We start from the raw sequence: 72089 nt of genomic DNA, 5'->3' as shown, positions 1-72089 counted from the left end.
TGTCAGTCAAAGCTGGTGTTCTCTGTAATCGATAGAAGCAATAATATTTGAAATTGGCGCCATAGCTAAGGAGAAAGTTGTTCAAACAGCTAGTGGTTTTAGTGGGGTTTTTGCCCATTCTACATTCCTACAACACCCAGCATGCATTGCGCCCCTCCCTCTGAAAGGAATCTGAAATGCGACAAAAACATACCGGTGGATCGTCTAAAAAATCTTCGGGTCTGCATTTCAAACCTGACGATTTTGAACGACACATGACAGAGGTGGGCGGGTGTCCTAGATGGAGGACGTGTAGTTTAGCGAGAGTTTTATGTAGTCTTGTGGAAGTTTTCCGGGGCCCATTGGAGAAGCAGAGCCAAATTGTATTTTGTTTCCTACCATAACGGCATCAGCTCCCCATAATAGCATGATAGGACTGAGGTTGAAAATCCACGAACTGGCCCTTTAATTCAAAATACTTTTTCTACGACGGAAGCTGAAACATCATTTGAAAACTTCCTGATTTAAGAATGTCACACTACTTCCTGTTTTGCTACTTCCTGTTTTGCTACCTGCTAAATCATGCTAATTAAACATGACTGAACAAACAAGCAGTCCTCTCTTTGCTGGAGAGGTCAGACGTCATTCACATGAAATATAAGACTATATTTCATCTTTTAAAGATGCTTTTCTTAAACAGACCATTTGCAGGATGTGTTATGAGCACTTCCTGTAATGGTTCACACCCTGTGCACTTCCTGTATTCTCTCTGGTGCTTCGTCTTTCCACTTGCTGCTCATTTGCTCTCTGACACCTGCAGAGCAGCTGAATAGGAGCAGACTCGAAGACATAACCAGGTGTTTGAACAGGCACAAAGGACAGGTGGCAGGCGGACAGGGGACGTGTGGCTGGAGGGCTTTACCTGCTCTGTAATGTCCTCATCCCCTCCCCCCTGTCCCACCTCCCCCCTTCCCCTCTACCAGCTCTTTAAATGTGTGAAAGCTCCATTAAACTTTAATCAAGCCTGCTCTTACATCTCAGCATCACATTACCGTCTTAACTGTTTATTCAGTCATCTCTCTGACACCCGCCGACTTAACTAGTGTAAGGTCGCCGCCACTACACGCCCCCCCAACCCCCTCTGTTATTGTCAGGCGGCGGGAGACATCTTCAAAGAACAGTTTTGTCTCTGCGTCTCTCAGAACTCAGTGTGGGACGACGGCAGGGCGACATGACTGACTGACACGGGGACACACAGGGGAGCGGACGCTGGGCCTCTCACTGTTACAGTAAACACAAAGAGGAGCGCAGAGGGACGGGGGCACGCAGGTGGCTCGCATCGAAGCTCTAACCCCGAGTGGGTGGTCAGAGGAGCAAAGGGAAGAACGAGACAAACTCAGAGAGGGACATGTGTTTATATGTAGTGTATATGAAACTGCATGTTTGTGCACAAAAGGAGAGATTGCACTGACTGGAGAAGCGTTAAAGGTTTTTGTTGTTGTTTCACGTAAATAAAAAAGCAGCATTCATCTTCTTGTTCTTAGGGGCAGATAGACAACAAAACAAGCTAACAGCTAAACATGCTACATTTTATCACCTTTAAAAGTGTCATGGCTGACATGTCAACAAGCGACACACATCGTCCTGTTTGTGTCCATCTGACAAATCGAAGTCTGATGTTCACGCTCCTTTTAGCTCTGCTTTGGTCTCCACCGACTTTTGAGGTTCTTCATGGTGCTGAACAGGACGTGTGCAGCTGGTTTATCAGGGCATGTTACAGCCTGTCGCACTAAATTGGATCCTCTCACAGCTGTAAAACCAAACACTGGGCTGAAACAGGCTCTCAGCTGCCCTGAGCTGCACTCGGGTGATAATGTGCTTTGGGTTTTGCCGCAGCGAGGGACCTGTTTCACATCATTTCATTTATATTCCTACAAATTGGTGTAAAAATGACAATTTGCAGTTCAACAGTCAGGATATTAAGTGTGAGTTGCAGAGGGCCTGGGAAGCAGAACAAGGCTGTTTCTCACTGCTGTCAGAGGGCGAAGTTTACTGCCTGCAGGCTGCAGAAAATACAGCACAGACAGCAGAGTGGCATCTTGTGTCCGAACTCTTGGCATGAAAAGAGAATAACCATATTTCTCTATCTTCAGACCTCCTCCTTAATATGAGAAGTGGAAAGTACAAATAGTTGAACACATATTTGCACATATTTTTAGATCTGAAGCCATAAAAATGTTAAATTACGCCGTGACCCTGGTGCAGGCAGGATGAGCTGTATGACCTCTGCTGAAGAGGTTAAGTCTTCTGTGCTGTCTGTTTGCATGTTCGTCGGCTGGACTCAGTAAAACCGCAGACCGTATTTATAAAGCTTGGTGAAAGCTTGGTGCAGCATTGACCAAGGGAGAAGATATTACATTTTGGAGGGGGGGCGAGCAGCGGGGTGCATCCAAGACTGATCGCAGTCAATCACCGGGCTGACAGAGACAACCTTTCATACGCACATTTAAAATACGGGCTATTTAGAGTCACCAGTGAACCTAACGAGCATGTCTTTGGACTGTGGGACTGATGCACGGGGAGAACATGCAGACTCCACATAGAAAGGCCCACTACGTCTGAACAGGGATTCGAACCGCGAACCTTCTAGCTGTGAGGCACTAACCACTGCGCCACTGTGCAGGCCCTGATCAAACTTGCAGATTTTCATACCATAGAAGACGAAGGCGTTAGAGGAGGTAAATGGACTGTACTAATATAGCGCTTTTCTTTGCGACCACTCAAAGCTGCTTTTACACTACATGTCACATTCACCCATTCACACACACATGCATACACTGATGGCAGAGGCTGCTGCCTAAAGTGTCAACCAGTCATCACAACCGCATCAGTTGGTTATGCCACAGAAGCAATTTAGGGTTGAGTGTCTTGCCCAAGGACACTCCGACATGAGGGAGCTGGGGATCGAACCTTCTTTCAATCGACCTTTTCGATTGATAGATAACCGACTCTGCCACTGAGCCACAGCCGCCCCAAAGGAGGTCTGCACTCGTAACGGTAATGAAACTAACAGCATGCATGGATGTGAAGCCGCTGGGCCTGCAGCTCTGCAAATCTGTTCTTCAAAACTTTCAACTTTTCAACCGTTCAGTATGAAATTTCAACTCTTACATTCTAGGATTGAAATGTGTTAGTAATTAGATATAACTTGCATGTGTCAGAATTAAAGCAAGGCTAGATCTGAGACTCTCATCGATGAAGCCTCTACAGCGTCGTGAAGTCCTGATACGAAGCAGCTCAGGTTACAACACTGCCATCACAACAACACACTCCAATAAAACACGGTCCAAGTCCAATAACTTACACCAACTAGTCGTATCCTGCTGTGGAGTCCACAGTGTGTGAAATTGTTATTATATATCTTATATATTTGTTAAACAGTTACAACCAGTCTCTCGTCTAAACTCTCCTTTAATGAGGCTGCGCAGCGTTACTTTAAATATCAGGAGGTAACGTCTAAACACGATCACAAGCTCACTCTAGTCTCCATTAATCAGAGTGACAGCATACCTGGTTTTCTCATGAGCTCTAATTAAAAACATAAAAACTATAAAATCATGAAGGCAAATCAGCCGTTAGAGGTTTCACTGCTGATCTCTTATTTGTTACAACACTGATACGAGACGTGATCCAGTAAAGCTTCGTTGAATTGTTGTTATGTAACACTAAATTCCTGTTGCAGCAGATGGAAATGTACTAGCTAACGTCTGTGTGTGTGCAAGTGTTGGTACATGCATGAGATTGTGTGAGTTTCTGTGTGTTTGTGCAGACCATCAGGCTAATCTGCGGTTTGTTTAGCCAGCGCTGGGGCCATGTTGGTGATGCAGCGGAGGGGCTGTTTGAAGAGCGGGGTCTTCACTCCCGCCGCTTCAACAGCAAGCTTTCATTTAAGGCTCCATCGAGTTGCATTTCATGAAAAATAAACACTCGCCTCAGCCAGCTGTGGGTTTTGTGCCTGGGAGCGCGCTGTACAGACGGAGTGCGATTTCTGTGCTCGATTGGCCGCGCTCAGCAAAGGCGGGTTGTCTTTTGGGCGTTCAGCATCTCCAACAGCAGAAACAGCAGATGAAATTAAAACTCTTATTTCTCCCTGCGTACAGCTTCCACAGCGGAGAGCATGGCAGGGTAATAAAAGCAGATTACAGCCACCTGAAAGCTGCTTGATATGATTGAAGTTAGGAAGTATTTCCCTTCATTATTTCCCTTTTGTGCAAAAGTTTTTTTACACTCAGGGGCAGAAAAACAGCAATTACAGTTACAAACCCATAAAGTTGTCATGGCTAATATTTAAACTAGCAAATGTTTGAGGCAGACACATCAGCTCTCTCTCTCTCTCTCTCTCTCTTTAGCTCTTCACATTTACCGTAGCAGCACGCACTAACTGATTTCCCCTGATAGTTTCCCTTCTGTTTACAAACCTCGCTCTGAGTGCTGAATAAATCTCTTTTCTCGTAACAATATAAAAAAGATTTACTGACATCATTACCATGTAAGGAAAAGAAAAAATACCAATAATCTACTTTTATTTTGTCATATTCTTAAGAAAAATAAATACGCTGTCATCTCATCTGATTTACATGAACAAATAACACGCAGTGACATGTTACGATACAAAAAACATACTTCTTTAGAAGTTCATTTGAGGCCCTTTGAGAAAGCTCCAGGGCCGACTGGCAGATGTCCACGGTCGTAGCTGGAACGCAGTGTGCGTCCCCCGGGGTCAGAAGTGCTCAGGGACCGTGGGATGACGGGTGTTTTTGATTAAGGGTAGGGGGCGCAGGGTCACGAAGGCTTTCTGGCCCTGCGAGGTGATAAAGGGGTGGAGTCCCGCTGTGAGCGCTTGTTGTTCCCACTGTACAGAGAGGAGATGGAGGCGTTGGTGGGGGCGTGCTGTTGAGGCAGAGCGCGGTGGGGGTACAGCGGGCCCCCCCGCAGCAGCACGACGTCCCGCACCGCACCGCGGAAAGGCTTACTGACAAAGCAATAGAGGAAGAAGTTCACGGCCGTGTTGAGCATGGCCAGCATGTTGGACAGGTCGTAGGCCAGGTGGACGCGCCAGTCCCTGTGCACTGAGGACACGTACAGGTGGTAGATGACCACGACAGTCCTGGGCGCCCAGAGCACGGAGAACACGGAGGTGATGGCCAGCAGCATGGCCGTTGTTTTCCCAAGTCTCCGAGGAGGCGCAGACTTCGGTCCGCTCTCCTCCTCACATCGCTGCTGCCTCTGCCGCACCCTGAGCGTGTGGATTATCAAAGAGTTCAGCACCAAGAAGATGCTGCAGGGCAGGAAGTAGATGATAATCACATGTGTCCATATGAGCACCGTGTCCAGAGCTGTGGGCGGGTGGCTGTTCCTCCACATGTCCGACCACCAGAAGAACGGCACGCCCGATGCGAGCGATAATACCAGGACCACTGCAATGATCTTTCTGGCCCGGGCCGGGTAGCTGATCTGGCGGTGGAGGAGGGGGTGGCACAGCGCCACATAGCGGTCGACAGTGAGGGGTACGGTGGACCAGATGGAGGCGTGGTTGGCGGCGAACTCGGCAGCACTGACGGAGTGAAGCAGCAGTGTGGGGACCTCGCGGTGAAACACTGCCGTCTCCAGCAGGAAGCCGACAAAGATGATGAAGAGCTGAGAGAGAATGTCTGAGCCCGTCACCGCCAGGAGGTAGTAGTACAGAGCTTTCTTGGTGCGGCAGGCCAGTCTGGACAAAGCCACCGCTGTGAGGATGTTCACTGAAAGAAACAGACGAGAGACGAACATTAAAAGACAAGCTGATTAGCTAAACCGATATTGATACAGATCTTTTGCATATGCATTTGACAGGAAGTCTGGTTGTTTTTGCTCTGATGTGCAGAACGGGTTATGTAATTCTTTTCAAGGTTGTGTAGGTTGTGTTGCAACAAAAAATGCATTCTTTGCAGTTTAAGTTACAAAGCTGTTTTTCCCCCTGCAGCACATCTAACGCAGCATCTCTTCATTACAGTCCCTGCACTCGGTTTTCTTACACACAGCGGGATCCTTTAACTGTCGATATTTAGATAACGTCTACCTTCTTATTGAGACCCTCTCGTGCGTTCAGCTGTTGGCCTTTGTAGTTATTTACCTTTGGGGATAATTAAGCAATGCATCTGAATGCTCCGGTGACACGTCTCTGAACACCGGTCTAATTCCCTGCTGGATCAATACCAAATCGCTGCCATCGACTGGCAGACAAACCACAATAATGAGAACAATGCTGAGAGGAACTCACAGTGACAGTTATGATGGAGAGTTTGTGAGCATTTCCTGGAGCGATCTATGGATGAATAAATGCCCATAAAGTCAAACACACTGATCGTCAGAGGATTAGATTATTTAACCTGTGAATGGAGACATCGGTGATGGTCAGGAGCTACAGCAAAGTCTCCCAGGTCCATTAAAGCAGCGTAATGCTCCTCCAACTCGCCGAGTATTGATTCCTCCTCGTGCAGTTCCCTCTCTCGTTATAAATAGATATCAGTGCAGTGATTCAATCTGCGCTCACTTCACACAGCGGTTGCGGGTCAGTGCAAATGCAACTAATGAAATCATGAAGAGCATCAGTTATTACTCTGACCTTAAAATATCCCCTCAATATAATTAACTACGATACAGGATATTGTTTCTGTTTAGAGACGTCAGAGTTTTTGGTGGCAGAAGGATGCTCAAACCTGGGCTCTACTTAGTGTACCTGGTACTCCCACGCAGAGCAGAATGCTGTAGTAGATGACCGGGATGAAGCCCAGCACACATTTGGACTTCTGCAGCTCCTCGGGTTTCAGGCCCAGCTCCTGGTAGCCGGACGCTGTCACATTGGGCCAGTCGATCATGACCTTGGCGCTATCCCTGAAAAATAACAGAGGCAGAAAAACGATTCAGAGATAAATCTATAGATATTGTATATTTTGTGTCAATGACTCCCATACAAACACCAAAACCAACAATGAATTGATCCTAACAAGTATTGCCTGTGTGTCTAGTTTGTCTTCTTCCTCTGTGCCTCCATTGTCGTCCAAAAACCATTAAGAACACATCAGTGAGCCACACGGCTGCACAGGCGGACACGTTACATCATCGACCACCGTACACACTGTGGCTGATTTTCAATCCCACACGATCCATCCTGCAGCCCAAATTACCCACTAGAGCCAACACTTCTGTGGATTTAAGTGAAACAAAATTACTCTGCAAAGATGCCGATCCAACCTGAGGCTGTTATTGTTAAAGCTGCGTCCTGATCTCTGTGGAAAAAGGGGAATATTAATGTGTGCATCCTGCAGGTTTAATTTAGTGAAAGAACAGAAAGATGTATAGATAAATATGGCTCGATGTACGTCCATGGAAAAATTACATTTATGTTAAAGGATATCTGCATTTGTTTAAACAAATGGTCATGTATTAATTCAAAAGACTCCACCTGGACTATTTATGACAGAGTGTGAGGTATGCCTGAGCCTGTGGGAGTTAATGCAGGCACTCTTTTTGTCCTCCTCTATCTGACTGTATATTTATATTTGTTTGTTTTCATAGTCTAGTTTTATTTATAAAAACTTTAGAAAAAGGTAAAGAAAAAAAGTCCCTCATGCTCAAACTCAAGCTGTTATTTATTTATTTGACCAATGATCCAAAATCCATCAAACCAGCCGTCATCTATACCGCTGGAGCCTATCCCAGCTGTCATTGGGCGAGATGCGGGGTTACACCTGGACTGATCTCAATTTATTATTTAGGCAGGGACGTGGATTTCCGGGAAGGCTAGTGTTCTGGTTTCCGTTTGAACTACCAATCACGTATCAGCAGGCTGCGGCGTATGCAAGACAAACAGTCAGAAGAGAAAAACCAGGCAGAAAGTAATCCGCCGTACTGACATCCCGGCTCCCATCAGCTTCATCTGACATTGATTTAGCTTCTTATTACTCTCTATAAACAGACATCTGCATGCTAACAGCTAACAATCTGCTCTAGATCGTTCAGCGTTCAGATTTCCCGACTTCCTCGAATGCATCAGATCGATCCGACCTCCGTTCAACAAACAAGCATTTTAAAAGTGTTCTTCTCCTCTTGAGGACAGGCCTGACAAAGCTTGAATTTTTACTTCTTACAAATCTGCATCATGATGTTGAAATGTCGGCAAAGGTAAGACCCGTTAATAACAAGTACATTTATTTTTCAGTGACACTGCAGCAGAAGCAGAAGTCTTGACAAGAAGTCGTTTATTGCTTACCACCCGGCACGTTCATCGGTGTGCCCAGAGGCTGTCTCGTCTCAGACGATAGCTGATGGGATCTGAGATTGCACCTGGACTGATCAGTCAATCACAGGGCTGACACACAGAGACAGACAACCTTTCACGCTCACATTCACACCTACAGGCAATTTAGAGTCACCCGTTAACCTAACGAGCATGTCTTGGTGCATGCATGGGAGGAGGGAACCCTCGCATGCACGGGGAGAACGTGCAGACTCCACACAGAAAGGCCCACTACGTCTGATCCGGGGTTTGAACTAGGAACATTTTAGCGGTGAGGCGACAGTGCTAACAACTGCACCACCGTGCAGCCCCCGGTCCAAAACCCAAAGATATTTAATTAATTAAAGAGTAGGAAAAGGACAAAAGCAGAGGTTAACATTTAAGAAGCCTAAATAATAGAATGTTTCATGTTTCTGCCAATTAAATAACGAAATAGTGAAGTAAGAGTGGGGATGACGTGCACCAAAGGTCCACTAGTAGTAGTCAAACCCACAACCGACGTGCAGGGAGCTTCAGCTCTACTGCCTGCGCGACAGCACCGGCCCGATCTTATTTATATTTTGGTGTATGTAGCTGTTGTCAAAAGCAGATTCACTCGCAGAGGACAGACCTGGCTGATATAAGATGTAAGACGTGTATACAATGTAAGTCTGTATGAAGACATGAAGAATCGCAGCCTCCTGTATGCAGACGATGAGCTGCTGTTTGTTGCTGCAGCTCGTAGCTCACCGATCGAGGTCAGTCGTGTTTGCTTTACTCAGCTGTTTGCTGTTTTTCAGAGATAAACTGGAAAACAAAAAGTCAGTAAAGCCTCTGAGTTTGGACTCAGTCGATTAAACTGCAGGTCGACAACAACAGATGGGCTGACGGCGCTGACCCCGTCACCCTCCACCCTCCCCTGAGTCATTATCGCCCTGTCTCCCCACCTCACCTTTTCACCTGGGAGCCTTCCATCCTGTTTTTCTCTCCTCTGCCTGCTTTCCTAATTTCCTCCACTCATCCATGAAGCCATATTTGGACTGCGTTATCTCTGCGGCTTTCACTGACAAACCATTTGTAGATGCTTAACCAACGTAAACATCATCATGGAGCCACGGTCAGCCGGTCTGCGAGACAAAGCTCATGACGTGAGTCGGGCAATCTCTGCTCCTGACATTTAGTCATATCTAGTTGTTTCCATTGTAAAGGCTATTTATGTGGCTAACCGCTGCATGTGCACTAAATGACTGGCACATTTTACGGCCTGTAGCAGGAATGTGATCATAAAATTAAGAAATATCTCTGTGCTTGACTGCTTCACTTCACCTCCGCTCAGCAATCATGTGGAATAATGGAGTAATTCACAATGTGAACTGCCTCAAGCCTTTCCTCAATTTCACTTTCCTTCAAAGGGTTTTTCAGCTTGAAAACTGTGCTTTGTATTTAGTGAAGAATGGAGAGGTTAAATGAGATCAGATGAAGCTTTGCGGTCGTCCGGCGGTCGAGTTGGCAGACAGGAGGGGAGATCCGTCCCTGGAGCCGACCACCATCTCTTCTAGAATTGTCTCCTTGATTGACGTCACCACTCAAAGACACCTGAAGGTCTTTGCATGTTGTGGTTAAAGGTGTGAAACGTCTCGTCTTCAGTCTCACTTGTTCACAGATCTGAACAGTTTATTTTTGTTGTTGGACCTGATGTTTAGATCAGGTAAAACTTGGATTAAAAAATGTATTAAAAGGAAGAAAAATATTCCAGAAAGAGTAAAAACTAAATACTAAGATGGAGTTCTTTTTTTATCAGCGCTTCAAAGCAGCAGGACGTAACAATCTGACCTTAAAATAACAGCGTCCGAATCATTTCCATGACATGTAATAAAATAGAATGCTGCCGCTATCATTCCCACTATTCCCCCAACGACCTGTGTTTGCAAAACAGGTATAAAGTAGGCGGGGCTTTCAGACACAAAGACATGAAGGCAAACACCACCAGCTACCCGTCATAGCTCGCTACTCTCATCAGGACATCACAGTTACAGACGAAGAGAACAAAGAGGGCGTTCATGTAGCAGAGAAACAGAGAGGGTGTCAGAGGAGGAGGCGAGATGAGAGGAAATCTCAAGATGGCTTTTACTAGTTGGCGAGAGGGTGAACTGCACTCCTTAATTTAAGGTCCCTAAAAATACCAATTCCCGCAAAACGTGACTTTAAGACTGGTCATACAGGTGAGTATGGAAGGTATTGCTTTGCTTAGAAAATGAGAAAAGGACCAAAAAAAAGTTCAAATCTCTACGTTAGACGAAAACTTTAATCTGCTGATAAATATCGTTTTATACAGCTCCGGAAATAAATAAGAGACCACTCCTTAAATCAGCATATCTCTCTTCATGTCATGGCCAGCACAGTCCAGATGTAAACCTCCTGAATGTGACCAAGAGGAAGATGAATGGTCACAAGCCATCGAACAAAGCTGAGCTGCTCCAAGAGCGGCCTAACGTCACCCAGCAGCTCTGTGACAGACCGGAGGAGAGCACGCAGAGATGCATGAACGCTGTGATTACAAACCAGGTTATTCCACCAGATTCTGATCTGTCAGTTAAAACATTCTGTTGCTTAAACATCAACATGAACTTCTTTGCTTTATTCCAGCTCTGATAAACATCTGTTGGTTTCTTAACCAGTCGTCATTTTCTGCAAATAAAAGCCCTCAATGCGAATATTTGATTTGGAAGAAGGATAAATGTTATTTATTTTTATTAATATCTGTTCAAAAGCTCCAGAACAGCCGCTGAATCCTGAAGCCACCTCATTCAATGTTTGTTCTTATATGCAGAAAGGTAATAACTTTATATGAACGACGTAATCCGTAACCGATTTGGACCCGTGTTAGAAAACAGAAACAGAAAACAGACCTTTAAACAGACGCCAACCTGCCAAACGAGGCCGTGACAAAGATTTAACAACAGGGGATTAGAAAACACTGGACACTTTAGGATTGTGCATGACAAATTAAAATTGTCCACAACTTTCTGTAACATATAATACACACACAGTTTCCAAAGTTTAGAATAAAGTCCAACAAGAAGAATCGTACCTTTGAGCATCTTTGTATCAAAGACACGGCCGCTGCTTAGGCTCATTCACACTCTCCAATAAAGCCTGAAACTCCACAAAAAATCTTCCAAACTAAGAAAGTATCTTGCTTTAATAAATTCTGATCCTTAATGTTGTATGAAATGAGTTAATTCGACAGCTGAGGTGTCCTCTGACAAATGTGTCCACGCTGTGTGTTGGCATAAACATTTGGAGTAACACGAGGTCAGCACAGAACATCGCTCTCTCATATCGGCCCTGTCTCTGTTTTAATGTTTGTTTCTGTCTCTGTTTCTGTCTCTGTGATACGAGTCGTGATAAGAAGTCTTAATAACAGCGAATGCTCCCAGCGTTTCATTGCAAAGATTAAATCCAGGCCATAAATTAAACGACACTTTGAAAGAATTATGAGCTCAGCGTTTGCAGTGTGATAATATTTAACCTCGTTGTTTTGGAACACTTTGGAGCCGTGTTTATCGATAAAACCACCCTCATATTTAACTGGTTGTTGTGTAACTTCATCCCGTGTGGTGAGATCGGATGTCCTATTCACTATTTATACTGCCCTGGGAGTTGTAGTGCAGACTTATATACAATCATATCGACACTGTTTAATATCAGAGAAGAAAAAAACGCTTTCTCTCTGCAAGATGAGTTTCTGCATGAGCTGCACTGTTAAAAATAACATGTCATAACTACATATAAGCAGCTTCAGAAAGTATGTAACGCAGTAAGAGCCTTGTCAGCTAATCTATCAGCTGTTTAGTCTACAAAGTGTAAATGTAAATCTGTGTGTTGTATTACTCTGTAACGCACTTTGCATTGCTTCAGTGTATAAAATGTGCTAACTGAAGCTGCCCTGCCTTTGAAGAAAATGTTGAATTTTTACTTAAGATAAAATAAATAACAGTAAAAAAACACGATCACAATCGCTTACAGCCGATGGTGACGTCTTTAAGCAGCTTGTTTTTTCTGAATCCTGCAGAAAAGCAACTGCAGCTAGCAAACAAGCGTTGCTGCGAGGATTAAACAGCAAAGATCATAAAAGCAAAGACTGCACAAATATTCCCTTTAAACATGATCAAACAGCTTCTGCAGACATGCACAGGTGACATAACTGCCTCGTTCAGACACCTGATCCGTCTCCTCGCGAGCCTCACCTCAGGACCAGCAGGGAAAGAGAAAGATGATCATAATGAAGGAGGAGATTTTAAGGCTGCCTGAAAACACGGCACAGCGGAACCGTTATTCAACGGAGCGATCAATATTCCTGCTGCCGCTTCTTTTAGTCCTCTTTAATCCCAAAATCAGGAAATACAATCTTGCAGTTTTGAGTCTCTGGGAAGTTTCCTGTGCAGACTAATCATCACGTCCAGTCACTAGTGTGGAAGTGGGAATGAACTGTTCTCACTTCAGACGTGCCCCCCCGTCAGCAGGAGTCCACAAGGGAAATTAGATATATTGACGTGACAACAGAATGGACTGATCACACTGCTCCGGCCAAGCGTCAGCACAGTATCCTCTGAAGAATCCCCCCTCCCCTCAAAACATCGCCTGTAACCGGGACATCTGAGTGACTAGTCTGTGAAGATCAGAGGCTGAGGCATGTTTCTGATTAAGCCTCTGTTTTAGATGATGTTCCCAGGGTTGCAATGCAGCTGCAGGCTATAGGACGTGCCTCTGCAGGGGGCTCAGTGCCCAGGAAGCTGAACTGAACTTTATCTCTGCTCCACTGAGTCCTCTTAATTATTCATCAAGACACGGTGCACCTGAAACAACAGCGCTGGGAGATAAAGGATGCTGCCGACGTTACTGTACAGCTAATATACAGTTTGTCTCTTTCACATGAGAGCAAAGAAAAAAGTGAAAGCTTCTTCAGGTTCTTTGGGAGCACAGGATCAAATCTTTAACTGGAATCCAGATGGAAAATTTAACAGTGAAAAGTAGAATCTGGCTTCGAATACGGTGCAGATGATGAGCTTTGTTTGAAGTTCATTCAGGAAGAGGACAAATTCCTGACCCGTGGTCAGCGCCGTGAGGAAGACAGAATCCAGGAGGACATGTCTGCGCCACAAATGACACTTTGATATGATGACAGATGTTTCTGTCTTAGAAGTTTTAGGGAGTGAACTATCGAGGAAAACACATTGAGGAAACAACATTTATGAAAGCTCACTTTAAGTGTCAGTTATGAAACAAGTGAGACAATGCAGACAGACTCCCTGCTTCCCTAAATCACTTTTTATAATAAGACTGTACCTCGCAGCAACATCTGAAGTCAATGATGTATAACGGCGCTGATTGCACAAGAAACAGAAACATTTCATCTTTTTACAACAGAGCTGCTCGGACACTCGTGAATGAGCTTTGTTTGCCCTTGTATGGTCTGTTTTCAGTCTTACCTTCACATCGAGTTCCTACAGCGTCTCTCCACCTGGATTACAGCCGGTCCTCTGCGGTTTCCCCAAGGAGTCCTACAGAGTCTCCGACATCGCTGCTGGACACGCGCTGAGGAGCTGTGGAGGTGGGTCCAGGCAGCTGGTACATCACTGCAGCCAGTGAGCAGAGGGAGAGAGGAGAGCTGAGGCGGGGGGGAGTGAAAAACGAAGAGAGGGTGAGGGAGGAGAGAGTGAGAGAGAGAGGGGGAGGGAGGGATTGATCTGTGGATGGACAGAGGTGAACGAGGGAGGAAACAGATTAAAAGAAAAAGACAGAAAAAACTGATGGAAAACTACATTAAGTCTGACAGGGAATAAAAAGTTTAAAAGTTCCTCCATCTGTGTCCCGATTTCATTTTCACCCTGGAAAAGTGACAAAAAAAATAAACATAGTATGCACACTAATGCTGTGTTCAAATTCCATCCTACATACTTACGTATATGTATGTACTTAAAGTGCTAATAATGATAGTGTAGCACTTTGAATTACATGTACTTTATTGCATTTAAGTGACAGCTGATTATGTAACCTGACAAAGCAGCAGTCTGACTGTGGCTTTAAAACGTTCTGGCTGAATAAAGAGAGACGAGGTTAAAAGGTTTTATAACGAGATGTTGCAGAACGATGGAAGTCAATTATTGTTTTTTTGTAAATGTGTGATGTTCCAGTTCGTCCAGATGTCATGTTATCATCATGTTAAAATGTGTCTTGATGTACCTCTCACACTGAATATTTCCTAACCCAAAATAAAAACATCAACAAAGCTCCGTCCACATGAGTTCCTCTGTGTCTCTGCATGTGTCATCAGTGTGTTGTTGTGAGACTGTTGCTAGCTTGTGAGGCTCTTTCAGTATGCTTTGGGTTAGCTGCCATGTCAAAGAGAAGGTCCACCTTTTGTAAAGATCTCTGAGGTCGACTCCTTCCTTAATTAAGCACCCTGCATTGCAGATGCTGCACTCATGGCATCCATTGTGTGACAGGTGTGGGTGGAAGGTCGGCTGAGAGCTTAAATAAATGTCCCCATCCTGAAGAACGTGTGCGGAGGGTGCATTAGTGCATACATGTGCGCGTGCATGGCCGCGTGGTGCACTTAAGAGTCCAAGTTTTAGGGATTGAAGATATGAGTCCACCTATGGTTCAGTTTATCAGTCAAGTATTTATGAGTAGAACGTGTGCATTTCTATTTAGTGACATCTTAATATCAATTCTGCTGTCATTCAGTTACCTGTGAGCACAAATGATAAAATTAAACCTCATTTTACTCAATGTGTATGACTGGATACTAGATACTAATTATTAGCAAGTTCCAAGTACGTGTTTAGGTTCAAACAGGAAAAATAAAAACTTCGAGTCTACAATCGTGCAAGCGACTCTGTAGCTGTGTCCCAATCCAGGGGCTGCATCCTTCGACGGACATATATGAAGGCGTCACAGCAGCACATCAAAGGCTGTCCCATTTTGAAGGCTCCTTCAGATGCGGCCAACAAATGTGCCCTCCTTTTCCCGGGCCATAAAGGATCCATCGGGTGCATCCTTTGCGGTCCAATGTATCCCAAGATTCATTGCGTGCCAGTTCAAATGAGACTCTTAAACTGCCGAGGAATACACTTTAAATATAAAAGGTTTTGGTTTCAACTCAATCGAAGAGCTAGCGATACAAATGTTAAAAAACGAAAGGGGCCTTGAAACAAATTACCTTTAAAATAACGTGACATTAGTTATGTTAGCTAGTTAGCCGGCTAGCTACCTGTTGCTAGGCGACAGGAGCAGCGTTTGATGATGCAAACAGGAAATCCCCTGTAGACCAGACCGTCTCATTTCAGCTCAGCCTCAGCGTCGACACAGGCTACGAAGGACTCGTCCTTCGAAGGATGCGGCCCCTGAATTGAGACAGTTTGCGAGGCTGGACTAAAACACAGCGGTGCTTTGAGCTAATTGCTAACATCAGCATGTTAATATGGTCACATTCACCGTACTTACTCAATGTTTACAATGTTTATCATGTTAGCGTGTTAGTTAAATAAAAATAAACAAGTATGTATGAATGAATGAGAGTGTGATTAGTTTTGCAGGTACATGTTAAAGGCATGTAAATAAATTGAGGTGAGACTAAGAGATTCTGGAAAACGTAGCGTGTATGGTTTGTGTTGACCTTGGAAATAGCAGCTAACTGTATCCACTGACAAGCTCCATGTGTTTGACAGTTCTGGATAAACCGAGTGAGTCGACATGGTGATAAGAAGTTTTTATCAAACGTTCAGCTTGTAACTTGTGTATTGAAATTGGCAAAGTTTGTGTGACCTCCATATTGTATCATCTCTTTTTATTTGAACATGTTACAGTAAGCTTACTATCTTTGCAGAAACCAAATGTTATGACTACGTTATTTTTAGTGTGCAGTACATTCTGCACACAGTAAGCAGCCTATGTATGGGTTGGGCTCTCCTGTACTCTGTTGTTTTGGGAGATATAACTGGAGCTGTCTGACTACCTTCTGCAATGTGTTGGTGTGCATCAGCTTCAACGAGGTCTCAGAGGGATTAAAGAAACACACACACACTTGTTTCTGTCACTTTGGAGGGAAGTCCAACTTATTGTCCCGACATAGATACTATGTCCCCACAATGTGACTGTGTGCACAGACTTGTGTCCCTAGTACAAGAACACAAACACACACACACTCATACACACACAGGCAGCATGTGGGGACCAATGAGCATCAACACCAAGCAGGGACATCTTCCTAATTTCATGTCTGTATTCTTAACAGCAGTTGAAGCTAACTCAATTAAAGAGAGGAAATCACTGAAATCAGATTTGTACAAAACAAATGTGTCCTTAATTTAACTAAACTCTGCGAGAACGCTCGTCTCACGACTGCAAATTGTTGAAGAAAGCAAAGCTCCAAGGCAAACAGTGCATAACAGGAGCAGATTCGAGAAACGTATTCATCCATCAGTTCAGTCCGTCGTTTGCAATCCTGAAGTCTACGTGAGCTCGCCATGACCCAATTTGGCTCCCCTCATCCTGCAGCTGCACGTCGTTTCATGTGATTATCCAACACACAGTGGTGTACCTCTGACTTCACACTGCAGCAGGGGACACTCGAGCAAATAACAAACCTCGGCTGCTAATGATCATGCAGACATGACTTGTTATCGATCGGACCTGTTAGATTGGAGGCAGATGATGCAGAGGGAATAAATAAGGATCGTGCTGATAATGCAGGAAGCGTAATGTTTTATGGTTCTGATGCAGCGCTTGATATTCACCACCGTGTTCAACAACATCAGATCTTCCTTTTATGGACAGTAATCAGTTTAGAACATACAGAGCGTGTCTCGATGTCAGCACCCCGAACACATACAGAAACTACCTCTCCTTACAAGTCAGTTTTTGTTCCTGTAAAGTTTTTACCTTCACTCAGACAAAAACAAACGTGCACACTAGCAGTGCAAAAAAAACTAAATGCATAGTACTACATGTCGAGTTAAAAGTGGTTTAGAGTCCTGTCAGCTTTACTATCAATTCTTTAGTAAGCAGCACCAATATCATGTCCTGCATATCGCCATTTATATTGATATATTTATATTTTTCATATTCAAATTATGCCTCAGATTACGTAATAGTAGATTTACGTTGTCGTGTTCCAATATATAAAGACCATCTCTGTGGAGGATTTATAACCCATGGAGCTCATTTCACACCTTCAGGATCTATTGGCAACTCAGATTTATTGTCAGTTTCTGCCTCTGTTCATCTCGTTCGATCTTCCTCAGCAGCTGGCGCTCTGTCTGCAAACTGAAAGGAACAGCTAATGGCAGCAGGGAGATAAACCGCCGCTCAGGCCGAGTTCTCCTCGGAGGTCACCTCCGTCTGGACTCGTGCCATAACCTCAGTCCTGCAGAGCGTCACTCTGTGCAGCTTTCAGGCAATAAGAGTCTCAGCGGCTGAAATCGGAGCAGCTCTCCAGACAAACACTGTCATCTTATCTCTGCTCAGACGCACACTCATGACATCATGCTCTCTGTGACGCTAATCGTGCTTTAAATCTCTTTTTTTTTATTCAATGCTTTCGAAAGCTCGGCACACTTTCTTCCTTTATGTTTCTTTTTAGTGTTAAACTTTGATATTTTTCTCTTACTTGTATTTAGTTTTTGTTATCTGTATTATTTACATGATGATTGCAGCCGTAAACTAACTGTGTGACTGATATCCCATTTCTGCATTATTTGTTTCGATCATACCAAAGCAGTGACTCTTTCTGGCACACATGCTGCATTCGTCACTCAATTAAGACTTGAATCTGACTTATTATTATAAAGTAAAACAAACAAGAAGCACAAATAGCTTCATAATAAGCTCCATCCGTCAGCTCTCCTGCAGCTGTGCAAGAATCAATCCCCAGTGCTCGGTGATTACAGAGCATCAGTTACATTTGAAAATGGATGGACAAAAACATCAGCACATATTAAAAGGATGATGGAAGCTCAGGCGCAGCACAAACAAACACGCAGAGATAATTTACCTTTGGGAAAAAAGCCGCATTTAATTATGCACGTAAAAGCTTAAAGGTTTTCCCTTTAACTCTGTAATCATGGCTATTTTTGGTAGTATCATCAGTATCTGTAATTGTCTCACATGTTTGTGTCAGTATTGAAACCACATTGTTTTGTATTTAAATAAGAAAGAATCTGTTGAATATGTTTATAAAAAGCAGAAAAGCTCACATTAGTCATCACTTGTTTGTGTCCTGACTGCTGCTGAGGTGCAGCTGCTCTGCCCTCTAGTGGACATGACATGTAAACACAGGGTGTAGTCTCTTGCACAGCAGGTGCTTGGTGAACATTTAGCTTTGACTGCAGCCTCTCTCTCTTTGAGGATGATGGTCCGGTGCTGTTTGCAAAAACTTCAGATAGCAAACATGCTCTTCATTTTCTAACCAACAAACAGTATCAAGTCGGGCAGAGAGTTTTGGTTTAATTTGTCCATATTTGGAGATATCATACTGCAAATAACGGTTTGTATGAGACAATTTCATGTGAATAAAGTAGTTCCACAGAATAAAATGAGCCTTAATTAATCACAAAAAGGAGAAACTCTGTTTTTTAGCAGCACAAGGACAGAAATAAAGCGAGTAAAAAACTAATTAGAAATAGATTAATTACAAGTCAGCTGTCGAGGCAGAAATCTAAAAATCAAAGCTGCCATGTCGTTACCACTGGAGGTTAGGGATAATATGTGTGGACCACAGACTGTATAGATGGCCGACATGACAGCTCCCTTAAAGTGAAGCCAAACCCTCTCTGTCGCCCCCTGCTGACTGGCTGCAGTATAGCTCATAAAGCCTGCCTCCTCCATGTTAACAGATGGGACATGAGTCAAACTATAAAATCAAAATACACGTCAAAGACATTTTTCTCAAACATGGTTTCTGTCATTATAGTTACGCCAAGGACACAAGGTAAAGGTGTGTTTCACTTCTGTGGAACGAGAGGAGGTGGAGACACATTGTCCATCTTTAAACACATTGGTGCGGACCATTAAAGGAAGTAAGGGTCAGAAGTTCAAACCACAAACACTCTGATCTTCTATGCATCTCTTTCTGCCCAAACATGTTGGACATTTCATATCAAAGGTTTTTACAGAAAGACAAAGAAGAAACACGCACGCTGTGTGACGCACACTGAACGATGAGTGACCTGTTGGCAAACATCCAGACACAAAGATCCTCTCTGTTCAGAGTCAGACTGGGATGGATGAACTCATCGTGTGGGATCACCATCGACTGTGACACACATGTGATCCACACACAGGCAGGGGTCAACAACACTGACATGACACCGCTCAACAACATCATAAATATATGTATTATAGATTAGACACCGATTCTTAACGCCTTCTTTGAACTTAAATTTCGGTTTGTGAATGTAAAAAAAAGTGGAGGATTGTAGTGAAAATAATGAGAGTAATATTGATCAGATAGTCTACTTCCCCCTAATGAAGCGTGCTGTCGCCTGAAGCTGTGAATAAATTGCTTTTGTTGCTGTGTCACGCACACGAGCTAAAGTGGGTGAACACACTGACACACATACTGCACGTGGAGGATCAACTGTCTGAACTCCAGATCGTCCTGAACTCCAAAATCGTCCTCACAAAACTACACGCCTTTGAATCTGCGCAGGGAGCAAAACTGAAGGCAAGAAGTGGACGTAGCCTCGCTGAAGTGCCTTAAACCTGCACTCTTTCTGATGGCAGGCAGGGGGCGACTCCACTGGCTGCAAAAATAAGTCTATGAGAAAATGAGCCTACTTCTCTCTTGATTTATAACCGCTGCAAACTTTTAATTCTTCTAATTTTAATTTTAATTTAACTCTCAATCTCTAGTTTCAAGTCTTCTTTTATACAGCATGATGTTCAGTTAGTAAATCACGCTCCCAGAGTAAAGTAGATGATACAGCAGAGTGTCTATCTGATTGACAAGACGCTCTCACAGCGACCTGTAAAAGGATAGAGGAACAGGAACTTATGTTCAGCCTCTTGTCCAAACATGGTCGATTCTGGCTGCAAAAAAAGACAAGATCGCGACCAAATTAACAAACACAGGCTTCAAAACAGACGTCTACAAAGCCCACTTTATGAAGTCTATATCAGGCAGGGAGGAGGTTGGAGTGGATGGGTCACTGAAGACTTTCACACAGGATATGAGGACCGTTGCTAAATTTATGAAAGTAGTTAGCAAGCTTCAGTACTTTCGCATATCTCGGCTTAAAACCGTCAAATAAAGCCTGCGTTAAAGTCGATCTTTGCATAGAAGATTTGTTACCTACAGATCAAATGGTTTGTACCCTGAACATCCCAGCTGTTTCTCACCCCCCAGTCTCCCCGTCCGCAGCTGTCTGAGAGTCCCCGCGGCCTCCTCACCGGATCAATGTCATGCACCGAGCGTTAATACCCAAGGATAGGAAAGTCAGAATCAAAGTCACGGTAGCCATGGAAACAACCCGGGCCGGTTTCCACCCGCCAATCGATGAGGTTCTGTGTGCGGCGAGGAGGACCCCTGTCCCACATTCAGGCACAGACCCCCGCGTCCTCCACGGCAGGGCAGACACAAATCCAGACGCGGCGAGGACGCAGGACGGGACGACTGAGAGGAGACGATGATGCTATTTGTGGCTCTGTGCGTGCACCTGGGGGCAGCTGCTGCAGGTGAGTTACTGTTTAGAGCTACTTCAGCTCGCTTTTAAACACTCAAACATCATTAACTAATTACAGTCATAATGGAGGGGTTTCTGTGGATGAAAATAAATGAGTGTTTAGTACATTTAAAGGGCCGGATCATCAGCAGAAAGCTATACTGTGTGAATTTATTATTCTAACTACTTAACGGAAAACAACAAAGAACTGTATGAAAATGATTTTAGAGGAAGGGTGGTCAGAACAGGAGGAGGACATTAATGTTTCTCTTTAGGCTGAAAACAGGGCATTTATTTTTAATTTAGTCTACCTTTACAATTTAGCTTCAACTCAGATAATAAATGCTAACTGTGCTTAATTCACTTTGAAACATTTAGAGGACAAAAGTCCTGTGTGAACCTTGGATTAGTTTGATAATTATACGAGCTAACTGAATGAAAGCGGCTTTATATGTCATACTTTATTTTAGGCTAAATTCAGGGTATCATCATCTTTTATTTTGCACTAAAGCTGACAAACGACAAAGTACTTAAAAATAATATAACTTCTTATAAATATTCCACCTTTTTTCTGATATTTCAACTTTATTCTCTGCATTTATTTGAAGAAGGGGCTCTTAAATGTCGTCCTTCCTCCAGACTTCTGACCTCTGTAAAGCATTTCCTTATCGCCCGAACAAACGAGCTCTCGGTCTGACTTACGACTGTTGACCAGAGAGTGTGTCTGTAGCCCAGGCTTTGATTTAAAGGGAACATTGCGGCCCTAAGGCTGAGTTTGCGTCCTGTTCTGCTTTTATGAGGGGGAAAGGAAGTGGCAAATATTAAACATGAATCAGAAAGAGGAAGAACACAAGTATGAATCGAGGCTCAGATCCCGACAGTTACAGTCTGCAGAGGAGAGAGGGTGGAGGAGGGGCAGTGTTCTACAACGGCCTCAGCTGAGACAAAGCTTTAATTAAACGTGACCCACAATCCCTCATTATCCGGACAGCGCGTGCAGCTGGGCTGATCAATGGCATGGATTTGTATGATACTGGACCACTATCTGCCCTAATAAATAACTCACATGTATTATAACTTTTAATCTTTAGTGCAATCAGTGCAGCAGACTCCTGTATTCCTCCTTTTCTCCCCACCAGGCATTGTGAAAGCTGACGGGGCCCAGGGTGGAGGCGGCGGGGACACCATCAGCCATGCCCTGACCCTGGTGCAGCGTCTGGAGGCCCTGCTGGTTCAGGGTAACGGCAGTGACGTGTCGCTCAGGGTGGAGACGCCCAACGCAGACGAGGTGAAGGTGATCCAGGTGCACTCGCTGGTGCTCTCCCTGCAGAGCCCCGTGTTCGAGGAGATGCTGCTGAGTCGCAACGGCAGCATGCTGGTCCTGAAGGAGAGCTCCGACTGTGCGGCTGTGTTCGACAAGTTCATCAGGTGAGACAGCAGGAGGAAACACTTACACTAATATGAGGGAGATTCCACCCTTGAGTTATTGAGTTTTCACGCCCTCTAGAGGGGTGAACTCTTTCACTGCAGCCTACATCTGAGACAACAATCAATGATGACTTTAGTATAAACCAGATTGATTCATCAGTGAACTGCTGGGTTGCTCAATAAGCTCCTGTGGTGCAGCAGTCAGTAAGACAATGTGGAGCCGGAGCCACAACAGAAATCAATAAAGAAAATCTATTTTTATCTCAAATGCTAACGAGGTTGATGAAAAGCTGAAGCACAGAACATCTGCTTCTGCAGCCTGAGAAAATCTTGTAAAGTTGATTTTTTTCAAAGAACACTAAAGTAATAATGTTTTCACCTTTTTTTTCTAAAGAGCTGCTTAAAGATGAAAGATCAGACCTCTGCTTGCTCTTTCAGCTCATTCTTTTGGCTGTGCAGCACTTGGACTGCTCGCTGCAGTCTCTCTATCCTCAAAGAATTTTCCCCAGAAGCAGCAGGCAAAGTAGTTTTCTCCTGCAAACAAGCTCCAATAAACCAACTGTGCACAACCTGCCAAGTGAAAAAGGAAGACAAAGTTCACAGCTGATGAACATAGAGGAACATTTTGAAGGACAATAGCCAGATATTTTCCTCAGAAGTTGGAGGAATCAGGAACCTCTCACTTCATGTTGATCTCTAAGGGCCGTTTGGAAGTTCAGTCAAAGCAAATAAATGCCATAGAGCCGGCCTGCAAGGCTACGTAGCTAGTTCCAACATTCAATTCATTGAGCTTAAATGGAATAAAACAACTGATCACATCATTCACTATGAACTGTATGTTGTATTTTAATAGAACTAAGTTCCTCTCCTTCCTCCCCCTGAGCAGGTATCTGTACTGTGGAGAACTTTCTCTGCGTCTGGAACAGGCCACACCTTTACACAAGCTGGCCACTAAGTACCAGGTGATGGGTCTCCAGCAGGGCATCACCCAGTACATGACCCAGAACCTGGCCCGGGACTCCCCCTCAGGCCACGTAGCTGGCTGGTACGAGTACGCCCTGCTGGCCGGGGACCTGCCTCTGAGGGACAGCTGTCTTCAGTTCATGGCCTGGAACTTGTCGTCGGTGATGCAGAGCGGGGAGTGGGTGACCATCAGCAGCCAGCTGCTCATGTCCCTGCTGCAGCGCTCTGACCTCATCCTGCAGAGTGAGATGGAGCTCTTTGCAGCGCTGGAGGCCTGGATTCTTCAGAACGAGCCGGACGGTCTCACTGCGGAGAACGCTTTGAGAGCTGTGCGTTACGCCATGATGCCGCCCCGGGAGCTCTTCCGCCTGCAGACGCAGTCATCAGTCCTGGCTCGCTATCAGGAGTCGGTGCGCGACCTGCTCTACATGTCCTACCAGTTTCACTCTGCGTCGCCGCTCAGCATGGCCAAATTCTTTGACGTGAACTGCAGCCTCTTCATGCCCAGGAACTACCTGTCCCCGGTGTGGGGGTCGCCCTGGATCATCAACAACCCGACAAGGGACGACCGCAGCACCAGCTTCCAGACCCAGCTGGGGCCCAGCGGACACGACTCCAGCAAGAGGGTGACTTGGAACGCCCTCTTCTCACCACGCTGGTTACCCCTCACCATGAGGTCGATGTACACTGAGACAGGCGCCATGCAGCCTACACGTGTGGAAGGAGGGCGCCCTCGCATCATCATCACACCAGCCACATCCAGCGCAGATTTCGCCGGGGTAAACTTCCAGAAGACGGTGCTTGTGATGGCTCAGCAGCAGGGGAAGGTGGTGGTGAAACACGTCTACAACTTCCACCAGAGCACGGAGGAAAGCGGCAACTTCTTGGCTGAAGCCGACCTGTACCGCCGGACGTCTGAATACCTCATCGACAGCTCCCTCTACCTCCATATTGTGGTGAAGCCGCTGTACCAAACCCTCATCACCAGCAAGAACTGACCCAGTGCCCTCCCTCTCAGAGCCACCTTACCTCACCACACGCAGCCCGGCCCTCTGAAGCGACATCGCGCTCGTAACACATCACAGGGCCTCAGATCTGAATCCTCCTCATGTGTGATGTTTCGAGCATTGTCTCATACAACTGCTGTTTTCATTGGGCAACTACGACACCAACGCCCGACTGTCTGAGAATAATCAGAAAATCATGCTTTGAGTGTAAAATGATGGTGAAACATTTGTTTTAAAGAAGAAGTCACTTTTTGCTGTTGTTGTTGCTTTTCTATATTTTCCTTATTGTCAATAAATCCAGTGAAAAGACTCAAACCAACGATGACTTTAATACTGAAGGTAGGTACAATATAAATGTGTGCGCTGTCTCCAGTAGGAACCATTGGGCTTTTTTCACAGTGGACATTTTTACATCCAACAGGAGGAAGAGCACAGGTGTTAATAATAACTTTAACAATGGTTCTGTTCTATTCAGAACACTCAGAACACTCAGGTGTCTGAGAAACCATGACAGGCTGTCAGCATGCACACAACCAGGACCATGAAAATGAAGCAGCTAAATGGAATGCAGCCGTCATTAATGCTGCTATAAAGATCTGTGCTTCTCCTCCTGCTGGATGTGAAAATGTCCGCTGTGAAAAAGGCCTCAGGGCCTGAGGTCGGGGGATACAGACACTGTTGTTTTGGTCTTTTCACGGGATTAATGGACCAGAACAAAATGCAGAATATTGGGAGAATAATTCGTCATGCTTGTTTCAATTCCTTCCACTTTGTTTTGTTTATATAAATTGGTGCTATTTTACCCCATTTACAATTTAGGGGTCACAGCTGTCAATCATCTCCCAGTGAGCACTGGGCTGAGTTCAACCAGTTGAGTTTCAGGCGCGTCAGCGGCCACGTTTTACTTTTTACTTTACTCGTGATGTATTTACAAAACCACTACAATAAAACTGAACTCCACAGTAGATGTCAGAGTACCTTGTCGGTAGTTCACTGATGTGATTGATGTCGTGACCTATATTCACTGTTGTGTATCATTGTTACCTCATAATAAAGCTTTTTACTCAATTTCTAAAATTCATGTTTGTGATTTTTTTTACCACTTCCAACACGGATCTAAAACCTGTTACTGTGCCAGTTAGGATCCATTAGTCTGATCATATATGATGCATTGTTAAAATTTCTACCAAACATTAAAGAGAGCCAAAAAAAAAACATAGCTCCACCGCAACCAGCTACAACAAATGCTTTTACTTTAAGTTGTAATAGAAAAAATATTAAACTAGTATAACTAATTTTGCAGTGTATTTTATGAGATAATAAAATGGTACATTTAGTAAATAGAGTGAAAAGTAGTCAGTAGTAAAGCAGTAACAATATTTCCCAAGAAGTCCCTTAAATATGTTCACTAAAGCGAATAACACTCGCGCTACAAACACTGACATGCAAGTATGCTACATTTGGTTTAACCGCTGTACTACTTCCCAGGACTACATTTCCCAGTGTCCTTTGCGCTCCAAGCAGGAAGAACGTTCTCTCGCAGGGGCTCACACTGATCCAAGTTAGGAGCTTTCAGCTGCCAGCCTTGGCCCATCATGTAAGTGCTGCGGAGAATTCTTTGCAGTGCAATTGCAAAATTACCCGATTTCCCGACGCCTGCGGGGGCTGTGCATCCGTACCAGCGCTCCGTGCACCGACACGCACCCTCCGAACGCAAAAAGGCTCCAAGTGCATGAAGATCGAGGCTTGTATTTTGCATCTTTGTTGCAAAAGCAAGCCGCTGAAGCTCCAGTGCTGCGAGGGCGATGGAGGGAGGGAGTGAGAAAGGCAAAGTCTTTTGTGCTTCCCCTCCCCCTCATCAAAGCGAAGGGGAAATGTCTCAGCCAAAGGGAGGTAAGAATATTACACCGATCCGTGCAAAACTAGCGACATGCAATCAGTGCTGCACGCGCTGCAACATGCACCGCTGCAGCTCGAGCACGGCCGGTGCATTTTAAAGTTACATTGTTTAGAAGGGTCAGTTGCATTTCCTGTTTAAGATCTTCCCCTTTGCACAGTTCCTGGTAAGACGATGCTGTATGTACTCACTCATATTGACGCTATTAGCGGCGCACTGGCAGGGATGTTGAGCACAGGGCGCCTTTAATAGTCACGAGATAGACAAGGACACTGCAACTCTTTATGATAAACTCTGCACGAGTTGATGCATGGCTCGTGCACATTGCTTAAGGTAAATAATGACAGCCATGTCGCGTGCAGTGCTTCAAATATGCGCTGTTAGGTGCTGGAGGGACGTGACAACCTGCAGCTGTCAGAGTCAAGTTTGTGTGTGTTTATTGGGTGCAGATTTCTGCTTATGAGGTAGAAAATGGGAATCTAATTATAGAATAAGTTGTGAGCATGTAAGTGGTGGTGTGTTCAGGAACAGGAGCTTGTTCGGGTTATTACAAAACAAGTCTCCAAGCAAAGTCCCACTCTGTCAGCTGCTTCTGTCCAGGCAACTGGATATGTGACAAACCCTGGGTGTGCGTGTCCAATGATGTTCGGCTTTTGTCCTCAGCATGCATACGAAAGCATGCACGCCACACTTTGACCCCAACTTTATCACAGAGCAGCAACAACACAAGCTGTGCAGTGGCGTCCCAGCAGCCTGAGACCTCTGCAAGTTCATCTGTGAATGCAGCATGCAGTGAAAAAAACAGCTGCAGTGAAGGCAGTGAAGGCCGCTTTCCTCCCAGTACCCTGTTTTCCAAGAAGTCCAAACTGAGGCTGGTGTATTGCACAACATGCAGAACACACACACGCACAGAGAACACACACACACACAGTCAGTGAGAGGCCGTGCAGGACAGGCACAGGTAGGAGAGAGAGCCCCTGATGGTCAGAGCCTCACAGCATTTCTCTGCTACAGTCAATCGTCCGCCCTCCTACACACAGGAACCGTCTTGTTGCAGCCGCTTCATCCTGTGATGAATAATGCACGGACATTTTTTTTTTAGTTTGTAGGTGAATGAGTCGGTTTGGGACTTTCCTGAGAGCAGAAGTAGGTTTCTGGTGTCATTCATTGATGCAGTACCGTGCAGGAAATGGTCCACGCACACATCTAGTGCTCAGATGACTAATTGATGGCTAAAATGATCATTTGTGTGAGTTTTTGTGTTGACTTTTTGTAGAACAAACAAGAACAAAATGGCGCTGTCAACAAAATTAGTCAGTCACCTGTAGGCCAAATAAAAGGTTCTGCTGCATCTGTGTGGAACCTGAGTGTTGTTAAAACAAATAGTGATTATAACACAGCTGCTAAACGAGTTGATTAATCATGTAGAGGTATTTATTGGAAACATTTTAATCATTTTATCCTCTTTAGAAGTAAAAATGTTCCAGCTCGTCCTTTGTGCGGGCGTGATCGTGAGTTCAATAGTTTTTACGTTTTGCACTGATTGAGCAAAACGTAACGTCGGCCTTTAGCAAAAAGGCCACGGACATTTTCTCTTTAATTATTTGAAAATAATAATTTGCAGATAGTTGCAGCCCTGTTGCAGAAAATCGTTGACGTCATTTATCCAGCAGATTTTGAGCTGCTCTTTTCAAACCATTTATTTACATAAATATCTCGCTATTTGCACTTCAATGTCAAATATGGCCTGAAAAATCTACAGAGGAAGTCTGGAAAAGTATGAAATTCTGAAATGGAAGATGTTTAGGAACCTAGAAAAAGAAGGATGAGTTTCAGCTTTGAACAGATTTTCAGGTCCTGGCAGAAACTGAAAACACAAACACATTAACTCAAACACGACCCTTGTTGCGTTGTCCTAAACTACACGCTTGTGTTTGGTTCTAATTGCACCTGTTTGCGTCAGAGTTTCTGGCTAACATTACTGACAGGCAGCAAACAGACCTGCTATTATTACACGTAGCACGTTACTACTCAGACGGTTGTGGTTATCTTGTGAGCAAGGCTGACTCGTGGCACTTCCTCCAAGTGGTTAAGAAAATCCGCTCAGGCATGTTTAAGATAAAATAAATGATTCTTGCACGACAGTTTCTTCCATTTTTTAAGGTGATTAAACACTCAAACTTAAACACGAACTGGCTTTAAATTGTCTAAAATCAGCAACAATTTTAATTTAATCAAATTGTGATCAAAGAAGAAAAACCAGATTCTGATCCTGACCCGACATTTGACAGTTCTTCAGCCCGGTGTGAAAACAACCAAACTTTCTGAGCTGTCACTTGCAGCTCTACGCAGATTGTTCAACATTGGCGTATAACTGACACTAGAACTACTGAAGAAAATGAGTACAAATCTGCAAAGCTAAAAATAAGCACCGTGTCCTTGTGTTTTATTGAAATCATTCCAGACTCCTCGAAGTCATTCATCCTGCTGCTGCTTTTATTCTCAGATCGTTTCACACAGAAGCATGTGAAGTCTTCTTCTTCCTGTGCCCAGTGTTGCCTGTACAGTTTTCACCATTATGTGCTGTGCTGTGCTGAGTGCTGTTGTGTGCTCGGCTGGCCCATGGCAGTGTGACAGCGGCCCTCCCAGCTCGTGTCCCCCCGCAGCCTCGGCCGGCCCTCGCGCGCCTGCACAAATGTCCCGTTTGTCATGCAAATGCAGGCTGCGTTTTCAGCTGCACAGATACTAAATTTGCTGTTTCAACGGGCCAATTGTTGGTCCAGTTCCAGGCCTATAGTGGCTTTTTTTGCTGCAATAACAGTAGAATTGTTCAGAGCATTGTTCAGATGATCCACTAACTGTACTTCTCTTTTCGAGGGGGGGATGTCTGAGTAAGCATGCATGCACTCAGGCTGCAGCAGCTTCTCTGACAGGGAGGATAAGCATAATGTTTAGGTTGTTTTAAACAATGCATGCATTCACAACAGAAAGTGTAATGCAGTTGAGGGATATTTCTGTGTCTTGATTTTTACGTGAAGCTTAAAGAGGGATGAGCGTGTGCTGCTCTGAAGATGAGATGCAGGAGAAACCTTTGTGGTCGTGATGGCAGCAGGTTTCCAGATTTCACTGCTAAAATGTGATGAGACTCAGAGGAGGCCAGAGGAGGGAGGGGGTTTGCATCCTAGCACAGCCTTGCGATGCAATAATGTAATTAATTGCAGGTGCATTGAGACGTCTAATTAAATGATTCATGTGACCTTTTCTTACCGATGCCCTTCACTCCCTCCTGCAACGCTTCCCTTTATGTTAAATTGTCTGGATATAAAAATGATCTCCTCTCTCTCCGGAGGGAGAAAGTTTCCTTTGACGACTGATTGTCTGTCAGCAGTACGAAAAAGTTATTGCCAAACATTTCTCTCCACTTGTGGATGTTGATTTAGGAAAGTGGCTGCACCGTCAGCTAATATCTCTGGCTTGAATTTTTCAAAGTGCTGTATTAGAACCGTCTGAAGCTGCTCTCAGCGGTGACATTACCCAAGATTCAGCAGTTTTTAAACCTAACAGCATTTTTATATTTCAATCAACTCGTCACCAGCTGCAATTAGCACCTCAGCAGCGACTGGAGGCAAAGAAAATCTCAGTAAATTGGCGACTTGTGCTGTTCAGATGTGTTTGAATGTGTGTGTTGAAAGAAAATAGTCCCATTAAAACACAGTGGAATATTTCAAATGAGCTACCAGCATGTCGGGCTGCAGCTGAAGATGACTTGCATCATTTTAAAATCATTAGAAAATCATCATTTAAAGGTTTTTTGGAGGATTTTTTCTTGGTAAAGGAAAATAGACTTTAATTTGCTATTGATGTACAATCAGTGATTATTGTTGGTCAGATATAAAATCTTAATACTGGCACCACTGAGAATAGCTGATGCACACAGTCCTGTTTGTACCTCTTAAGTTGCCTGCACACTCAGACGTGCTCTCCTGTTTACCTCACACAGACGCTCAGAGCCACATGCATGCAGAAAGTATCACTGGAGCTTACGTCCGTGTTCTCAGATCTGTTACAGGCTGCACCAGTGACTCGGTTATATAATGTTTTGCAGATGAAGGTCTGTTTGTTGACCCTCGTGAGTGTTCGGGACACTTAACTCCCTCTAATAGATTAACCTTGTGTGTTATGTAGCCTGTCTGTTGATGTGACAGAGCTGGAAGTGTTGGAGAAAGGTTCGACTCATTCTGCAGCTTTAACAGAAAAGTGACTTATTCAGACTGACATGTTAAAATGCTGACTATTAATCTTGAAGGCAACCATGAAAATGTGTAAAAAAAAAATAGGGTTTAAAAATACAGGAAATACCCCTGCAGACCATGTCCTCTATATGACAATCAAACCTGCAGTTAATTTGCTTTTAGTACAAATAAATACACATTAACAAACATGCAGCCAAATGTATATCATGTTATATCAACTGATTACATACATGCAAGAGCAGGACAACAAACATGTCGCATTGTGCAGTTCGTGCAGCATTTTGAACGTTCAAAAGCGTGTTCCTGGATCGCTTTGTGACACTCGTCCATCTACAAACTGACCACCCACACATGTCCGTGCAAGCTGAACCTGCAGGATCTGTGTTATTTATTTGGGCCTCGAGGTTTGTGTCACGTCAGTGCCGATGCAGTCGCAGGTATTTGTCCTAGATTGTACTGTGCAAGCAGCCCTCTTGCTCTGAGGCGACCTGAAGCTGATACCCCGACCGTCTCTGCTTCCTGCGAGTATCTTTCATGTTTGGTCGGGAGCACAGGAAGTGTAGCATGAGCCGGTGACATTGTGATCCCCAAAGGAGCTTCCGACAGCTGTTACCTAAAGGAGCTGCCATGTTTAGAAGTGTGGAGTATCTCACAAACTGCCAGAGCGGTCGGAGGGAGGGGGCAAACATCTGAGGGCTCCAGCTCGAGTTATTTTCAAATCCCTTTCTGCTACCAGCCGCCCCCCCTCCCCTCCCTCTGTTGCTGTGTTTTCCTGTCCTTCCTTGTGTCCCTGGTAGCAGTTCACAGCCTCCCCCTCGTCTGTGATTGATCCATCTTCCTCTGCCTCTGTGGAATTCCATTGAGGAACTCTTGGGATTGTTGGAATTCCAGCCGGGTGCATGTGTGGGTTAGCAGCGGGCACGGCGTGTCCCTGTGATCCCAGGCTCATTACCCTGCAGGCCGGCGGTCACCTGCCCTGACACACAGAGACTTTCTGCATGCACTCTGTCCCTTTTTCTGCCCTGTAATCCTTCCTGTCAGCATTACTTTTTCCCCTCGCAGCTCATAAAGTGACCCGCGTGCACGATGACGCTGATTGCATGCTCGTATCGGGTGTGGCAGGAGCTGGGAGCACAGACACCCATCTCCTGTGGCCTCTCTCTGGCATTTCTCTGCATACTTGAGCTCATGTGCTGCAAATCACCGGGAATGATATGTACTGCTGCTTTTAATTAGCCCACGCTGCCTGCCACAGTATGCGGGCTCGATGCTGAGCTCAGCAAGACGAAAGGAAGGAATTGTATATCAGAGTTATGCAACACAATCTGGAGCACGTCTGAAATGTGATATTTTTATATTGTCTCCATGTTTCCTCGTCAGCTTGCTGGAAAGTAATTAAGTACATTTACTGTCCCTCAGTGCAGCATGAGGTGCTTAGTATTTCCACTTTCTGTTTCTTTATACGTCTGCTCCTCTACAATGCAGAGGCTCTGTTTTAGGGTTATTCATCATAATACCAAACAAGATCTGTTTTATCGCCATGCTTTAATGCAAAACACATTTGGACATAAAGATTGGAAAATACTCCTTTGACATAACATTCTGCATTGACCTTTAACCCCCTTGCCCTGTCCGTCTGTCACGTTTAATATGAGTGAAAAGCGATTTCCTTGGAGACAGAAATTTGCAGCTGGTTAATTACTGCTGAGTGACTAATTGTTTCAGCTATATTTGAAGTCAGGGATCTGAATATTCTTCCCATCATTGCTTCTGATAGAAAGCAGAGCTCATGCTTCTTCCTGCCAGCCTCATACATTACATAATCCTCGGCCCCTCCGACCCCCCCACCACCACCTCCTCTCTCTTCCTTACACTTCTGTTCGCTCTGCTCTTCCTCTCAGTAATCACCAGCAGGTCTCCGAGCTGTGCAGCGCTGCAAACAGCGAATCCAGATAGTTCAGACATGTCGGTGTACGTGCAGAGCTCATCTGCATGTTTGATTTGCATGTGTGGCTGCTGGATCGCCTGCACCACCACCACATGGAGCACACGGATACCTGCCTCTCATGATTTACTGCACGCTCATACAGATCTGTGCCTGCAGCTCATATTCTCCCTGAAAGGACATCTGTGTCCTCCTGTGTGCGTCTTAAAGGGAAATGCATGGTGCATGTTAACGTGCCTGCAGAGGTTTTCCTGCTGTCGATGAGCGAGCAGCCTCCTGTCTCATGATCTCAGAGCAGAGAAGGCTGTGAGGCACATTCTTCACTCAGTGTTCTCAGTCGTGGAGAAAGAAAAAGGAGGCTGTCGTCTCATTGTAGTGACACAGTGAAGCTTTTATTCTGAGAGTGATTGAGGTTGATCATCTGACATAGTTCCAGTCTTTTTAATGCATGTGAAACTGTTTGTTGATCCTTTGTTGTCATGTGGAACCTGAAGTTAGTTCTGCTAGAGAGGTTGTGCTTTTCATGATCCTGTTTGTATGTAAGTAGGTCATTTCATAAATCAGCTGTCAGGGAAATGTGGATGAAAGTTAGAACAAGGGCCCAGTGGAAGCGTTAGATCCTTTAGATCTCTTACAGCAGAGCCTGGAACATGGCAGAGGACGGGCCTGTTTCTTGCTCTTGAATTACTCATTTGTGAACACAGATTAACTGAACATATCGTCCAACAACATGTTTAACAGCCAGATCGAAATGGGGTTTGTGATACGACATGATATGATGTGATACAATGTGATAAGACACGATACGATACGACATGATACGACGCGATACGACGCGATACGACACGATACGACACGATACGACACGATACGACACGATACGACACGATACGACACGATACGACACGATACAGAGAACTTTTGAGATTGGATGAAAACATTTTCTATATCGATTGTGCACTAACATGACAATGCTGACAGATGCATCAGTCAGAGTCAGGTACATGTATCTATATTTAGGGCTTTGGAGATACATGTAGAACCAGGGAGAGAGGGAGGAAAGAGAGGCAGCAGGAAAAAAGAGGGACAATGATCCAGGAGAGAGAGGCAGAGTTCCCAGGACAGCCGATGGTCCAGCTGAGTGAAAAGAGAGGAGAAACTCTGGAGAGAGGACACTCGCAGCCTGGAGGCTTGTGGGAGCAGAAACACTGTCTTCCAAAATCAAAATAAAACGTCCTGATTCCAAAGTCCTCACTGTTGATTTTGCACTCAGTGTTGAGTTACTGTAAGCAGAGTTAGCTGCAGGCTAGGAGCCGTGTTTTGGTGTCCTGGTGCCTACAAAACTGAATATCCTTCATATTAATATTGTTTATTTGTATTGTCTGTGTTTACTTAAGATAAACGCAGTGAACGCCGTCAGGCCGTGAAGATCTGATCTAAATGAACCGCTTGGATTGATTTCCATTGTGAACAGAGATAACGTTTGTCTTAAGGAATCATTTAATCAACTTATACTTTTAGTTTTGGTGGTTTATATTAGATGTAGTTCATCATAATGTGAAGTTCTTGCAGGAGCGTATTCCCTCTAAGTGATCCTTTCAAATTTGATTACTTCTCCCTGTTATGTAAAGTTGGTGCTGCTGCAACATGATGATTTCAGTGGCTGTGACTCGGTCGTCATGATGGTCTCACTTCAAACTTAACACAATTAATCCTCGAACAAACCTGCAGATAAAAATATCCTCACACTTTGGTATTGAAGTAACACATTTGGAGGACTGTGCAGACTGGGGGCAGGTGTCGTCTCTCTGAGTGGTTTCACTGTGGTTATGGACCTGTTAGCAGAGTACTGGTTTCCAGTTACTATTGTTGTCTGTGTAAATGCATGTAGGAGGGGCTCAAACTGACATTTTAGTGCAACAAAGCTGCTTTGGAAAGTGGAGAGCAGGAGGCCGCCGGTGGAGGGCCGCATAGCACGGCAGAGTCACACCCTGCACTGTCTGAACAAACAGGGACACACTGGACACTCTGTGTGTGTGTCTCTGTATGTTTGTGTGTGTGTGTGTGTGTGTGTGTGTGTGTGTGTGTGTGTGTGTAGGATATGCCTTCAGGACAGTGCCTTTCCGATCCTTCCACAGCTTCTTGTGTTTGTATGTTTGTACTTTCTCACAGGACAAAGCGATGTGAGAAATTCCAGTTATTCCTCTGGCTCTGCTCCACGAGTTTTAAAGAGACACACCTTCTGTTCTACCTTTTAATAGCACGCTGTGACATCAGCTGGGCAGGCGGTGCACGGTGTGGTGACTTTAATTGTTACCTTAAAGCTTTGTGCGTCAGCTGATCACAGCGGGCCGTATGTTTTCTAAGCATTCACAGGAAAAATGCCTCTGATGTAGGAGTGGGAATCACCAGAGGCCAGACGATATTATCACAACACTTAAATCATGATTCTGTTTATCGTGATTTAAAACATTTTGTAATATGCTGAGAATTTCAGAACAGATAATTTATTAATCTTTTTCGCCTGCAAAATTAACTCTCCAGATTTCTGCAGCCTCTTACTGTTCCATTAAAATCAAACACTAATGACTGCCTCTCCGTGTTAACAAACTAGAGGTCTTCATGGGTCTAAAATGTTGTGCCCGAACCCAAAGAGACCCGGAAATGTGCGACCCGGAACCGAACAGGATCCATCTATTATTTGAAAGCTGGGACCCGGACCCGTGCAGAACCGAGAAATGTTGGACCCGACCCTGGCCGGGTGAAACAGACCCGATCAGCACCGACTTCACAGCTGATTGCTGTTAACAAGTTACCGTTAGTCCGCTGTCCAAACAAAACTTTTTGTCCTACCTAATGTGCCGTAGCCTTCTCCCCTGTGCCTGGCCGTGCAGATGATCCATCCTCCACCAAGAAAGTTCTTAGAACGCATCCAGGTCTCCTGTTATCCAGAAAACCAATGCTCATCCTCGTTATTTAAGATTAAAGGTCCACTTGCTGTCACGCAGACGGGTGACAGACGCACGGCTCGTTTGGTGTTGTTGTTTTTTTTCATCGAGCAAAGTAAAGATAACTTACTATTTAAGGACTATTTGTCCTTTTGAACAATGTTAACAATTACTCTTTGCCACAGTTGCTAACGTTAGCATTTCTAGTTTGCTATCATCCCTGTTGTCCGAGTCTGACATGAACCTCCACATAAATCGTGGACCCGAAACTATCCGGGGTCCCGGTTCTGGTCCCGGGTCGTAGGGTTCCAGTGGACCCATGAAGACCTCTACTTCTGACCTCTGCAGACCAAGAAACACTCAGCGTCCTCTAGTGGACAAAAAATAATTCGTTTTTTCATTTTATAAGCAACATTTGTTTTTAATATAACCAAAAATAATTATAAAATAACATATAAATACTACTAAGTTATCCAACATGGCCGCCCCTCCTCTTGGTGTCAGAGCAGAGCAAAGTACATTTACTAAGATTTACTGTGACTGGGTTCAGCTGCAACAAGCCAGTCTGAGGAGGTATGAGCCAGATGCACGCACACACCTACACACACACATAATTAGACCCTAATGAACCTGTGACGCACAGTCATTAAAACGTCAGTGCAGCACCTTCACATGGAGCGAGCACACCTGAGCTGCCAGACCTCGTCTTCTTCTTCCTCCTTTTGCTTTTCTTCTTCTTCATCGTACTCATCCTGCTCTTCCTGCTCTCACTGACTGCAGCATTCATTTAGGATCTGGAGTCACTAACTGCATCCAGCCGTAAGTGTCACACGATGAGACGGAGTTACCATATCAACAGGAAATGTAAAGAAAGAAACGTGCAGACTGGATGTATTCTGCCTTTTGTTGGTCTGTGTTTGGAGTGATGGCTGCAGGAAGTTTGAGTCATGTTGCATCAGTGGGAGTTTGTAAGAGCCTGAACGCTGTGAGCTGCGGACAGAAGCAGGAAAAGCAGCAGTTGAATCTTACTGAAGTAGTTACTCAGCATGTTCCTAAACGTGAACAGAATTATCTTTAGTTTCAGCTGTACAGGATACAGAGAGCCGATCAGGTTTACCGTGCAGAGAGGGAAAGGTTGACCAGGATGAAGTCTGATTAACTGATCTCTCATCCGGAGCTATGTTAAGAAGAGAAGTATGCTTTCATCTTGTGGTATGCTCGACTGCCAGGGAGCGCGTCCTCCCCGGAGTCTCATCAGTCCGCTACCTCCTGATTTCACTTCTCACACTCTCAAGTGTTACTGAAGTCTGCGCAGATGCTGAGAGGCTGCCGCGTTACTCACACACACGTTATTTTAGGGGGAATAAAGTCCAGCTGAGGAAATTAATCTGCAACTGTTAATGTTCCTTTTATTCATTCTTTAGTGGCTCGAGTCTCTCAGATGATGATTTGCTGTCGCTGAGAAAATTTAAGTTGTGAGTAATGAGTCGGAAAAAAACAGGATGTGAAAACTTGTGACGAGCATTTCTCACGGACGTATAAATTGATCAAAAGGTTAATTTGAATAAATTTGATTTGGTTTCAGGTTGGAGTCGTTCTTGGATTTATAAAGAATCTCACAATCTAACAAATTAAATCTCTTATGTCCTCATTGTTTTAAATAACATTAGTTCATCATAGATTAAAGAATAATCGATTAAAGTCTTTAATCAAGCAAAAATAATCCGATTTTAGCCGCAGAAATATAAAGATTTGCTGCTTTTCTCTGTTTATGCCGCTGATGCTGAATACCTTTGTGGTTATGATGAACTGATGGTTAAATAAAAACAAATGTATGTATGTATATATATATATGTATATATATGTTGTGATATTGTAAACGTTTGTGTTAAAGCAATGAAGAACTGTTTTTGGCAGATCTCTGAATGACTGAAAAAATAAGTCTGTTATTGCTAACCGGTAAAACTGTGACTGGATGACGGATCCATTTTGTCTCTAAGGTTTATATTTAGCCGTATTATTAACGTGTAAACATTTGATTTCCCTCATGAGGGATAAATGAAGTTCTAGTTCTTCGTGTCACCTGACCCACAAATGTTTGACCTCTGACCTCAGTGTTCTGATGATGTTTTGTGGTTCGTGTGTTTTCAGGTAAGAAGAAGCCGGTGCTCAAGATCCCCAAGAAGGTGTTTGAGCAGCCTCCTCCCGCCGCAGGGTGAGTCTGCAGTCACATGTCATCACACGGGTTTAACGGAGTGTCACATCCTGTTTTTCACAGATCTCTGCAGCCTCCAATGATTTTAATGCAACTCTGATAATGTTACAAAAAACCTCAGCTATAGAAGTAAACAGGAGAATGAATTTAAGCCCTTTTTACGTTGCAATTCTGCCAAAGCACAGTACCGAAGCTCCGTCATTATGCCGCCAGCACCGCCGTAAAGCCGCTGCAGTGTTTTTACAGCGTTCCAGCAAAACGTGCGCAAGGTTTAAACAAGCAGCGCGTGCTTCACATACACACATGCGGCGCTGTTTCACCTGTTCCTACGTTCGATGTCAGCTCAGAGGCGGAACGACTTTGCTCCATTTCGAGCATAGCATTGCGCCAGAAAGGGGGCGGAGATTAGCGTGTCGACACAGGTTTTGTGTTTCAATCAATGCCCGAATTACCCGGGTCTACTGCAGAGTCATTTGACCCGGGTCTGAATGCCGATCGTAACCTTTCCCACTAAGCAAAAAAGCCGGGTGTTAGCCGGTGTTAGCAGGTTTTTTGAGCAGTGTGAAAGCGGCTCTAGAAGACTGGGCTTAAAGCAGAGGCCTAATACTCCCGGCAGGAAACTGGCAGTGTAAAAGGGGCTTTAAATACTGCTTTCATAATTTCCTCAATATAAAATACCTCTCTTTAATTCTTAGGAATGATTTCGACATTTTGTTCGTCCTCTCCGTCTGTTTCAAATACGTTTGCAGCTGCTTGTCGAGCAGAGGAGCCAGAAATGATTCTGAAAGACAAAATGTTCCGTTTGTTTTGAAGTGAATCATCTTCATTGAGAAACCTGCAGCAGCGAGGCGTTTAGGTTTCAGGCTACGTTCTTACAAAATGAATCAGAATTTTACTCGATATAAATCTGTGTTTATTGTATTAACAGTTTTTATTTTTTATCAAGATAAATGTTTATTTTGGCCGTTTTTATTTAATTTCTTTTATCAATGAAATGATAAAACTTCGTTCTTTTTATTCTGCTTTTATATTTATGGACATTGCACTACTTTTAGCAAAGTGAGAAACAAACTTTACATCTTCAATAATGAATGACTCCTCATGTTTCGTCAGGCTGGTGGAGAACAGACACGTTTTCATCGCCAAACTGACCTTCGTTCGTCGTTGGCTCGTTTTCTCCTGAGATTCTAAAGATATTTACTGTTGTTTTTCCCCCACAAAGTCAAATTGAACCAGTTTATATGTAATACAATTCTGTGTGTGTGTGTGTGTGTGTGTGTGTTTCAGACCCCCCAGAGATTTGGATTCGAAAGCTTGTGTAACCATCGGAGAGAAGGTAATTTTATGATCGGAACATTTACTTTAATCTCTGCACCTTTCCTAATCCCATTCAGCGTGTATTTTTCTCTTCCCTCTGACTCTTACGTAACCCTTCTGTTTACTTGTTTCCTCCTCTGGTGTGTTTTTGGTTCAGTAAGGCTCCTCGCTCTCTCGGCACACAGGTTTGGCTTAATAAACGCTCTGTTCGCTGTAAAGTACGGCCTGCTGAACATTACGGCACAGTTGAACACTTGTGATTGTGGGCAGACTGGAATGCCTTTTATTGCCCATCAGGCAGTAAAAATATTTATTTTAAACTCATCAAATAAGTGGAATTTTCCATTGGCAGAGGTGCTGCCTTTTTCCGCTCCAGTTGGCCTCAAGTCAAAGAGAATGATTTCTTCTTTTTCTGGAATAATGTCAAGTAATGTGTTTAAGGTGGCTCAGGCTTCCTTACATTTCCAGGCAGCTTTACATGTTCTGTAAAGATGAGAGACACCCGCAGTAAACAGATACGTTCTGACTAATCGAAGTGTTTATACATCTCACCTTGTTCTCTCGTGTCTGAGCAGAATTTCGAGGTGAAGGCCGACGACCTGGAGCAGATCTGCGAGCTTGGCAGAGGAGCGTACGGCGTCGTGGACAAGATGAGGCACATGCCCAGCGGCCTGATCATGGCTGTGAAGGTGAGTGAGGGTCGGACAGGTGACCAAGTGTTTGTTTAACGAATGAAAGAGTATTTAGATTAACTTGAGCACAGCATCAGAAACACAGCATCCTCCAGCACAAAAACAAGGATTTAAAATGAGGCACAACCAGAAATAAGTATTCCTCTTCCTTGTCAAAACCTGGTGCCTACATTATCCACAATGCACCTTGATTACCAACAAAGTGATGAAGAAATTTTGCTGCATTCCAGACAACTGGGAACTCGAGAACTTCCGACCTCAGAGCGTTCCACGTGCACGACGCCAGACGTAAATAAAACATGGCCGACCGTGACAAAGCGATGTTTCTTTCCTTCAGAGATTAAAGTAAACAGCTACCTTATCACATTAGTGACATTTCATGCAGAACATGTTACTATATGATAGTCGTAGTTATGTCACTTAAATGCTGCCAAATATATGTTAGGTTGCTTTGATAGTTTATCATTAACGATGTGCCTCTTCATGGGTGCAGCCATTGTTGCGTGACATCAGACATCTGATTCTTGTGAAGTCGGGACGGAGTTCACAAGTAGGAACTTTGAGTGGCGTTCCAGAGCAATTTTTCTCGTCGGCGGTCGGAAAAACTCGACTTCTTAGTTGTCTGGAACGCAGCATAAGTGTGTTATGCTAACAGCTAATGTAGCCTCGAGCCACTAGCCCGGAGCAGAGATGAAAGAGGGGTACAGGTCTGTTAAGCTAACGTCTCAAACAGCTTTGGTGTTCTTAGTTTTTGTTTTGGATATTTTCAAAATAAAGCTTTGTCTTGCCCACCCCAGCTTTCAGGAAGTAGTGTTCTCAGAGAGAGAAGTCATGTAGGTAATCTTTGCACGTTTGTATGCAGTCGAGTACTCGAGTAGTCAGCAGTGGAAGCTTCTGGAGAGTTATCAGTTATGAAGTTCTATAACAATCAGGAAGAACAACATGCAGACTTTAACATGAAAGAGGATCGTGTGTCTTCTCTCTCTTCATTGTCTCTTTTCTGTGTCCTGTCGTCGTCCCTCAGAGGATCCGGGCCACGGTGAACACTCAGGAGCAGAAGAGGCTGCTGATGGACCTCGACATCTCCATGAGGACGGTGGATTGTTTCTACACCGTCACCTTCTACGGAGCGCTATTCAGAGAGGTGACGTGAGATACAAAACACTGATGATTGTTATGTGCAACATGTTTAAATATCCGATCAAAGCTTCTTGATGTCGATTAATTTATTGTGTACAAGCTGCAAATTTCAAATCTTAATGTTTATATGTTAATACTACTCAACTTAGAACCAAAGTCGCAGAACCAACTTCTGGTCACAATCTTCATTTTTCTTATCTGCCAATATTTACAATTACAGTTGCTGTGATCTGACAGTCAGTTGGTCTATCATCTAAATCGCTGTCCACTGTTGACCTTGCAGTAAAACTAGAACATCCAGGATACTTTAATGACTAAAGTCCGATCATGACAAACACGTCAGAAGATTTTCCAAAGCAGAGGACTTCCTGCAGCGGCGTGTGAAGGATTTCCTCGCTGTGACTCAAACCTGCCGCTTCCCGTCTGTCTGGAATGCGTCCTGCTGCTCTGCTTTGTTGTCCTTCCTAATGTGCCCGTCTTTTGCCAGGGCGACGTCTGGATCTGCATGGAGCTGATGGACACCTCCCTCGACAAGTTCTACAAGCAGGTGATCGAGAAGGGCATGAGCATCCCCGAGGACATCCTGGGAAAGATCGCCGTCTCAGTGGGTTCACTTAAAACACTTCATGTGAACCATTAAAAATTAATTCTAAATGAGATCCTTCCTGTGAATGTGAGCTTAATGACAGATACTCGTTATGTAACTCTCATATGCTTATTAATGGGCTTTGTTATTACAGATAGTAAAAGCTTTGGAGCATCTGCACAGCAATCTGCAAGTCATACACAGAGGTAAGAGCCTGAGAGGAAGCCCATTATAGCTCTCAGAGACCGTGTCAATATCCATCCTGTGATGCATCAGCGTTCGGCTGCACTGAGCTGCTTTCTTTCTGTGTTTCCTTCTTTCTTTCATCCTGCTCCATCCGGCTCTCATTAAAGGTCCAAACCAGTTTGCTTTTTTTTGCTCTGTCATTCTCAAACTTTGATTAATGTTCCCCCTTTGAAACGTGCTTTCAGCCCGCGACCAAGAAGAAATATTTCTGGTTTAAAAAAGCCCAAATAAAGAGGTACAATACAGCGCTGCAGCAACCATGTAACCAACAATCACTTCATGAGCTGCTCTGGCTTCATGCAACTGTTGGCTAATGTGTCCCCTCCAAAGGCGGTATAGTGTGGGCTCTGACTTTGCTTTGATTTTCACTTCATTCTCTGTGTTTTCAGCTTTATTTCAATGTTACAATCAAAAATCTATTTTCTGGTTATTTTCTGGATAGTTTGAAATGTTTATCGCAGCAGCAGAACGCATCTTGTGTTTGCCGTCTCGGCTCCAACCTCATCCCTCCTCGCAGATTTACTTTACATGCAGAAATTTGAGGAGTGATGAGATAACATCTTAAACCCCCCTAGCCGGAGCCTGCAGGTGGATGCTGGGCTGGTGGTGGGGCTGAAAGTATGAGTGCAGTACTGGTGCAGGGAAGTGGTGGCAATGGCAGAGCAGAGAGAGAGAGAGAGAGAGAGAGATAGAGAGCGGAGATCTTGCAGCTTAAATAGACGCCACATTGGGAGGATGTGTTCCTCAGGTGATTGTGGAGACTGACGCATGTCAGGTGTGAAATCAGTGCGGCTCGAGTTGCCTGCCTGAACCAGCTCGCAGGCGTCGCTCCATCTATTCAATATCCAAGATGGCGTCCTGCAAACTAACAAAAACAGATAGACATGAACGTGATCGCAGTTTTTTATTATTACATGAAAAATATTAACATTAAATATACAAATGCACTTTAGAAAACTTAAATATACATTTTTAATGAACTTATTTTACTGTAGCTATTTAGGAGTTATGCATGTCTAATATTTTTTAGATTTAGTTTTTTAATTTAAATAAGTTCTCCAAAATACTCCTTCCAGGCAGCCACAAGCTCGGGATCGGATTCATCTGTGCGCTCACGTTTTATTTGCTCTGACAGATGCGTCTTGTCCCCCTCCCGTTCAGACTGATTTCCATCGCACCCAATTCAGGTCGGGCCAATCACATATGTTTATCAAATATGAGGCAGGTTTATGCCGCCGTAAACAACCAAGATGGCTGCTGCTGAAACATTTTAAATCTACTGGTTGTTCACTTTAAGGGCAAATGTAAAGTGTTAGCAACTAAGTCACATCATGCCAAACATCTTTGTATTACGTTGAACTAGAAGCTACATGATTTGGATGTTGTTACTCGCTGCAAAGTCAGCAGCATATTGATGTGTCACATGTTTAGTTGCTCCGATTGGTTGTAGCATCCAGAGGCGGTTTTGTCTGCCCTCATTGATAACAGCCCTGAAATAAAACAAAGGTTCAGAGAGGTCGCAGATTAAGTCACACTTCAACATGCTAACACATTGTTGTGGTAATCTAAAGGTTAATTCTTCTTCCTGTGTCAAACCTCTATGGCTCGTCTGTGACCGCTGTTATTCATGCTGCCTCAAAGCTCGATAAAGTCGCGTAGAAAGTTTACACACGATAAAAATAAAGTCACACGTTGTCTCACCAGCAACCGCAGAGCTGTGTCTGCATTGTGTCCGTCGCTGTGCTCAAACTAAACCTACTGTTTGTTGTGTTTTCTTTCGACCTCTCGCAGATGTGAAGCCCTCCAACGTGCTGATCAACACCCAGGGCCAGGTGAAGATGTGCGACTTTGGCATCAGCGGCTACCTGGTCGACTCTGTGGCCAAGACCATGGACGCCGGCTGCAAACCCTACATGGCGGTAAGCAGGAGGAGAACAAACTCTGCTGACGTTCTCTCAGAAAGCACAGAGAGGATCTATGAGCTCTATTTTCCTTTCAGCCAGGTTCAGTTTGACTTCTAATTAATTTCCCTCAGATAATAGGCTCTTTGCTCTGATACTACGTTACACAGTTGAACCTTGAAGAGCAGAAAATGAGCGAATTTCTGCTTTTGATTAGTCAAAGATCTCATTTGTATCTGAAAACTATCACATGAGCGCCTTCTTTGAATCCTCTTATCCGCAGGGAGGTGAGCAGGTTCAGCTCTCTGTCTGTCGTTATCATGCACATGTCTAATGAGCGCAGTTATACTTTAGCTGTTCAGCTGCTGATTGGCTGAGCAGGCTTTAGGGCCTGGTTAGCGCTCAGGGAACGCAGCGGTCTGTTTGTGCACAAGAAGTTTAGGATGATGGGGAAGTGGTGCAGGTCGTCCCTGACAACTGCTGCCTTTGGTGACATCATGTGACCTTCTGTCCTGCAGCCGGAGAGGATCAACCCCGAGACGAACCAGAAGGGCTACAACGTCAAGTCTGACATCTGGAGTTTAGGAATCACAATGGTAAATAAGCTTTTCATTTTGAGCTCGCTCGATTTCATGCACGTATTTAATTTCCTAAACGTCTTCATTATCGCAGAAAATAAAGTATCTGAAGGGTAAAAATGATTCATATGGGAGAATGAAAAGTGGCGTTCTGCGAGGCATGGCTCCAGACGAAGTAGTGTCTAGACGTTTTATTATGACTTGTTAAATATTCATTGCTCTCTCATTTGCACATTTCCCACTCAGACCAGACCAGAGAGTATTTTGGCTTCAAGGATTCAGCAGTTTACGGCAATTTCATGTGAACCTGGTTCGTCCTTTGGCTTTGGCTTTTACAGATGAGCAGCAGAATGTTCCAGCACACGTCTCATTTGAATGCTAATTATGCGTCTAAATGTTGGGTGGGTAGAAGAGAGGAGTCTCTAAATGATAAAGGTGAACGAAAGAGTCCAGATTTTCAGAGAAAGGTTTCATGATGAATTCTTAATGTAGAGAGCGGTTACGTCTGAACTCCAAGAGAGCAATCAGTGCGAGGAATAAAACACACTTTAGGCTGATTTTTGAAGCATCCGCCCGGACAGTGAGGACTAAGCTCACTGCAGAGGGAAGCAGGTGATGAGATTTGGTTTGAACACGTTTGTCTGACGGGCAAACTGAGGGTGCAGTTTGAAACCTGAAAGTGTTTTTCTTGTATAAATGACTTAAAGATGAATAAATCTGGTTCATAGGAGCTTAACTAATCAGTTACAAGACCAATCAATTCCTTGGCTGACTCTGCGCTTCAGAGGCATCTCTACACGTGATTAAGGTTTCTAACTGTCTGCTGTATGTGAAGGTGTGTTGGGAAGTTGGGAAGGTAGTTCTGAATATGAGGATAATATTGAAACTTGACCCAGATACAAAGTGTGTTTCTCCTCCACGTTAGGAAACCTAGTGTCCTGTGATACCTGTACTGTTGTGAACCCCCTGCAGGGTGATGAATGACCTGATCTCATGCCTCATGAACACTCGGACAGAGTGCTCGTACCCTTCATGTTCTCAGTGTTTACTCTCCTCTTTCCTCAGATCGAGCTGGCGATCCTGCGCTTCCCGTACGACTCGTGGGGCACGCCGTTCCAGCAGCTGAAGCAGGTGGTGGAAGATCCTTCGCCCCAACTTCCTGCCGACCAGTTCTCCCCGGAGTTTGTGGACTTCACCTCTCTGTGGTGCGTCTTTCTCTTTTTGCTTTGTCCAATTTTTCCCGAGCCAAAATCACACAAAACATTTAGTTCAGCATTTTCTCTGTTTTTTATTCTTCCACATAAATAAGCCACTCATGGCTGATCTCTGCAGGCAGCAGAGTCGCTGTTCTTTTCTACAAAGCCACAATAACTAGACTAACATGTGCCTGGAGTCCAGCTGAGAGGGCTTCATTTAATTCTCCCTTTTATTGTATTGAGTTCATTATGATAATCTTTTGTTGTTGCTGTGTTTGTGAGGCCCGCAGCCTGTTCTGACAGGATGTGCAGGGACTCTTTATTCCAAGAACAAAGATAAAGTGAATCCAAGGTGATTTTTTTTAACTTGTTTGCTTCGTCGGGTCACAAGTTTAAACTCAAGATATTCAGTCTCTACCTGAGGTCGCTCATGAGCTTTCTTTTATCACACCATCCTTACCATGTTTACTTTACTCAGAGCGACAGATATTCAGTTGAGAGTGATTTTACACAGAGAAGGAGCAAATTCTTGGATTTAAGAAGCTGAAAGTGGTAAATGTGTGCTTGTATTGTGGTTATAAAACCCTTAATTTTTTAAAATGTTGTGTATTAAAATCCAGAATTGCTGGCACATTTGAGGTGTTGGTCCTGAAGGGGTAAAGAATGGTCCCTCTGTATTATGAGCCTTGGCTGTGGGACATTTGTGGGACATTTAGGAGCAGTTGGTCAGAAGGTCGGAGTAAATCCAGTGCAGAGTTTCAGGTTATTATTCATCGACGCACACACGATAAAAAGAGTCTGTCAGCGATCACTGATGTCTCCGTAGTCGGTGCAGTAAACAAGTCCAGGCATGTCTCCCTCACTGCCATGTTACGGGGGGATGCTGCATTCAGGTGTGCTCAGAAACATGAGTGATCAGACACGTGACCTTTTGTACAACGCCTCTTCTGTCAAGCATGAAAAAGGGTGCAAGATGTCTGCGGTTGCAGTTTTTAGTTTACTACAATAAGAGCAGCCATGATTTTAATTCTACTACATGGGAGACTTGATGTTCTCTGCAGTTAGGTGGAAAAAAGCATGAGCCTAATAAATAAGAGGAAGAGGAAAGAGGAAAATATCGGCATATCGGATATCAGCAAAAAGTCCAATATCGTGCATCCCTATAAATGATGATTTTGTTTTTGCTTCTGCAGCTTAAAGAAAGTTTCCAAAGAGCGGCCGACCTACACAGAACTCATGGTGAGTCTTCCTCGTCCTCTTCTTATTTAGAATTTTTTGCAATATCTAAGAAATACAGTATAACTGAAATAACAAAACTACATACAGTGCAGGGAGATGCAGAGAACCTAGTGGACGTATTTAAAGCTTCCACTTATGTTACATTGTCACACATAAAAAACACAAAATAACATAATGACAGCATTAAATTAAAATGTTTGACATAAAAACTAAATGTTAAAAAACAGCAACAACTACAGATACTCAGATGCACAGTTAGATGGATGCATCTTGTAATACTGCTAATCAGACACTAGAGGGCGTTGTAAGGTTATTATTACATGTGGCTGTCCTCTGTCACACAGAGTATTAGGGAGCCTTCTGTTGTGTTACCGCACAGAGCTGATGTTCTAATGAGACTAAATCAATGTATTTATCCTCCTCAGCAACACCCCTTCTTCACCTCCCACGAGGCCAAAGAAACCGACGTGGCTAGTTTTGTCAAAGTCATCCTGGGCTGAGCTGCTACACCTGCACAGGCGGAGGAGGAGGAGGAGGAGGAGGAGGAGGGCAGATCTGATTAAAAAGGAAGAAAAAAATACAACAAACATACAAACAAAACGCACCAATTGCAGCCCCTTGCCGGACGGAGCTCAGAAGCTGACGGAGCAGCAGGAGGAGTTTGTCCCCGCCCCCACCTGGCCTCCATGTCCTCTGTACATTACCTGACGTAGGTGCGGTGTGGGAGACAGGGCCCTCACACGTAATCTGGAATAATTTAAGATCTCTGTATGCAAAACCTCCCTCTTTGGTTCGATTAGTCCCCCCGTGTGCACCGCCTACTCAAACATTATCAGCGAGTCGATCGTCAGACTCGAGGTTTGTTTTTGCTGAAGTGAACAGAGGTGCAGATTCTATAAAAAGATGAAAGATATAATATCTATGTATAATCTAAGTGTTTGTATACTCAAAGCAAGTGTTGCATTGGTTTATTAATTGACTGCATGTACAGAATATATCAGTGAGGAGCGGCTGCAGAGGCTGCAGCTTCACTTCAAGGCCCTCCTAGTGGTCACTAATAGGTACTGCACTTCAACTGCTCTCCCTTGATTACAGCAGAGGTCTACTACACGTTTTGGGCTCTGGCTGCCTGTGAGTGTGTGTTAGTGTGTGTGAGATGGTGCATGATGCGTGCGTGTGTGTGTGTGTGTGTGTGTGTGTGTGTGTGTGTGTTTGTAAGGCTGCACAATTTTTGGATGATATTTGAGTTTTTGCACTTACAGTTGAGAATGAATTCATTTTTTCAATGAAATGTTTCCTCTGCAGTCTCGTCGTGACAGTGTGAGTCAGTCATAGTGATGCTCTTTATATTTTTGTGTCCAAGGCGGCAGAAATTCCAGGACATATTTTTGGCGTTGGTACCTTAACATTGTAGTATTAAGATGCAGCATGTATTCGTCCAAACTCTGCTTGCACAATGTTTTTCCGAACGTTGTGAGGATGAATTTCCTCGATTTGGACTCTTTCGATTTAGTTTGTCCTTGGCTGTTTGACACTGCAGATTTCCCCTTGTTGCTAGTTAGTTCTTAGAGTTGTTTCCTGGCAATGTGCATCCATGGATTTGGAGGCGGAGCTTCTGAAGGAACACTGAAGGGACGGGTGTTTTTGTTAAGGGTTTAAATAATCTGTCTCTAGAATCACATTACCCACCTTTAAGACAAAATAGCTTGTACGACATGCATGTGTCAAAGGGGAGCCTGCCGTCGCACAGACATGCCGAATTGTTAAAATTGGATAAACGATGCAGCGACAGATAAATAGGAAGTGCTCCGTTAAATGCGGAGCAAATGCACGTGTAGAGAGATTGCACAGAGCTACGAAGTGAAATAGTGATTTAAATCGAAACCATCGTGCAGCCTTACTCTACACACACACACACACACAGGTTTAGGTGGCGTGTGTGTGTTGACATTGTGGTCAGTTGTGGGAGAAGATTCTCCTTGTTGTCTGTTCTGAGCCAATCACAACCCTCTCCACTCCATGTTCAACATGAAAAGAACTGGATACTTTTATTATTATTATTAATATTTTATTAATTATTGTTGTCTTTGTTTAGATCCAGGTTGTTTCTTTTCCCCGGACATATTTACTGCAGTTTCTCTTATTTATTACGACTGCTGTTTTCTCTCTGAAGACTTGAGCGATGCATTGGAGACTCTTCTTGTGCGTTTGTGTGGGCTGTGTGTGGTTTTTTTGTCGTGTTTTTCTTGGCTCAAACACGTAAATGCTTTTGAACTGTAACTTGCAAGCCTTCTATGTGCCTCTCTGTATGAAACAAGTAAGGAACAGTAATATGATGTAGTAAGGACGATGCAGGGATCTCTGCCTCTCCCGTCATATCAGCTTCCTCCCTCTTCACACTCTGCATGACGCCATAATTCCACTTCCTGTCTGTTTCTATCACTTAATCATTCGTATTTAACTTCTACATGTTTGTGTCATCTCTGTTGTTGCCTTCTTTTTCTCATGCTGGTTTCATTGTGCAGAAAGCGTCGGGCTGCCTACTTTAGAGCTCCGCATGAACTCCTCTAATGACACGGTGGGACACTTGAAGTTCTGTATGTGGCAGGAGGGTGCCGTCACAGATCGTCTTCTTGCCTATAAATATTCAGTTTCTGAGTCATCACTTGATGTTTGTGTCTCTCTTTGATCTATTTTCACAGTTTCAGTCGCTTTAAAGAGGCTGACGTTGTTTGATGTTGTTAAAGGCTCAATCCGTGTGTAAGAGACGACAAGAAGGACTGGCATCTCCCAAATTCACTGACAGGACTTTAATGATCTTTTACGCCCACTGTTGAGCCCACGGTATCGTACCAGACTGCTAGCATGGAGAAAAATAACATAATTACTGACATGTAAAACATGATTAAACTCTTCTTTTTAGTTTTGTTTCATAGATTTCATAAAGAATAAGCAGCTAAAAAATGAGTGCATGAGGTATACAACCAAAACCTTCAAACAGTGTAAAAAACATCCCTGAAAACTTAATTTTTAAATGTATTACAGTTGTTTTGAAAACAAAACGGACCTTTATTTTATTTAGTTTGGATTCATGAAGTTAAATCCAATTCTCGCTCATGTTAGGAGACGGTTAAGACCAAACAGAGTGGAGAGAAATATCTGTGTCTTCAGCAGTTTGATGCTACATTATGTTCACCAGCTAACTCTGTTTGTCTGCCTCGTGGTGCTGAGCAGGTAGTGAACAGCTGATATATATCAGAGCTTTATTGCTTAACCATGTGGTTGATGAGAGATGAGTCTGAACTGAATTGTAAAGAAGCAGGTCCCAAAACAAAGACGCTAAAGGCGCTAAAATGCTCTAAGAGACTGAGAGTGTCTGCAGTGGGATGATAATTCTCTGCAGGTTTGTCACGACACATTATCAGTTAAGCATTTGTTACCATAATGAATTTGATCCTAATCATTAAAGCGGGCAAAGAGGCACAGTCCTCGATGTAACAGCGCCCGGATCGACTCCGACTTTCTCTTCCCTCATTTCCAGCTCTATCACCTGTCCTTTAACAAAGGTAAAAGGCCCCAAAAATATTGTCATCCAATCACCTCCAAAAGGGTAATTTTGTTACATAACATTAGCCGTAGAATGTTAAAATGCTAAAGGCAAATAAAACTGTCCACATATTGTCTTCAAACACAGTAAAAACATGTTTCAGATCGGGCCTTTAGCAAACTACACCTGAGATTCAGCCTTTATCAACATGTGTATTTCTTGACTAACTCATTCAGTAGCTTCTGTTTTGTCTTCATTCAAAACAAAGCAGACGCCATCTTTCCTCTCACCCTTCACACCATAATCTGCTCCCTGCTGGGCTCCGCTCCAACAGCCTTTAGCTTACTGTCCCCCAGATAACGCCTGAAAGTTCCTAGAAGTTTTATTTACAGACTTCTGTCGCCCTCATTAGTTCCTAGCATCATTGTTTCACCACATCCGATTCCTCTGAAAGGAGACACTGTTGCTTCTCGACTCTTGCATCTCATTTTGCAACCTTCTCACTTCCTCACTGGGTTTGTGTTACCCTGTCCGACGCACTCGCTGCCCGCCTCCATAATGACGCCATTCAGGACTCTCTCTTTTGTCCATTTCTGTGCTGAGATGGAAATGTTCTCTGTGCCTGTTTGTTTGCATAATGCAATTAGCAAACATTAAGTCACAGAGTTAAAAGGTCACGAAGGTGCAGAACGTTCTGATCCGTGTTTTATTCCCTGGAAAGGCCTCCTGATGATGGCGTCCTCTTTGTTCGTGACATAATCAGCATCATTTTCTCTAATTTAGTGATTATGAGGAGAACAGTGAGAGCTCTGGTGGAGCCGCGCTCAGGGGAAGGGGAGCTTTGAGGAGGGGGACACCGTGTGCAGCCCTCCTGCTGCTTAGACAGCGTCCAGGACAGGACTTAATCCAGGCCAGGGCTGCAACTAACGCTTACTTTTATTATCCACTTATTTGCAGATTATTTTCACAATTATTGGATTAATTTTTTACTCTATTTAATCTAAAAAAAGAAAAAGTTGTAAAAATGCTCAACATGATTATCCCCGGCATATTCTCATTGCTTCTCGATCCATCCCACCTGTTCCATGAATCATCTCGTGCATGGTCTGGTAGCAGAGATATAGCTGTGTGTGCTACCTGTAGGCCTTTAAAGTGCCTGACGATGCGTTTCTGTGGAGCACATGAACATTTCAACACACCTCCGTCTTTGTGAATGAAGCTCAAACACTTCTTATCCTCTGGTCCTCTCTTGGACTCACTGACTCTGCATGTTGCTGTGATGTTTTGCACTGTACTGAGGAGCCATATCACATAGTCACATAGTGGACGTGTTACTGTAGGAAAGCTGTCATGTGACCGTTAGGGTTACAGTCTTTGTGGACATTGTTTCAGCTGCAGCTTTTGGCTTTTTTGATGTGTGGAATTATGAGGTTCTCACTTTTAAAAAACATTAATCCTAAGACTGTGACTTGTCAAGTAGAAGCTGTGTTTCCTCCTAAAGAGGCACTTTAAGTTTATTTACTTCTATCTGCTCCCATTTGTTTAACGATGCTGTTCGACTCTAATGTTAGCAGTGTGCTCAGTAAGAAGTATTACTCAGTAGTGCCCTCATGCGTTCACGTGCGCATGATGGCTGCCCCGCGTTCCCTGTGTCTGTTCGGAGCGTCACCTGTGCACGTCCTTAAAAATGAACACTACGCGTACGTGAGACGCAGTCTGCACGTTCTGAAGACGATGAAGATGATAAAGCAAGTCCACCATTATCCACATCTGTTTGATGTTTGAACTTTACTTATTTATATAAAGATATATCGTTTTAATTTAATTTTTTCTTAGTGTAGTTTAATGGACAGCATCATTCTCCCATCATGCAATGCAACATGAGAGTTGTACTGATGGGATAACTGCTGTTAAATGTACACATTTGGTTTCATTTCTCTCCCACTGAAATTAGCACGTTGACGCAGGTTTTTCAGACCCAGGAAGACCCGCTTATAGATGCTGATCGTCTCTTTTCCCATTGCCAGTGAAGTATCCTCCTGTCTGTCACCGTCTGATGTCACAAACGCGCCGGAGACAGCGTTAGTAACCAGTGAAGATGTTACGGTGGTTAGGTCTTTATTGTATCTATTACTCATTCAGTCTGTTTATCAAACTCAGCGCCGACACATTTGGAACGATGTTCGAGCGCTGCTCGGACGGAGACGGGCGGAGTTTGTAGCTGAGATGACGAGGAGTCGCAGAAGTTACTGAGCATAGCATCGCGCCGGAAAGGGGGGGGATTAGCGTGTCGACATGGGTTTTGTGTTCCGATCGGAGCCGAGGCGATAATTACCCAGTCTACTGTAGAGTCATTTGACCCGGGTCTGAATGCAGATTGTAACTTTTCCCACTAAGCAACGAAGCCGGCTGTGAGCGGGTTTTTTGACCAGTATGAAAGCAGCTTTACAGACCTTTTAGTACTAACTCAATAATTTAGTTTCGCCTGTATCATTGCCCAGAAACAGGCCACATTATGGCTCTTATTTGACAATTTACAGTATCCAGCTATTAACGATGATATGAATTAATTTGTTTGTGTAAGTTATATTTCTTAAAGGCTTTAGTAACTGAAAGCTGCACTCTGAACCTCGTATCTCCACAAACAGCTCTGACACTTCTCGTTAAAGTTGACTCAAATTTCAGAAGGCTGTCATGAGAAGAGTCACGTCACCCTTCACATGGCATTTTCATGTACGCGTGTGCGTGTCCTCTCTGTGCAGATAATAAAGTGAGTCTGATCGCTCACGCAGATTAAACAGTCCTCTCGTCCTCCTTCCTCAGAACCTGCATCTAAAAAAGCTCTTTTTTCCTTCCCAGCATCTGTCACATGTCCGTCTCTGTGTTTTCCGTGTGAGCATGCATACATGTCTGCTTGCATGTGGGAAATCCCGCTCGCAGTCTATTTGTGGCTCGTGCTCACCTGCTGAGTAAACCTCTATCGCTGGGGGTCAACGGGGGCAGGACGTCCGAGTGGAAACTGTCCCTTACAGGGGATTATTGTCACATCCCATCACGACTCTCCTCTTAACCTCTGAGTCTATGTGAGCACCCAACAGCAGGCACGTATTCCTGGATGAGGAGTTAGTAACATCCAGCATGCGAGCAGCTTTTACTGGAACAAGATGCCACTTTTTTAATTGTTAAAGGGCCAGAAGAAGTCCGAGGCTTCAAGCGAATCGGAGGAAGTGTTGCTCACCTTCTTCCTCATCCTCAGAATGTGTCAGCAGATTTAATCAAAATATCGGAAAGCCCATGTTTTACGCCCTTTACGATTGTGTTGTGCCAGACTTCTGCCACATTATATCAAGCGTAACTCTGTCGTTTGTGTGTGAGCCGTGCTGAGGTTTCTTGAACGCTTCTTTTTTTACCCATTCTCTGCACAACACTTCTGGCTTCGAGCGTCCTCGAGGTCGAATGCTTCTAGAGCTTTCCGTGTCTCTGTCGCAGGTGGTAAACTGCTGGTACGCACAGCTGGACGTGACTCTGATGTTGCCGTGTTGTGTTCTTTTACTCGGGGTTGGGGGGTCTGTGTTTTTTCCAGAGATGCTACTGTACGTGGACGAGGGTCTTTCGTTGCTGTTGGGTGGGTTACTGGGAGGGTTACAGCCCATTGCCCCATGGGAAGTGAAGTTCTCACTCTATTTACACATCTCTAAAGCCTCTGCTAAAGACTGATGACTGTTCATTTAGAGCTCAATGAATTTCTATGAATATTTTAGATTGCTCAAACTGATTATGTGCAATTGTAATGATGGAAATTCAATAAAAAAAGAGGTATTTTTACACAATAAGCTCCACGTCTACTTTGTCGCTTCGGCTTGTCTTTTATTTTGGCGGGACACAGGGTGAAAGGACTGCTTCAGTGTGCTTTGAAGATACCTGCAAAATGTGTAAGTCTAAAAATCGTGCATGTCTTTGTAAGATGAAGATGATAAGAAAAAGGCAAACAGAGGTCATTAGAGACGACTTAAAACACTTTAGCCAACTTTATCATCTGTGCACGCTTGATTTTGTTTTTCTTTTGTTTGTTTCAGAAAGTAAAAGAAAGGTTAGGTCCCAACAACCCCTATTCCAACCTGGGGAAAGAGGAAAACTCACTAGATGCTCATGCTAACATTTGCTAATGACCACTAAACAGAGTACAGCTGAGTCTGATGGTGATGTCCTCAGTTCTGCAGGTTTTGGTCGAACACTAGAACAAAAGTCAGCCAGGTTATCAGGTTACATCTCCGTCTGCTTTTGTGTCCGTACGTCAGGTAGACGTGGCTGCAAGTAAAAAAGTATTAACAAGAAAATCAACATCCAATTTGTTCAGATAAGTTTGGATCCATGTTTTAACAAATCACCTCCATGGTTCTTTCTTTTCCTTTGTGTCTGTCTGCCTCTCTGTGTCTGTCTGCCTCTCTGTGTCTGTCTGTCTCTCTGTGTCTGTCTGTCTCTCTGTGTCTGTCTGTCTCTCTTTGTGTCTGTCTGCCTCTCTGTGTCTGTCTGTCTCTCTGTGTCTGTCTGCCTCTCTTTGTGTCTGTCTGCCTCTCTGTGTCTGTCTGCCTCTCTGTGTCTGTCTGCCTCTCTGTGTCTGTCTGTCTCTCTGTGTCTGTCTGCCTCTCTTTGTGTCTGTCTGTTTCTCTGTGTCTGTCTCTCTTTGTGTCTGCCTCTCTCTTTGTGTCTGTCTGTCTCTCTCTCTTTGTGTCTCTCTCTCTCTTTGTGTCTGTCTGTCTCTCTGTCTTGTGTCTGTCTGTCTCTCTTTGTGTCTGTCTGTCTCTCTTTGTGTCTGCCTGTCTCTCTTTGTGTCTGTCTGTCTCTCTTTGTGTCTTTGTGTCTGTCTGCCTCTCTCTCTTTGTGTCTGTCTGTCTCTCTCTCTTTGTGTCTGCCTCTCTCTCTTTGTGTCTGTCTGTCTCTCTTTGTATCTGTCTGCCTCTCTCTCTTTGTGTCTCTCCCTCTCTCTTTGTGTCTGTCTGTCTCTCTTTGTGTCTGCCTGTCTCTCTTTCTGTCTGTCTGTCTCTCTTTGTGTCTCTCCCTCTCTCTTTGTGTCTGTCTGTCTCTCTTTGTGTCTGTCTGCCTCTCTCTCTTTGTGTCTGCCTCTCTCTCTTTGTGTCTGTCTGCCTCTCTCTCTTTGTGTCTGCCTCTCTCTCTTTGTGTCTGTCTGTCTCTCTTTGTGTCTGCCTGTCTCTCTTTCTGTCTGTCTGTCTCTCTTTGTGTCTGCCTGTCTCTCTTTCTGTCTGTCTGTCTCTCTTTGTGTCTGTCCGACAGTCTGGGTTTGCTGTGTTTGGGTTTAACTCTCCTTCGGAGGCCGGAGAAATGTCACGTAGCACCCTGGCTCTGAAGCGGAGTCCTTCAGGGCTGGGAACCGGACCCGTTGAACTTCCGCACACGTACAGTACGAGGATATTGCGTGCAGAAAAAACAACAGAAAATAAAAACACAGAATCTCCAGCAGAAAAACAAAAGCAGAGATGAGAGAGTGAGGGGCTCAGAGAAACAAAACAAACCCGGGACAATCCAAACACAGCACCGAGAGCTGATTGGACGAGTGTGTGAGGAGCCCGGCCACAAAGCAAACTACCTGTTGCTGCTGGTTTCTCACACACCACCTGCTCGGGCAGACGGCGTGTTTTGACGCACATCCCTCCTCCCCTGAAGTCGGTCCTTCGACTTTAAAGTCTTCGGGGGGATATTTTTGTCTCTGTGCTGCAGCGTACGTCTTCCTTCCTTTCACGACCATCTCTCAGTCCTTCTGGAGCAAAGTTCATCATACAGTTTATAAAGGTCCATCCTGCATTCTTAGAGAGCAGAATCAAACCCTGACATTTGTGTTTATTATTTATGAAGACTGGAGGAGTGTCTGTCAGTCTGCTTCACAGCCCAGAACCCGTCCACTGTGTGTAAATCAGGCCGGCTCAGAGGCCGAGGTCAGGGTCTGGGAGATGCCAGTCTTACGGGCCCAAACGATCCGGTGTCACTGGAATGCTGCTCTGTGTATTTTTAACAACACTGACACTGGCTGCTTTTTTATGCTCCAACAATATGTTTTCTTCTTGATCCTCCAACGTCATCCGAGTTTCCTCCTTCTCCTCAGAGAGCGTTCAAAGATACACCACCTTCACCTCGACTCTGTTTACCGTCTCGCTGTTACACAACACTTAGCCTTGAGTGTTAGCACAGATTACAGTCACGGATGGAGAGTCGGCGTTACTATTGTAAACAAAGTCAAATTACTGCAGCATCAAAAAAACAACTGCAGCTATATTTGCTCAGAAAAAAAAGTGATGGCTGAAGAATATTTAACATCAGGTTTAAATGCATCACAGTGTAGAAGTGATAAAAGAGTAAATAAAGTCGGAAATGTAAACAGTAACTTATATTAACTCACAAACTATTTCAGTTATTAGAATGAACATTAAACATTAAAAAACTAATGAAATAAGGGCTTTGAAATTATTTTGTTTTCTTTGATTCAATAGAAAAATTTTGCCCACATACAGAAAATGCAGAAAACAAAGTTATGAACATATCAATACATTACTGACATATAAATATTTAAGTTTGTCTTGCTGTTTTGGTGCAAGAACAATGAACACAGAATACATAAAAAAGCACAGTAGTTCTACTGTCAGGAAGCTTAAACAGAATAGACACAAATAGACAATAAAATACGCACACCAGGTGAGATTAAAGAGCTGCTCAGATGTGCAGGTAAGTGCAAGACGATGGACATGCAAATATCTAACAGTATTCAATTAAAAGCAGTGCATGTAAACTGACTTTATTTAAGTCCACCACGTGCGTCTGCATGCAGGACAAAAAGTGTGCTGCTGTTTGCTAATTATTTTCTTTTAATGAGGGGGAAAGGTTTTGACACCATCAGGCCTGTTTGCATGTCGTTGTATCGTCCTAAATGAAACACAAGAGCTTCAGAAGCAGCAGAACAAAAAAAGCACTGATGAGTTTAAACATATTTTTAAGCATGCAAAGCACGTTATACAAATAAAAACAAACATCCTCAAGTAAAAAGCAGAAAAGAAACATGTTTCATGTGAAGAGGCAGTTCTGCACACTAACAAAGTTTTGTTTTGATCCCTCTGAGAATGAATTTAACACTTTGATGTTTGGATTTAACAGATCTGTCCTTTCAGGCCGAACAGCAGCCACACCTGTTAATTCAATAAACTGTAACTGTGGGATGTGTTGCTTTCCTGCTGCTGGGACTTCCTGTTAAAGCTTTTTTTAGCCTCAAGGGGAAAAAAAGTTTTTAACTCACACACACTTTTTAACACAGTGTTCATGCTGCAGGTTTGTGCGCCACCGTTTGTACCTCGGGCCCAGCGGGAGGCTCCTCGCTGCACGCCGGCCCTGCTGCTGCTGCTGCTGCTGCTGCTGCTGCTGCTGCTGCGTGTCCTGGTTTGAATTTATGAATATAAGCGACTGGCTTCCCGTCCTGACAGCTGATGATCTCATGGAAACTCTTCTGAGCTGTGCACTTAAAATCTGATTTATAATGAAACGCAGCCCTGAGTTTTTCAGGATGTGAGGTTTGGATCCTGGACTCGGGCACGAGTGGGGAGTTTTTATGTTCCATTAAACTTTTGACATTTATGCTTCTAAGTAACCAAAAGCAGCTTTTACATCCTGTCATGTCCTGCAGGAGAGTTTTTTTAAGTGCCTGCAGGCATGTGGGGCCTTTTAATGCATATTTTTAACCCTGGAGCCCCCCAGCTTCTCACTGCAAATATCACTCAGCAAAGCCTCATTTGACCCGCTCTTTCTTCTCTGAGTGCAGCAGAGGAAAAGCACGACAGCAAAGCACTCAGGCCTCGGGCTCTGCAACTGTACAGCATGACTGACAAGTGGACACAGAAAGCTCTGATTCCTACGTCCTCCTTAAAACCTCTGGGAACATAAATCCTCAGTAACCTTTTATCTGTTATTTAGGGTCTGATGTATGTGAAAGTCAGCATCTTAAAGTATTCAATCAGTTTTAATCCCATCTCTCAACCTTTTTTGAATTGGGCATGATTTGATCACGAAAATTACTTAATTAAGGGAGACCAATCATAGGAGCAGTCAAAGAGCACCCTGTGTTAGAGTCATCTACAGGTGGTTATTGATGGAAGCGGTGTCTCGACTGTGTTGAGCATTGGCGGAGGGAGTAAATAAACCGCTACCTTACAGTTCTGAGCCGTCATTTAGCATTGCAGTCACAGCTTTGAGGGCAAATAGGGGGCATGTTAGCTAACGTTGCATGTTAACTGCTAACACAGTTAGCAAAGCATTTTGTAACTTCAGCGACCAATTAAAATGAATAATTTTCTGACTTTCAGGGCTTCTGCTTCGTCCTCTGAATCAGACTCAGAGGAGTTAAACATATTGTGGGCGGAGTCAGGAGGCTGTCAATCAAACCCTGACTGGCCACGCCCACAAAGCTTTTAAAGCAAAATTAGCTGTTTGTAGTTATTTTTTCTGCTCAGAGTTTCAGGATGCTAAATGAGACTCTCAGGACGGATTTTTTACTGTTTCCAGACAAAAGCTTCGACATCTTTAACCAGCTGAATCATTAACAAGACCAAAAAGTGTTGTTTGTAGAAACAGAGCAGCCGCCAACAAAAGGGGAAGAGCTGCACTTATTTGGGCAGAAAAGGGGAGGGAGGGGCGTGGCTTGGCAGCAGGAGAGTGGGAGTGGATGTGGAGATGGAGGGGTGAGGTGGGGTGGGGGGGCTGCTTGTGCACCTGTGTTAGCGAAGCTCCTTGGGAAAAAGGAAGAAAACAGGATCTGAAACTCAAACAACATCCTGTAAACCCCCCGGCCCCCCTCCTCACCCCCTCCCACAAGTGTTTATGCTGTTTTTCCTGCTCCTCTGTGCAGAAAGAGGGAAAGAGATGAATCAGGCTTGTGTAAAGATGGAATTGGTGGTGGGGGGGGGGGGGGGGGGGGTTTCCTTCTCTCCGGCCTCTGCTCGTCTTCATACCACTCATGTCCTGCTAACACACACACACACAAACACACACACACACAGATTTGTCATTCATTCATCTTTTTTAATCACACCGTCGTCGTGGGAACGACAGTTCATCAGATCCTGTGTCGGTGAATGAAAACGTGCCTGATTCCTGCTTTAATCCGGAAATAAATCTGCTGACGGTGACTCAGATTTATTTCTCGTAGAGTGATTACGTTCCCTTTTGGGAAGTTTGCACGAGAGGGAATTCCCTACTATTAAAAATTAAACATACATCCCAGAATCAGACACAGTAGCTTACGTGCTTCCTGCCGCCGTTATCTGCACTTGTTTTTGTTCAGATAAATCAGAGAGAAGGAAAAGTTCAGACTTTAATTGAGCACGCAAAGATGTGGAAATCAAAATACTGGTCATAAAACAACTCATTCAAAAGTAACGCTACATTCATAAAGTCATGTATTTAACTATTCCTACACATAAAGACCATTGTGCAACACGGGACAACACTGAAAACTAATAAGAGCAGCCATGAACGTAGCTCATGCAGATAGATAGGACAAACAAAATCTGACTGAAGTGGACGCCATATCTTCATTTTTCCAATTCCAACTTCCTCCTATAGGAAGTACATTTTATATCTGAGGCAAGGACAAATTAAAAGATGCAAAGGATGCTCTAAAGTAGAAAGAAAACAACACAAACTACAGGACCCTCCCTCTCTTCTGACCCTCTCTGTGCCCCTGATCACCTTCATACAGGCTATCAATTTGAGCCATTCAGAAAAGCAGGCTTCGTCTGACTGCTGCAGACACTGAGGACACTTGGAGTGCTAATAAAGCTTACATGACTGTAGGAGAGACCTGTCTTCTGATAAACTCAAGGCAGGATGTTCTGGCTGCAAGCTTTAAGCCTTAACTTGTGAATTGAACTCATATTTCAAACGCAAGATATTTTGGGGGTAATCAGTCGTCAAGGCCAATCCAAACATGACCCAGTTGGAGGAACTTCCTGGTCCCTGGGGACACATAGCTTGCATAAGTGTAGTATTGCTGTGAGCAACCAGTCTGACCACACACACACAGAGTGAACGCTGTCCTGATGAACACACAGGAAGTGACTGCCAAAGAGGAAGTGAACCCGTTCTGTTTGTGTGTGCGCGGCCGAGGGGAAGAAGAAGTGTTAAAGTTATTAGCCGAGTGGGAGCGGTGCGTTCAGGGGCATCCTGTGCACAACGAATGCTTCCTGCTCCGGCCTCCAACACTACACAAAACAAGCACAGAGGGGGAGCGGAGCGGGGCAGGGAGGGAAACCGAGAGCTTAAACCTCCTGACATGTGAACCTGCCCACAACCCAACACAGGTGGAAACTATACGCTGCCCTCAGGAAACACAGCTCCTCCCCAGAAGGCTGCCTGCCTCCGCTCTGCTCTGTCTATACAGCGAGCTCCTATAGAGCAGTGGAAAATTCATGTTTTTCATTTTGGCTGCACATTCCTGCACACACACACACACACACACACACACGATGGGGCCCCTCCTGACATACAGCGTGGATGGCTTATTGAAACTGCAGAGAACATCAGATCACTGCACGTTATGTTTGGAATAGAACTGTGATGCAACAAAAAGCTGGTTCCTGGCTCATCACCTGCCGTACCTGAGCCACCACGTCCGGCTCGACAGTGATCGGAGGAGGCTCATACATAAGACTGCGAAGTGCAGCATGTTTTCATCCATCATACTACCTGGAAGAGTACACCTCTGCACACCTCTGCACAACCTGAGCATGGCTGGATGGTCCAAATTTTGGCCTCAGAACAGTAAAGTGCAAGAGTAAGACAAATGACCATGCAACCTTTATTTTGTCACCTTTAAACAACAAAGGTAATTTATTGTGGTTATCAGACGGTGAAGAAATGGACACAAACTGAATAATGTACAAAAAACAATATGCATAGATACAATGAGATTACAGCAGTTTAAAATTGAGTGAGAAATAAATGGATTTATATATTATATATTTAAGTTTTACTTGCAAATTGAAAGCACTATTTAACTATAGTTAAAGACATAATCAGCAAAGCAGCTTTAAACAGCTTCACCTGTAATTAAGAAACGCACAGCAAGTTTCCACAGACCTGATAAATAGGATGAATTTAAGGAAATTATGAAATAGTCACAAAAACTAAACCAACAGGGAGGAAAACTCTGCAGCTTTTAATCAAAGTATTTTTCAGTGCATCAGCGAAAACTTTTAATAAGGTGAATTTAGAGCCACATCATGAGTGCAGACAGAAAGGGTGCAAATAACTCAACTAATATAATTCATATTGTTTGCAAAGAAGGTGATGCAACTCATAAAGAAGCAGCTGAAACTGTTTCTGTGTCACAAGGAAATGACCTGAAAATAATTAGTTTGCACCTCAGTGAGCGAGAACAGGCAGACAGGAGATTAGATCATTAAGAATTAATGTCACTTCTCTCTTTCTCTTCTCCTTTACTGTCAGAAAAATGTCCACAAAGTAATCATTAAGACTAAAATACTAAGAATAACTCCAGCGAAAAACACATTCACAGAAAATCAACTCACAACAATCAACCTTTGCATGCAAAGCTTCCTGCGAAACTCTTGTGAGTGAATGTAGAACAAATAAAACCAAAATGAAGCGCGTAAAAGAATTCTGCTTCAGATGGTCTGAAAACTTTGGTTTGATGTGATGAAAAAAAAAATGTTGTGTTACTTTAGAAAGAAACAAACCTACATCTCCCATCATGCAACTCAATAGCATTTTCAGGTAGATGCCCACATCTCCCAAAAACTGTGTGCACACTTTACAATGCACACTTTCTATAACCCTGATGACATCACTATGACATCATTTTGGCTGTTTAAACTCCTCTATGTCCACAGGAGGTCAAACAGTTTAAGGTCTGAGTTCCTCCTGAGCTCAATAAGTTGTGTATAAAATTAGTGTAATGCCCCTTTAAGCACCATAATTCATGCTCAAATGATCCTGGTTCAACTGGTCTGGGTCTGTTATATCACAGCTATTTGATTCATAAAGCCGTCCTCTAAGCTCGTCTATTCCTGAGTCTGTCTGCTCAGACATGTCCAGGCAGGTCTGTCCGGTCCTACGTGATGTGACCAGGTGCCAAACAGGGCCCCCCCCTGCCCACGCACTGACAGGTTCAGCTGTTATCAACCATCCTGTCTCAATCTCACCTTGGCCCACCCTGCAGACAGGAGAGGAACACAGAGCAGGTCCCACCTGTGTCGTTCTCTCTCCCTAACATCCAGAGTGAGGCTGGATGCTGCAGCTGTCCGAGATCACAGTGGGCGTTTTATGAACTCTGGGCTTCATGCATTCAATCTACTTTCCAAGAGGATACAGATATAAATGATTCAGGTTGCAGGTTGTTACCCCTGCACGTTAGGCACTGCGATCATACATTACTGCACTGAGCATTGTCAGCTTTTGAGAGGATGATTTGAGTGCATGAAGGCTGGACTTGTAAGGTAGATGAGCGTGCATGTGTGTCCGAGAACAGTGACGTCCGGTCGGTATCCGGGGGGTGAAGCCTCGAGTTTCTGCAGAATTGTTACAGAAGTGTCATCATGACGCACCAGACACCAACACAGCTTCCTTCTTTGTAAAGAAGATGTTGTAGGCCTGATAAGAGGAGGAAAGAATAAACATCACATGAACAGATTAAATGTCAACACTTATGCTCTTTTCATATTCCTTTGTATATTATATAAATAATCTATAAGGTGTACATCAACAGGAAAATAACCTGCAGCTATTTTAAAGATGCATTCAAGTTTTGGTGATTTTTCACGCAAAAATTCTCCTGTGTCTTTATCTGATGTGACCTTCTTGAAAAACACATTGGATTAGTGATCTGTAAATGCTTTGTACTAACATTAAAAAATATATTCTTAGCTAATGTTAATGAAAATACACAGTTTATGCATCGCAAAGACCCTCATCTTAAATATAAACATTTACAGAAAATGCAGGATAAATGGAAAGTAAAAGGAAAGATGAAATGTTCAGAAAACCCACAAATGATAAAAAATTCAATCTTGTTTACTTAATTAGATTTTATGAGGGGATACTGTTATCTGTAAAACCCCAGGCACAGCCCCGCATGCAGACATCTTAAACCTGCTGTAGTTTCCGCATCCTAAATCAAACGCACCTTTTCCAATCAGGCCCATTTAACCTGCCCAAGCCCCGCCCACTCGTTTGGCTCATTAACGTCGTGATGCTGGACCGCAGATTATGAACACGTGTTGGTTCAAATACAGTAAAGGACTTTATGGAGGAAATAAGCCTGTCCGCAGCCACTCGGTCCTTCCTCCTGCTCCTCTTCATCAGCCTGTGTTTGGATCACCTGTGGGCCTCAAACACACTTCAAACCGGAAGTTTACCTGCTGATGTTTGGATGCTAACTGTTTGGGAATCATGGCTTCACTTCAGCACGGTAAGAATGCTGCTGCTGATGCTGCTCTGTCTGCGTGGATGATTCTGCTCTGTGATGCTGTGATTCTGTTGTTTTGAGTGTCTGCAGGGTTTTTGTGGTTAATTTGGTTGATTTCTTCTGTTATTGCTGCTGCATGTTACATATGTGGTTTATTAGCATCCTGTCTGATTACAGAATGTTGTTGCGGCTGATGGATTGTTAATTGGCTGCTGTTTGGCACTTTAATGATGATAGAAGCTTTAATTAGCATCCTTTGCTTTTGGAAGTTTTCCATGGTTCTGCTGCAAACTCTGCTGATGTTTTCTGCTGTGTGGATGTGAGCATGACGTATGCCTTGCAAGGTCGCATTTGCAGATCCTTTTTCCTGCAGTGTTGGCCTCTTGTAACACTTTATATTCAGCTCTGATTCATAGAGAAATGTCATCTCTAAATTCTGTTTACATGTTGGATTTACTGTTGATTATATTCAAATGATGAGCTCCTGATTCGACTGAAGCTTTAGCTCCCATCAATGGAGTAACAGGCGACTTACATACAGCTTAACAACAGAAACACTTCTAACTGAAGAAGAGGTTTTCATTGTTTGTATTCTGACCCATAATGTAGGTTAACAGTTATCATAACTGCCATGTTTGAACCTACAGCATGTCGCATATTTTTATTGGTTTCAGTTGTTCCATGTCAGTTCTCCAGCGGAGGAACCGCTGCTACATTCAGTTCTGATTTGAGTTTTTTGGGTTGATGTGTTTCGTGCCACGAGTCCTCGTTTCTGCTTTGCTTTGCTTAGCGTGTGTTTTCAGACGGTGTGATTCGGTCGTTATAAAACAGTTTTCAAAGGTATCTTTGCTTCAATATTTGAGCATAAAAATGGATCTGGCACTCGCTGGGAGGGATGAAGTCAAAGCGTAGATGCTAAATTTCACCTCAGCACATATTTTCTCCATCACATACACCAAATGTGTTCCACAGAGTTTCCTGCCTGTGCCGTATTTAAGTATCAGATCTGTTAATGCTGCTTTAATACAGCAGAGCTGGTGAACAGTCTCCATCGGTGCTGACCTTCACACAGACGATTTACAGACACAGAGGTGTGACCAACCCGATCTGGTACTCCGAGGTTCAGGGCCGCTGTGCAGAAACTGAGGATTAACTTCCCTGCAGAACTATTCGTCACAATGCTGCTCTGGTAAAATCCACCCGGTAACAACGAGGCATCTCCGTGTTTAGAGCCACAATGTGGAGGTCAACCCGAGTGACCTGCAGCGGCACAGCCTGAAGTGGGTCGACCGCCTCGGTCAAACTCCTCAGGCCTCGGAATGTAAACAGTGTATGAAGAGACAGACTTCAAGAGTCAAGTGTCCACGGCCTACACGGGTTTCCTGCTCGGGCCTCTTGATATAGAAACATGAAGGCATGAAGGGACACCTGACCTACTCAGGGGAACACCAGGTGAGTTTGGTTCTAAATACAAAATAATTTGTATAATAAAAACTTAAGTGTGCAGGGCTTCAAAGCAAAAGATCCAACTTTACCACTTTGTTCCTGGCGTCTCAAAGTGCCTAAAAAGCAAACAAATGTATGTTTGAAAAAAGCAACTTTGTAACCCCCAATTTTGATCAGTGCATATATTGCATATTCTCCAACATTAAACTCATGCATCATTTACATGCAGCTTTCAGTCCTCTTCTTCCTTTTTAGTACATTGCTTGGTTACTGCGTGCTCATGCGCTTGCTCATGCCTGTGTCCCTGTGTGCATGCACATGAAAACATTGCTAAATTGGCCTTGAAGTAGTAAAAAGTCCAGGCTCTGTTATGGAAACCTTTACATGAAGCTTTCTTTGAAAGCAGGAAGTTCCAGGTCGGCATTTTGAAACTAGAAAAGTAAAAACAAAACTTGCCACTTCTGCATGTTTATTGATTTCATGCAATTTTGTATCAGCTGCAAGAAGACAGAAGGAAAGAAGAGAGGAATCCAGGTGGGAGGTGAGGGGGCTGCAGAGGAGAGCTTGTTGTGAATCGATCTCTGCAGGCCGAGAGTTTAAGAGCAGAGTGTTTGAGTGGGTGAGGAGGGGGACACAGAGCGGAGATGTTGGCAGCCTCTCACAGTCTCTCCCCTCGTGCTTTCATTGTATCGAATGTCTCCTGCCCTTCTTTCTTTCCACCCGCTCTTCCTCTGTGTAACTCAAGACCACACAACACAATTGGCCGGGGCTGGGGGTAAAATTGAGACATCAAAGGGCAGTTGCTGAATGGATAAAAAGAGAGCAGAGATCATGTATTTTTTCCCCTTCTGCTGCTTCGACTCGTCACGTTTTTTCCGTCTGAAAATCCCGGCCGATCCTGTTCCCTGATTGCAGCGAGTTTCCCCTTGTTAAAGAGAAAATAGAAGCATTGGGGTTAAATTTAGATTAACTGAATATCTACTTGGAGACCGTCCTGCGCTAGCTCGGGTCAGAGCATCTGTTAGCTGTCTTTGGTTTTGTCTCTGCAAATAGCAGCGAGGATGGACGACTTGAGCTTGATGGATGGACGTTAATGCATCATTAAGACCGGTGGTTTTAACCAGCACATCATTGCAGGGTGTTAAATTTAATGTTATCAGAGGGTTCAAGAGAGAGTTGACATTAGATTAAAGGAAAGGTGTCTCTGTGTTGCAGATACAAAGTGTCAGCGGCTGGGCGTTTTGCTGAGCTTTGACGACGTGCTTGTTGGTGGCTTGCAAGAATTGTTTCCCCGTGTGTAGTGCTTAAAGACGATCAGTTAATTAATTGTTTAAAAATGACAATCAAAGTTATTCATTTAGAAAAATTAACATTTGCAGCTTTTCAAATGTGATTATTTTCCTTTTTTTATGTTTTTAAATGGAGCATCTTTAGACTTTGTACCATCTGACAGACAAAAAATCTGATTCTAATCAAACTCTTTTACAAGCAAGTGACAGATGCATAAAGTAGGTAAAAAAAATTGTAAAATTTTATGTTTGTTTTGTGTTGTTTTTTCAACGGACATGCACCGTCATGATCACCATTGCAACCAGCACCTTTATAACAATCAGCGTTACTGTAGGCTGCTAGCTACCACAATGGTAGCTAGCAGGATCGCAAACCTTGACACGGTTAAAACAGATGGTAGGCCGTAATTTGTGTGTGTTTTAAATGTGTTTCAAATGAACATAAAATAGTGTTGAAATAACTTGTTTACATGTTTTATTAATAAATATCTATAGAAAACCTTTTTCCCTCTGGTATACCCCCAAAAACAGACATATAGCCAGGTTAAAAGAGAGCCGGCTTCTTCGTGACACTGAAAACCCCGGCTTTAGGCTCAACACACTCGGCTTACCCTCTAATCTCGCTTCATAGTACACCTCTCAGGTGATAACAAACAAGACAAACTGTAATAATGCAGCTACTACTCAATATATGTTAAACTTTTTACTACTTCACAACATTTTAAAGTTGTGTGTTTTAGTTATAAATCTTTGCAGGATTATTTTTTAGCAGTGAAAACAAATCAGCTGCTGAAACTTGTTTTATGTTGGTATAGAAAATTACACTCATCAGCTTAAATTATGAGTTGATACAGAGAAAAGTTTAGGAAGACGGTGAGCCATCAGCCAGAGTGAAGACGCATCACTCTGAAGGAGTTGTTTGGTGCTTCCTTCCTGACGTTTGCACCATGAATAAGCAGCAGCTGAGGCGACCTTCTGCAGCCAGCGTTTGTGTTTGTATCTGGTGAAAGTCAAGTCAATGTCAGCGAGTTTAGCAAATGTTTTGAACTTTACGCTGATGAACAGAAAGAAAATGTCTGAGCTCAGCGCTTTGAGCCGATTACAACTGAGTCAATCGCAGGTGCGGTCAAACACTTTTGGACATTTACACACTCCAATGTTCATCTCAATTTTTTATGCAAAACTTGCAGGCCATGACGCACAACACACAGCAGAGTGCAGTAAAGAAAGGCCCTGATTATGATGGATACAGATCACTTTCCATACGCGCTGATCTGAAGGGTTAATCAGCTCCGGCCTCGTGTGTGCTCCTCCTGCTTTCACTGACACAGCGATGACTCAGCACACTTTGTTTCGAGCACACTCACTTTAAACTCGTGCTCATAATCACTTGTGCGTGGCTGATCTGACACTCTCACAGCGTTTCTGACTAATCTGACCTTCCCCTAATAATCACCAGTGACAGAGATGGAAAACATGTGATGCCAGCTGCAACCCCATCAGTGTGAAAGTTATTACAGACGTGGAAAACGTGCAACAAGAGGTGCAAAGACTTTATTCCCATCAGAGACTTTAAACAGGGACAGTCCTTTCATTAGGTGAGGAGGGGGCACAAACAGGAGAAACCCTAGCCGGGGTATCTGCGGCACGCGTTGTTTACTCTCAGCTCAAGACCCGAGCGTTTAAGAGGGACTATATTTGAATGGACCCCTGCAGAGGAAGGTGAAACACAATGTTTACCTGTCAGGGCACACGGACAGCTGCTCGTCTGCAAACCGTACACAAACACATGCAGGCACAGTTCAAGAGGAAAGCTATGAATCATGGGAGTTAAGCATGCTCGTAGGATAAACAGATGTGTCCCTTCTGCTGCATTTGAGGTAAATTTGGCCAAACCGAGATTGAGTAAGAAACGGCTTTCAAAAGAGTTTACTGTAACGCCTCTGTGAGGAAAGTTACCACACAGGAGGAACTTCATGTTCCCTGCATCACAGTCATCACGCATGCTTCCTTTGAATTTAGTATTATGAGATTTTTAGTTAGTTAGTTTTATAACTTAGATTTAGTTTTAGATTTTTAATTTAGTTTTTAATGATCCACAGCAGAAATATTTAGTCAGACTGGTGTGTCGGCTCAGCAGTCAAGAAAAACTCTGTTAATGGCCGAGAGTCGAGCTGTTCCCCCGAGTGATGTTCATCTGCACAGGAAGCAGGCGAGACATGACTACATTTACTCTACAGTATGAATACAGCTCAACAGCACAACATGTTGTGTTAAAGTGGCTGCAGTAGTAATTTAGTAAATATTTAGTTACCATGATGACATGTAACTAATTTATGAAATATATTTTAGGCATTTTTAAGACATCATTTATCCATCTGTCCCATCAACACAGTATAAATAATGCAGACAACCGAGACATTGAGATATACATTAAACTGCGTGTAACATTAAACCTGATCATTCATTTCAAAGACAAAACCTGCCTGTTATGTTGCAGCAGGTGCTTCTTATCAAGAAAACAATGTTGGAAATCAAACCAAAAAAACGTCTTCAGTCTTCAATGTGAGGAAAATATTACTGCTACATTAAAGTACATTGTTTTGTCATTTAAATGCATCAATAAGAGGTGCAGAAAAGTGCATTCATCCATATAAATTTATTGTGCAAAACATTAATGTACAAACAAACATAAAAATATGAACAGAAGTTTGCATTGTTTTAGGACAAATTGAATTCTGTTTTATATTTTTAGAAATAATAATAATTAAGGCAACATAGCACGTCAACTAATGATTATTTTCATTATCGATCAATATGCCAATTATTTTCAAAATGGGGTTTTTAAACTATTGTGAAAAACATTTATAAACTCTCACCACGATGTCTCAGAGGCCAAAGGGAAGAAGATGTCACTTTAGGCCAACCAACAGAACCCCAAAAACATTTAGGATCATAATGACGAGAACATGTAGAACGCTGGAACCAGAAAATGTTTATTTTTTCTACAGAGATGATTATCACAAAATGAATTTACTTCATGGACGAATTATTAAGCGACCAAACGTTGCAGGTTCAGCACCACAGCTCCGCCTGACCTGACGCTTAAGGAAAAATCAATCCTCTAAGTTTCAAGCAGTGAGGTTTACATGTTTTACACTTTGACACCCTGAGTTAAGGCATCAGGAGAGGAAGAGTTGGATTGTTGTAGCCTACTTAAACCTACCCACTGTATGCACACTATATGTATGTGTATGTGTATATGTATGTATGCACACTACATCTTTTTTAGTGTAGAGGAATATATTTGGTTTTGACGGTATAAGCGAGGTTCTTTGAGTTCAAACCGCCTCGGTGCACTTTGAGTCTCCGGCCTGAAACGTTGCAGCTTCTATATTCCCTCCTATCCATCAAACAGCGGCTGTAGATAAACTTCATTGTATTCAGAGTCGTATGGAGACCTTGCAGCAGTGGAGACCTTGTGATGAAGGCTGACCTTTCCCTGTGAATCGGTGAATACACACACACACACACACACACACACACACACACAGGTCTGCAGCTCAGCAGGCGGTGCTGTGATAAACTGTGGGAGAGCTGACGTAGGCCAGTGTCCGGCCGCTCTGTAAACAGCTCCTCCACTGACTCACACCCACTCCCACAGCAGCTGGTTCCACCTATTGTTCCTTGCTCCCGGAGAAAGCGTCACAGGCCACACAGCGACACCTCTCAAGGGTGTCCCCAGAGCGACCCGGTGCACCTCGTTCACACAATTCATCTCAATCTGTCACAAAAAAAAACAGAGTGCAGAAAGAAGAAGTCCAGCACAGGCTTCAGTACGCTGCCCGAGACTTTCTTTAAGATGAAACATGAAGTCAGTTTGTTCTGGTTCACAGCAGCTGCTCTGCAGTGAGCCAGCCGGGAAAGGAAAAGTATCATGAATGCACATGTGATGTAAAGTTCACCCGATAAATAAGCAGAGTCCATTTGAATCCAGCTACTGAAGATTCTTTTCTTTTGGTGTAAAATATAATTTAACATTTTTACTATTTGTTTACATTTTAATAATTCCATGGTTAAATATATTACAGTTTACAAATACATAAACCGCTTTTTTAATGTTTTAAAGAAAGTTTTTATGTAAGAAAAATTATGAAAATTGTCTCTTAAACATTTTCTGTCACTTTGGCTGAGACTAAAATTCTCTGCAAATATTTCTGCTGCAGTAAATCAGCATTGTTTTTTCATAATCCTTCTTTAATAGTCTCAGTAGCTACACACAAACAAACATGAGACACCTTCATGAACGCATATTAACAATTACACGAGCATGAATTTGTTCTGTTTCCTTCCTTTAACGAGTCTAAAGCTCCGGATAGTGGTTGTTTTTATTTACTGCTGTGAAACAAATAGAAAACTGTTTTTTTTATTATAAGACAAAAAAATTAAAGTGTAAGTTTTAATTAATCACAAAATCAGGCCAGAAAAACAAGTCTGAAAAAGTTACACGTGAACCTTAGGAGGGGCAGACACTTTCATCTGTAATCTTCCAAAATGTTCTCATACATAATCAATTTGAATTATTTTCTCTTGTAAAATCAATACAAGAACAAATGCAAAGATAAATAGATGTTTAATAAATGACAAAGTAAAGACTGTCGACTCTGTTAAAGCTGACTGAGTGATTTGCTCTGCATGTCACACAGGCCTTTGCCCTCCAATATATGTGTTGTATGTGTTTGCAGACACCTTCGGCAGTATTAGAATGATTTCCCTTTGAGCAGACACTCTGATACTGTCTGAGGTAATCTTATATAACCGCAGCACAGATACAGACTCATTCAGATGTATATATTTATCCTAAAGCGGCAGAACAGTTGTGTATCAGATCAGCAGCAGCGGTGGTGAAATCTCCTCTGTGTAATGTGTGTGTGTGTTTGTGTGTAGAAGCAGCCGTTGTCCACTGTGTGTGCAGGAATGTGAGTGGGACAGGTGCACGGAGCCTGACAGCAGCTCCGACAGCAGCTCCGGCCGCAGCCCTGCATGTTCCTGGGCCTGCAGACGATCTTTCTTCTGTATTTATTAATAACAGAAAACAAAGCGTGACCCTCCTCTGCCCTGCGTGACCTCGGCCGTCTGCAGGCTGCCACCGTTTTAATCTGTTTTTACTCCGTGTTTGTCTTGTGTCGCCGAGGGACGCTATCACAGGAAGTTTGCAGGAGGATCTGAATTCGGCCCCGTCCTTCTATCTTTTTCCTGAAGTTAGGAAGTCCCTCGGTATATTTAGATCACAGCTGTCCAACATGGAAACATTCAAGGCCCCGCACAGCCCCGAGGAAGGTGAGAGCGACCAGACGAAAACATAATCTCACTCAGAGCCCAAGAGAGGAGGAGATCTTAATGCAGACGCTGATGACGCAAATCAACCAGTTTGTATCAAGTAAAAACATTCGCTGCTTTTAGAATGTGACGCTTTTAGTTCTTTGTGTCTGCTTCTCCTTTCTGCATGTCCACAAAGTCATGTGATGACAAAACAAGTCATTGGTGGTTGTTACCTTGAGCTCCAAAGTTCCAACTTCTTATTTTACTGTTTTGTATGATTGTAATTTTAACATATTAATTTAATCATAAAATGCCAGTGAGATGTGATTGTTGTGACAGATGTTTTTAAAGGAGCAGTTCTGGAAAAAGCCACTGTCAGTCAGTGTAATTGATAAAAGCAATATTTGAAATTGGTGCCATAGCTGTGGAGACA

The 72089-nt window shown here is 43.7% G+C and overlaps 3 protein-coding genes across 3 annotated transcripts; 2 read left to right on the top strand and 1 right to left on the bottom strand.

Moving 5' to 3' along the window:
* Nucleotides 1-4603: 4603 nt before the first annotated feature.
* gpr142 (G protein-coupled receptor 142) lies at nt 4604-6896 on the bottom strand. Its single transcript, XM_069664871.1, has 2 exons — nt 6758-6896; nt 4604-5780 (listed from the first exon to the last, which is right to left on the bottom strand). Exons 1-2 carry the CDS (start codon nt 6894-6896, stop codon nt 4822-4824), a joined length of 1098 nt encoding a protein of 365 aa, XP_069520972.1. The 3' UTR covers nt 4604-4821.
* A 5590-nt stretch (nt 6897-12486) lies between these two features.
* Nucleotides 12487-24410, top strand: btbd17a (BTB (POZ) domain containing 17a). Its single transcript, XM_069663925.1, is given in 5 exon segments — nt 12487-12494; nt 13783-13927; nt 20878-21034; nt 22161-22449; nt 23336-24410. Coding segments are annotated over 5 exon segments (1674 nt in total).
* A 13208-nt stretch (nt 24411-37618) lies between these two features.
* Nucleotides 37619-53940, top strand: map2k6 (mitogen-activated protein kinase kinase 6). Its single transcript, XM_069664116.1, has 11 exons — nt 37619-37677; nt 38965-39013; nt 39570-39683; nt 40711-40830; nt 41314-41430; nt 41567-41618; nt 43450-43577; nt 44078-44155; nt 45203-45342; nt 46527-46572; nt 46998-53940. The coding sequence occupies exons 3-11, from the start codon at nt 39645-39647 to the stop codon at nt 47070-47072; spliced, it is 795 nt and encodes a 264-aa protein (XP_069520217.1). The 5' UTR covers nt 37619-37677; nt 38965-39013; nt 39570-39644; the 3' UTR covers nt 47073-53940.
* The last annotated feature ends 18149 nt before the right edge of the window (nt 53941-72089 follow it).

This window comes from Semicossyphus pulcher, unplaced genomic scaffold (genome assembly GCF_022749685.1).
Source record: "Semicossyphus pulcher isolate SPU_LCO1_2020_fin unplaced genomic scaffold, fSemPul1.0.p SCAF_16, whole genome shotgun sequence".
Taxonomy (NCBI): Eukaryota; Metazoa; Chordata; class Actinopteri; order Labriformes; family Labridae; genus Semicossyphus; species Semicossyphus pulcher.
This window is presented reverse-complemented; position numbering and strand designations above follow the sequence as displayed.

Coding starts and splice junctions, on each gene's coding strand:
- gpr142 (XM_069664871.1), bottom strand. CDS start 6,896: ATGATCGACTGGCCCAATGTGACAGCGTCCGGCTACCAGGAGCTGGGC. Junction 5,781..6,757: donor GCTCTGCGTGGGAGTACCAG/GTACACTAAGTA, acceptor TGTTTCTTTCAG/TGAACATCCTCACAGCGGTG.
- map2k6 (XM_069664116.1), top strand. CDS start 39,645: ATGAGGCACATGCCCAGCGGCCTGATCATGGCTGTGAAG. Junction 40,831..41,313: donor ACGGAGCGCTATTCAGAGAG/GTGACGTGAGAT, acceptor GTCTTTTGCCAG/GGCGACGTCTGGATCTGCAT. Junction 41,619..43,449: donor TCTGCAAGTCATACACAGAG/GTAAGAGCCTGA, acceptor GACCTCTCGCAG/ATGTGAAGCCCTCCAACGTG.